General features: G+C 37.4%; 2 protein-coding genes across 6 annotated transcripts; both read left to right on the top strand.

Moving 5' to 3' along the window:
* Window positions 1-1,618: 1,618 nt before the first annotated feature.
* LOC131953250 (hemicentin-1) lies at window positions 1,619-4,140 on the top strand (the record flags this gene model as incomplete). The annotated part of the gene is given in 2 exon segments (XM_059316359.1): window positions 1,619-1,639; window positions 1,811-4,140. Coding segments are annotated over 2 exon segments (143 nt in total), but the record flags the coding sequence as incomplete, so codon positions are not given.
* A 5,823-nt stretch (window positions 4,141-9,963) lies between these two features.
* LOC131953199 (kin of IRRE-like protein 2) lies at window positions 9,964-46,808 on the top strand. Of its 5 annotated transcripts, none has more exons than XM_059316280.1 (11): window positions 9,964-10,155; window positions 18,141-18,261; window positions 19,961-20,073; window positions 21,097-21,251; window positions 21,510-21,640; window positions 30,488-30,704; window positions 32,357-32,389; window positions 32,862-32,888; window positions 37,238-37,528; window positions 43,670-43,693; window positions 46,441-46,808. In XM_059316280.1, exons 4-11 carry the CDS (start codon window positions 21,206-21,208, stop codon window positions 46,584-46,586), a joined length of 915 nt encoding a protein of 304 aa, XP_059172263.1. In that variant the 5' UTR covers window positions 9,964-10,155; window positions 18,141-18,261; window positions 19,961-20,073; window positions 21,097-21,205; the 3' UTR covers window positions 46,587-46,808. The 5 variants fall into 5 exon arrangements, with proteins under 5 accessions (XP_059172263.1, XP_059172254.1, XP_059172289.1 ...); XM_059316271.1 differs by lacking the exon at window positions 9,964-10,155 and adding an exon at window positions 12,776-12,932; XM_059316289.1 differs by lacking the exon at window positions 9,964-10,155 and adding an exon at window positions 14,289-14,425.
* The last annotated feature ends 15,538 nt before the right edge of the window (window positions 46,809-62,346 follow it).

Genomic DNA, 62,346 nt, shown 5'->3' with positions numbered 1-62,346 from the left:
TATATGTATTATATGTATATATGTATATATGTATATATGTATATATGTATATATGTATATATGTATATATATATGTATATATATATATATATGTATATATATATATATGTATATATATATATATGTATATATATATATATGTATATTTATATATATGTATATATATATATATGTATATATATATATATATATATTACACAAATATATATTACACAAATATATATTACACAAATAGATTTAAATAAGTAGCAGTGGTATTTTGGCAATATTTTTTTTACAGAAGGGTCCATGGGGGAGGGGGTTGTAACTGTTTCATATAATTTGTAATCGTAATCACTATCTCCCAAACTGTAAGAATACTACTACTTCATCGTGATGAAGTTGTTGACCGTGTCAAAATTTCCCCACTACTACGCAGTTTGCTGATAAGTAAATTTAAATAGAGGTACCACATCAGTTGTATTTGTTTCTGTATTGTAATTTTTTTTTAAATTAATCACATGATTCAAACTGTATATATAAAGTAATTATTTGTGAAGTTTTATGTATAACATTTTCTAATTCAGTTATTCATAAGCAAATACATTATACAGTTGCCTTAAACTTAACAACCTTCTTGCCAAGTGGTACTACCCGTAGAGGTTTTTTAAACATTGCAATGCATCGTAATGGTTATTTTTAGAATGGCAAACTGATGCAGCTGTTAATACGTGTTGTAAACGTAGACACTAATAGACTAGTACAATAATGCTTAATTGCTGCATGAAAAGAAATCTTGTGATTTACATAGATGTGCCGACCAAAAATATTTTTTTTAACAAATATCATTGTTTAAAACTTTGAGTTTTAAAAGTTTCCAAAAAGGCGCCACTTTGCTGAAAATGGCCAGAGGGGGAGCGGCCGCTCCCCCTGCTCCCCCCCTGCATACGCTACTGACATGAACCTCACCCCTATGAGCATCCATACCCCCCCATACCCCTATCATGTGGATATCATCAATGGATGGCTCAGGAGTTTGGGTATAAGAAGAGTGAGTCATTTGAGGTGAAGAGGCTTTAGAGGGGTGAGCCGATGTTTTAGACGGGTGGGGTGGGCCGAGGCTTTAGAGGGGTACGGTGGGCCAAGGCTTTAGAGAGGTGGGGTGGGCCGATTTCAATTTATAAAAAAGAGACAAGTAAGAAAATACAGTAAAATATGACCTTCGAAGTTTTTTTCTGTTGCCTAATCTTCCACATAACCATTTGTCACTTGTAACCTGTCCCTTTCATCTGCATAGGATAGTTTAATGGTTTTAAAATAAGAGAAATTTTAAAAGAGAAAGCGTAAGCAATAGCTTGCTAATACTTGAATATGGTGTGCTAATTCAAGCTGTAAGCCCTAATGTGCCAGAGCGTTTTCTTATGTGGTACACTTCAATACAGCCATATAATCTATCGTACATGTAGTTCAACATAGCTAGATTTTATGTTTTGTCTTGTAGATTGATCACAAGTGGTTCATTTTTTAAGACCTTGTTGTATAGAATTAGAATACATGTGGCAAAAGTACATGCGGTGTAAGTATTATACTGCAATAAATATGGCTGTTATTTATAATCAAAATTTCTTTTTCTCAGCAGAGTCAATAAACAAGCGAAGAGGTATGTTAATTTTTGTTTGTCTATGTGAGGGGTGGGCGGCATTGATCTATGAGGGGTGGGTAGCATCTATCTATGAGGGGTGGGTAGCATCTATCTGTGAGGGGTGGGTAGCATCAATCTATGAGGGGTGTACCAGAGGCCACTGTGTTAAAGCAAATGCTGTTGTTGCAGGAACAGGCACAGAAGGTCTGGAAGCTGCGCAGTCAGATTACACCAACAGCTCCTGTAGTCTGGTCACCTCGAGCAGACTGGTGACACTAACAGCCATTTTGGGGATGCTGTGGTTAACATGAGGCACTCAACACCCATGCTTTGGCATATGACTGCTAGTTGATGATTGGCCCAATCAGCTTGACTATCTCTAACATGTGCGGGAAACTCTGGCCACCAGTGGATCATTTTATATCACTCAAGTGTTCCAGTTTTTGGACATGACTTTCTTTCTTAAACTGTCATTTCAATCAATGTGTATACATTTTAATCTTGTGACTATTTGATATGAATTAAATGTAATGAATCAGTTGTGTGAGGCAACTACCCACAGTGGGCTCACTGCCTAGACATACAGCCTCTGATAGCTTGAGCAGTTTGTCTATTGAAAGCTCTCCTAGCTTGTCATTAGTGTACTTTTACATTGTTTCTCAAGACTGGAATCCATTTGAATTGCTTTTTATCATCATGTCTTCTTTAGTATCAAGACCTCAACATTTTGTCTTCTTTAGTATCTAGACCTCCACATTTTGTCTTCTTTAGTATCTAGACCTCCACATTTTGTCTTCTTTAGTATCTAGACCTCCACATTTTGTCTTCTTTTGTATCTAGACCTCCACATTTTGTCTTCTTTAGTATCTAGACCTCCACATATTGTCTTCTTTAGTATCTAGACCTCCACATTTTGTCTTCTTTTGCATCTAACACTCCTAATGAAGCTTCCCTTAATATTTAGTATTGATGATACTATTAATGAGTGCTGTACTTAATTTACTCTCATCAAAATGTGAATTAATGATAGTGCTGTAGGTATGGGGGTAGGGCCCCTTAGGTAGCATTTGGTGGGGTAGGGATCTTACCTTTTTATGGGATCTTAAAAATCAAAACTGTCCCAAAAATCTGTAGGTGACACAATAAATACATATATAGAGACATGTATGTGATATATATATATATATATATATATATATATATATATATATATATATATATATATATATATAGGCTATATTAATATATTTATATACGCTATATCACATATATTTTTGAGAGAGATGACGGTAAAATGAAACAAGCCCCCTAGGACAAAAACCTGTGTGTGGCCCCACTGTCTGGCTTGTGGCTTACAAGTGTTGATGTTTGTAGTGCTAACATTAGATGTGCAGGATGTCCAACTAACCATCCTTAGACACTCCTCAAGCACAGAGCAGCTGGCTCTGGCCAATCCCTTTAGTCAATTGTATCTGGTAGTTCAACACAAAAACCTTGAGCACCTGTAGCACTCAATTGTCTTGTACAGATTATCATTTTATTTTACATAGTGGTTGGCCCCTGCACAAAGTTGTGGTGATGGCTACACATAGTGGCCAATGCACCACTTGAAGTGGTCATTCTACATGTGGCCAGTGCACCACTTGAAGTGGTCATTCTACATGTGGCCAATGCACCACTTGAAGTGGTCATTCTACATGTGGCCAATGCACCACTTGAAGTGGTCATTCTACATGTGGCCAATGCACCACTTGAAGTGGTCATTCTACATGTGGCCAATGCACCAATTGAAGTGGTCATTCTACATGTGGCCAGTGCACCACTTGAAGTGGTCATTCTACATGTGGCCAGTGCACCACTTGAAGTGGTCATTCTACATGTGGCCAATGCACCACTTGAAGTGGTCATTCTACATGTGGCCAGTGCACCACTTGAAGTGGTCATTCTACATGTGGCCAGTGCACCACTTGAAGTGGTCATTCTACATGTGGCCAATGCACCACTTGAAGTGGTCATTCTACATGTGGCCAATGCACCACTTGAAGTGGTCATTCTACATGTGGCCAGTGCACCACTTGAAGTGGTCATTCTACATGTGGCCAATGCACCACTTGAAGTGGTCATTCTAAAACATGGCTACTAGGAGATGAAGTGTAATGTATCAACCTGTGAATATTTTAACATCAATGATTTGAGGGTTTCCATTGCTTAACAACCTGATATTACTTTGTTTATTTACAATTTTTCTTGCAGTAATGTTGTACGGTCAGCTGTTGTCTATACTTTATTTATTGACGTCTTTTTGAGTGTGCTATCAACATTATAGATGCTAATTTGATTTTCATTTTGACCTACCTCAGGTATTGGTGTACACTGGTACCTCACTTTCTCCCTCATTTTGGATGACACCGATTTATCTGTATATAGTGTTCTTTCACTTGTTATTCTCTCAATATAGTCTAATCGTAATGTTATAGAAGGTCTATTGTTTATTCAAATAAAAAGATTTGAAAATGTCACTTTTTTGTTTGTCTGACACAAATACGTGTAATAGGTTGAACACAGTGGCTCCCCGGGCTCAATCGAAACCTGAGGGGTCAGGTGAGGCCATGACACACTCCCGGCTCTTAAGATTTGTTAGTTTAAACCAGGGGTCTCCAAACTACGGCCCGCGAAGTCTTCTCATCCGGCCCGCGGAGATCTTTTTGTCCAAGGAAAAATTGTTTGTTGGTGATGGCTGAAGAACTTTGCGCAGTATCAACAATACTTCCAATGTAGGTGAATCTATCCACATCTTCTAGGGCTTCTTCTGCTAATGTTAAAGGGTGCTGCTTGGTGCATGTACTTTGAGAACTTTACCCTCAATGGATGTTCAGGCTCGGACATGTAGAAAATTTAGCAACCCTATTGGTTTTATCCTGCATTTGCTGTTGTGTGTGAGAAAGAAGGGCCGAGTCTCCCATAGTGTCCGCTGTATACAGTTTCGCATCTTCAAAATCCATTCAATGGCCAGCAGGAATGGTGAAAGTAGGCAAACCTGCCATCTGCATGTGAAGACATAATAATGTTGACTATTTTCTGTGGCACCCATAGTGTCTCAACAATTTCCACATTGACTGTCTATCCAGGCTATCAAAGGCCTTCTCGAAACTATGAAATTCAATGATGATGCTTAAAGGTAGCAATTATATCCACGCCTGTTGAGGCGTCTATCGCTTCCTTCCTGCTTAATAATATTCTGTTCAAGACTTTGCCTTAATAATATTCTGTTCAAGACTTTGCCTTAATAATATTCTGTTCAAGACTTTGCCTTAATAATATTCTGTTCAAGACTTTGCCTTAATAATATTCTGTTCAAGACTTTGCCTTAATAATATTCTGTTCAAGACTTTGCCTTAATAATATTCTGTTCAAGACTTTGCCTGTGGTCGGAAGCCTTATGAGTAGTGACTCCTTCCACTCCTCTAATGCCTAAGTAGCCTTATGTATTTTTTTGTGGTGAAAGAGACTCCCTCCAATTACTTAATTACTTGTGGCACACAAGGCAGCAAATCTTTATCATTTTTATTCATCTCACCTAAACCCTGTAAAACCGATACATTCTTCATATCGCTTCCAATCTTAGCATTAAAATCACCCATGAGTATAATTATAACGTTTCTTCTTGTGCGGTTCTGGATAATGGTCATTAGCATGTTGTAGATTTAAACTTTGTCCTCTTCTGTGCTGTCATTTGTTGGGGCGTAGGCCCGTATTATGCAGGGGCGGAACTACAGTACCGCCAGACCCCGCAATGCGGTGGGGGGGGGGGGGGGGGTGTTTAGGAGCCCACAGCTGACCATAATCAATTTTTTATAGTAAAAAAAATAATTTTCTAGTAAAAACAAAACAGATCTAATACAGTAGTGATGTTCTACAGTAGCTAACACATGCTGTTTCGTAAAGGAAAAAAAAAACATATATAGGCTACCTGACTTGTAGTGTGAAAGATAATAGTTAAATATGTGTGGTCTTAAGAAATTTTTAATAGATTTGCACTAAACAAATTAAAAAGCAATTACTTCTCTTAATTATTATTTTTTTGAAATACATAATAAATAAACCGGGAGTGATCTCCCCTAAACTTTCTCGAATATTCTTATATAAAATAACAGGGGATGGGAACTCGGGCTATAGACATGATTTTTAATCCATTTTAAATACTTAAAGTTTTAAAAATAGAATAAAATCTCGAAGACAAAAGAATTGCACATCAACTGAACGCCAAATAAAAAAGTGCATAATAGTGCGCAATATTATTAGTAGTTTAAAAATTTACATTAGTTTTTTGAGAAATCAGAAGTAGCGTAAATTACTACTTCCGGTCAACGGAAATTACTCAAAATTTAACAGAAGGTAGAGAATTAGATCTTATACTTACATGTGAAATTTCATTTATCTATCTAAAATAGAACTCAAGTTATAGGCTTTTGAAAAATTCAAAGTAGAAAAAGTACCACTTCCGGTTATCGGAAATCGCTCAAAAGTTGATACGGATCTACGATTTTGATAAAATACTTATATATGAAATTTCATCAACCTAACTGTAACGGTACTCAAGTTATCGTGTTTACACACAGACACACAGAATACGGACAGAATTGCAAAGCCCAGTTTTTCAGACTGGATTACGCATAAAACCTCTTAATTTTGATAAATCTGGATTGATAATTTTTGCCCGATTAAAATAAGTCCTCTATACTCCGGATGTGATGAAGGACTGAGGGGTAAAACGGTGAAAACTGTCAAAATTTCATGTTATTTTTGTGCACGATTACAATACTTTCTCTATACTTCGTATATACGAGAAAGTAAAAATGACAAAAAAAAAACTAATAATATAAATAAACATAAGGCGAGAAGCCATTACACATACAAAGCTTTTATGCTTCATATTCTTTTGACCGACTTGTATATTAGGAAGCACTATGTCAGACATCAAAACAGAGAATTTAAAAGCAGACCGATAGCACTCACACAAATTATGTGTTGTTTTAACATATTTTAATAAAAAATAAAAAACAAGAATTTCGATCAAGCCCGTATTGAGTACTCCATGTAGCCTACGTATTTCGTATTTTCGTATATAGGGTCCTAATTATATATATTTATATATATATATATATATATATATATATATATATATATATATATATATATATATATATATATATATATATATATATATTTATATATATATATATATATATATATATATATATATATATATATATATATTTATATATATATATATATATATATAATATATATATAATATATATATATAATATATATATATATATATATATATATATATATATATATATATATATATATATATATATATGGGGCCCAACATTTTTTTTTTGCGGGGTGGCCCTTTTTTTCTAGTTCCGCCACTGGTATTATGCCAATGTTTATTCTTCTTATTTTAGTTTTATAGGTGGATGTCATGATCCGCGGGCAGTGTGCCTCCCATCCACTGAGAGCTCTTTGTGCTTGGTTTGACAGCAGGAGTGCGACTCCTCGAGTTTGTGGTGCATTAGAACAGCAGTAGCTCTCTTGTTATTAGTCTTATTTGTCCTGAGCCAGTCCACCTTGACTCGCTGATACCCAGGATAGCTATTTTATTGCGTCTCATTTCTGCGGCTACTTTGGTTGCTTTTCCAGCTTCATACATTGTACGGACATTTCAAGATCCAACACTGATGGTCGACCTGGTCGACATATTGGCTTTCACCACCCGGCTTTATAAATGCTCCATCGGGAGCTGCATTCTTTTCCAGGTCCGAGCTGTCTGCATTTCTCTTTGTCTGCGTTTCTGTTGTGAGGTTATGGCAGGTTCAACCAAGTTGGGAAGGTCTGCGGGGGTAGGGGTCAGACAAAAGCTAGTACCCCGGTCCTCCAGGTTGGGGTTGAGCATAAGGTGTAACGTAATCTTAACAAAACAGGCTACAAATCATGTTTTACTTCAACATATGATTGTGTGAGTGATCTGTCTAATAGTTTACAAATGACGCTTTAATCCAAACGTTTTTAAAAAGCAGGAAGTAACCTATTTTGCATATTAGTTATTTGAAGTGAAAGGTAGGTTGTTGCTTTATTTGCCGAATAAATGAGAATTACAACAGAAACAAGACGGCAGGTGAGAGCTACAAAGGATATGGCAAGGTTTATCTCAAGAGTACAGAAAACTTTGTTGCAAGGCCACAACTCATTTACAGTTTCGGATTATGGAGTTGAACAGGAGATACCCAATTTCAGTGGCTCAAAATTGTTCTCTTATCAACAGTAAAATTAATTTTCCTACAGATTCTCTTAAAAGCTTTTTTTCTAAATTTACAAATACGAAAGTATGAGTTTTTTTTTTTCTCTCATAAATATTGCGTTTGTCCCTTAGTCGAACATCAACGCCCACGCTCTACAGTTTAAACTGTAACTGTCATAGCTTTATTGTGAGCCCTCCCTAAAATTGTAATGTGTTTCTGATTGCTCTTGTTTAGCCTATAAAATATGACCAGTATGTATATTTAATTATTACATCAGGCTAGCTTACTTTGTCAGATCTGCAAAAGTATAGTGGGCTGATCACACATACTAAAATAATATAATTATAATCGTATTGTCTTCCATTAATTTAGAAAAACAGCAATATAACTATAACTCTAACAGGTTTACAACAGTTGGCCTTTAAAAAAATGTATGGACAGATATTTTCAGCAGTATGACGCCTACGTTTGTTTTAAGGTGCATTCTGCGGTAACCTGGGGCTCACAAGAGCGCCGTTGTATGTCCTGACATCGGAGCGGTCGATGAAGTGTGCTCTACCTCACTACTAGTACTACAGAGAGTGATTAACGTAAACTCAAGGCTTTTATACACCGCGCCCTAGGGGAGTGCTAGGATATAATTAAAACCCATGCCACAACAAATATTATCCAATAAATAAAGCCTAGACAATGTTTATATTTAAATCTCAGTTTTAGAAAACAAATCACACGTCTAAGAATATAAGATTGGTGAAACCATCTTAAATATTTCGTTAAACTTTATTCTATCCCCGCTGCAACGCGCGGGGTGGGCACGCGATTATCTATATATATATAAAGTAATGTATGTTTGTCTTTTATGCATTACTACAACTTTTTACCGATCTCCATGAAACTTTGGGAAGTTGTGGAGAATATTCTAGAAGAATTTTCTGTGAAAAAAAAATTCAAATTCACAGGGTGGCGCCCCGGCAGGGCGCGATTCGATTAGTTTCAATTATACGGTGTATAAAAATAAAAGTCGATTGAGAGTTGACACCGTTCATCCGATCGCCATGAAACTTTGGGTAGTTTACTAGAACACTCCTGGTGAGATTTTCCGAAAAAAAAAATTCGCATGGGCGGCGCCCTGGAGGGTGCTATTTTTCTCAATATACGGTATATAAAAAATAAAAGTCGGATGCGGCTCAACACCGTTTATCCGAATGCCATAAAACTTTGGGGAGCCTATGAGATTACTCCCAAGAATGTTTCTACGAAAAAAATTCTTATACGTGGCGCCCGGGAGGGTGCGAATTTTGTCACGGTTTGGCACCCGGCTTTCCAGAGCGGCTATCGTAGAACTTGGTATCCGTTAATCGGGCTTCCTGCATAGCCATACTACTATATTCAGAGGTAAAAATACTGCAGACGTAGCCGCCGGCTCCCAAGTGATTGCGTTTAAGCAATTAAACAGCGCGATAGGCTTTGGATACAATGGATTGCTATATTCGCTCGCTAAATCTAATCAGGAGCATCTTCAGGCGCCCCGAAAAGAGTGCTATTTGGCTCCCTAAATCCCAAGTGAGCACGAGTGCAGTACGATTTGGACACGATAGGCTACTGTAATCGTTAAATAAATACGATAAGCTACTGTAATCGTTAACTAAATACGATATGCTACTGTAATCGTTAACTAAATACGATAGGCTACTGTAATCGTTAACTAAATACGATAGGCTACTGTAATCGTTAACTAAATACGATAGGCTACTGTAATCGTTAACTAAATACGATAGGCTACTGTAATCGTTAACTAAATACGATAGGCTACTGTAATCGTTAACTAAATACGATAGGCTACTGTAATCGTTAACTAAATACGATAGGCTACTGTTATCGTTAACTAAATACGATAGGCTACTGTAATCGTTAACTAAATACGATAGGCTACTGTAATCGTTAACTAAATACGATAGGCTACTGTAATCGTTAACTAAATCAAATCAGGCAGATGATCTGCAGCACGCTCAGCCCCTTCGGTAGTGTAACGGGTGGCACCCGAGAACGCCCCGAAACTCCACCGACACATTAGTGGTGTTCCCATGGATGGTGATTGACATACGCTGAAGGCTCTGCGTCGTTTGGGCAGTAGTGTGGATGAACACTCTAGGACTCGTGTCTAAAAACACACTATTTAGTAAATTCTCAACAACTGTCCAAAGTTCCATGGTAATCGGATAAAAGGTATAGTAATGCATAAAGTACGTTTTAATAAGCTTTTATGTAATAACTAGCCGTCCCGGCCAGGCCCTGCTCTGGCTTCTGTGAAAAACCTTGCTGTTAAAGAACGTTACCTGTGTGTTTAGTAATCATCATAAACCCGGCATCGCCCACCCAAACCACAACCAACCAAAACAACAAAACGCAAACATAACGCTAACACAATTACAAATACAAACGAAAACAAAAACCCAACAACAAACCCAACCACAATCACAAACACCAATACAAACACAAAGAAAAAACAAACAAAAAAGCAAACGAAAACAAAAACCTAACAACAAACCCAACCACAACCACAAACACCAATACGAACACAAAGAAAAAAAACGAAAAGGCAAACAAAACAAACCAAATCCAAACGCAAAACCAACCACAAACACAATCCCAAAGAAAAAAACACAAACGAAAAAGCAAACGAAAACAAACCAAATCCAAACGCAAAACCAACCACAAACATAAATACAAACACAAACCCAAAGAAAAAAACACAAACGAAAACGAAAAAAGAAAGAACAAAAACGAACCAAATCAAAACGCAACCACTAACGAAACCCAACCTAAACACAAAGAAAACACTAACGCGAACATAAACGCAAAGTGCTCACAGTCTAACCCGGGGCAGAATCGCCTGTTTCAGCTTAATAATCGACTTTAGTACCCCAACTTATTCATAGTCTTTTGCACTCACTTAAACGAAGGTAGGTGCCAAACCAAACCAAATGAACAATTATAATACTCCAAGCTTATTCGTAAAATACTTACAACATTTGCACTTGATCAATCCCCGCTAATTATGTAATTATTTTTTCCCAACACCAAAGCAAAGTAAAAAAAAGTAAATTCTTTTCCACTAATGCAATGTTTTATAAAGGGAAGTAATTGTGTTTTCCTAATTTATCAAAGGGAAGTAAGTGCTAAAGGACTAAATATAAATAATTATCAGACATAATTAGAATTTTTGTTATTTTTTAAAAATTGTGTTTAATGAACATGCCGACAATTATTACTATCAGTTTGAAAAATGAAATTATTTCCCAACACTTTCAATAGTAATTTTTTAACTCATTAATTTAGACTATGAGCACGATAATAGTCTAACACTTAAATCCATGGAAGTATGTCAACGACAAACAAACAAACTTATTTTTACATACAGAATTGAGTTTTATATATTAGATGCACTAAAAAGTAGAAAATAAATTATACACTACTATTTAAATTACTATAAAGAAAAGCGTGGGTCACTTTAGTATCTATTGGATACCTTTACTTATATTTAGGAAGAGACCCACGCTTTTCTTTATAGTTATTTAAATAGTAGTGTGTTATTTATTTTCTACTTTTTAGTGCATTATTACATAAAAGCTTGTTATTAAAACTTTTTTAATGAATGTTTTTTCAGTACTTAACATGTTTTATTTATAATAGAATTACATGACTAAAAACCATTGCGCGCCTATTGAACGTGATGACGCGCTTTTGCCGTGATGACGCGTTTTATTGCCTTTTTCTACTCTGTTTATCGTAGAGCCCCCTCGCTCCACGCACAAGATAGCCATGATGACGCGTGTGGATAGAACTGCCTACTAATCGGTCCAAATTTTAATTAATTCATAAAAATTAATTAGGCGACCAATTAAGTTAAATTAAATGTCACGATGCATTGTCTTCATGTCTTGACCCATGTACCGACTACGAACCGTATATGTCAGTTAGAAGTGCCTGCAATTTCACACGGGCGTTTCGATCTAGACAGACTGACGACTGACGACAGAGGAAGTGAGTTAAATAAAAGCTTGTAAAAAGATATACTAGAAATAATAATTCTTCTACAGTAACTAACACGCACTGTTGCATAAAATAAGCTACATGAGCTGTAGTGTGAAATCGTCACTTATTTTTCCTCTTGAAAGAGTCTGAAAGGGGTGCCGATCAAGTTCAGTGAAGTAGTTTTGTACAACTCAAATTAAAAGCATTTTTTCTTTTAATTATTATTAAACGACAGAGTGACATAGAAATAAAAAGAAATTCATTCAAAATTAATAATATAAACGCAAAAATTATCGGCAAAAAACGAACTCGAGAAACCATTAGGCATAGCCTAGCCAGCTTTGAGGGTACACTTTTCACTTTTTTCCCGGTTAGTATAAATGAGATAAGGATGTTTTTAAAACTCAGTTATTTCAAGCCAGAAATGAGTTTAAGCAAATGTCTGGCATATTGTCTCACGATGGATAGATGTATACTTAGCAATGACAAAGGTAACATTGCTAAAATTAGGACATGATTTTATTTTCAATATAGTGAGACAGTCTACTAATATATATATATATATATATATATATATATATATATATATATATATATATATATATATATATATATACAGGTCAATAGATATACAGGTCAGCAGATACACACACAATTTTATCGTGTACCGTACATTGACCGACGGCCATTTTCGTCCACTGAGGCGAGCATGCTAGAGAAGAAATCGATTTACACGAAGAATCGATTTTTCTCTCCTGCAACATTCCTAAAACCAGGGAGCATTTGTTTTCTTCAGGATTTTTCGGCTGTTATTGGCAAGTCAACTAGTTTCTCATCCCTTACGTTTTGCTACAATCGTTCAAGTATTTTTCAATACGTTTTTAATCGATTTTAAATGCTATTTTAAAATAAACTTTTTCCCTAAATAAAAATATATAGGTGAAAGCATGAGTAAAAGTAGTCAGCGAGTAAGTAAAATTGTTCATTCTTCTATTCATATTGATAATCATTACTTCATTAATTTAATACAATAGGCACGGATGCCTTTTTTCACATTGGCCATAAAACACACATAATAACATTTTTAATGAAAAAGCATTTAAATAGTAAAAAATAATATTAACATGACATTTAAAAAGTTGGAGTAAGGAAATAATATTACATAGTTAGAATACACCATGGAATAATATGAGAATTATAATAGACGAATGAGATATTAGTCAGTTTATGAGGTCATGAAATAGTTATTTTTTTTAGTTTAGTTCAGAACATATTATCAGATATAGATAGTTCTATTTTATTTGGAAGACTGTTCCGCGAATTAGCACCAGAGTTGGCAAAATTATGTTTTTGGGGGGAAACGTTGAATATGGGAAACTAAGACGACGACTTAATTTTGTGATTTTAGAAAACAAGTCTGATTAGTAAGAAGGGGCTGATTCCTAAAGCATTTTATATTGAAATGTTGCTTTAGTGTATATATATATATATACATATATATATATATATATATATATATATATATATATATATATATATATATATATATATATATATATATATATATATATATATATATATATATATATTGGAAGTATATCAGTTTTTATGAAAGAATCTAAACTACTAGATAAGCTGGTCACAAGTCTCATGGGCTATGACCCGTTTTTGTAATGATAATAGAGGACGCTGTTTGGTGATGGTGTTGCCACGCGATGGAAACATTATCTATCCTACATTGGATGAAAGCTTCGTGGAAACATTATCTATCCTACATTGGATGAAAGCTTCGTGGAAACATTATCTACCCTACATAGGATGAAAGCTTCGTGGAAACACTATCTATCCTACATTGGATGAAAGCTTCGTGGAAACATTATCTATCCTACATTGGATGAAAGCTTCGTGGAAACATTATCTATCCTACATTGGATGAAAGCTTCGTGGAAACATTATCTATCCTACATTGGATGAAAGCTTCGTGGAAACATTATCTATCCTACATTGGATGAAAGCTTCGTGGAAACATTATCTATCCTACATTGGATGAAAGCTTCGTGGAAACATTATCTATCCTACATAGGATGAAAGCTTCGTGGAAACACTATCTATCCTACATTGGATGAAAGCTTCGTGGAAACATTATCTATCCTACATTGGATGAAAGCTTCGTGGAAACATTATCTATCCTACATTGGATGAAAGCTTCGTGGAAACATTATCTATCTTACATTGGATGAAAGTTTCGTGGAAACATTATCTATCCTACATTGGATGAAAGCTTCGTGGAAACATTATCTATCCTACATTGGATGAAAGCTTCGTGGAAACATTATCTAACCTACATTGGATGAAAGCTTCGTAAAAAGCCAGCCTGCTCTTCTATTTCAATTTTATCTTTATTAGTTCGAAAGTACCTTTAAATAGAGACATTTTTAGAAAAAGAATATGCTCAGACCAGGTAAGGTTGTGATCTATAACCAACCCCAGGCATTTATTGCTGTTAACACGTTCTATGTTGTTGTTGTTTTAAATATGTAATTAGGTAGATTGAAGATGTTGACGTTTCTGATGAGTAGTAATGAGCATTGCCTTGGTTTTATCAGGGTGAAAATTAATTTTGTTCAATTTGTGTACAGTTGTCAAGTTGATTGTCACATATTAGTAGCTTACCCACACGGTTGTTCAACCATAACCTTAATCTAGGTTTTTAAAAAAAGCGAATCATCAATTTAATTACCAACAATAAATGGAGGGGAGAAATCATGAATAAAGTGTGAAGAAAAAATATATTACATAACTAAACAAGGTTAAAGATGTTTAAATACTAATACTAACTACTACTAAGTATAAATAAGCTCTAATGCCTCGAGTAAAATACTAATCCCTACTACTAGTTCTAAAACTTAAAATACTAAAATCGGTTCTTATAACTAATCCAATCCCAGTCTTAACAAAAAAATTCATAAAAAATCGTTTTAAATAACGAGCTTTTAAGTCATAAGGCACTAAAAGGAGAAAACAATTTTCTCCTTTTTTCACTTTCTCGTATATACGAAGTTTAGAGAAAGATTTGTAATCGTGCAAAAAAAAAAAAAAAAAAACAACGAGAGTTTTGCAAATCTCGACGTTTTACTGATACGGAAAAACATAATTTTGCAATCTTGTCCGTATGACTGTGTGTATGTGTGTGTGTGTCTGTGTGTGTATCTGTAAACACGATAACTTGAGTACCGTTACAGCTAGGTTGATGAAATTTCATATATAAATATTTTATCAAAATCGCATATCCGTATTAACTTTTTAGCGATTTCCGATAACCGGAAGTGGTACTTTTTCTACTTTGATTTTTTTTTAAAGCCTATATCATCATCATTATTCCTTTGTGGCCCCTTCGGAGCAAAGAGCTGCAACCACACATCTCCATCGGACTCGGTTTTGGGCTGCTCCCTTTATCTGTGCCCATGTGTGCCCAGCTGTTTTCGCCTCTTCTTCAACCGTTATTCTCCATGACTTCCTTGGCCGGCCCACTGGGCCCATCCTCCTTTTTCCCTGGGGATTCCAATCCAGAGCGTGTTAACAAGCTTTAATGTACTAATGCACTAAAAAGTAGAAAATAAATTATAGACTACTATTTAAATAACTATAAAGAAAATCGTGGGTCTCTTCCTAAACATTAGTAAGGGTATCCAATAGATACTAAAGTGACCCACGCTTTCTTTATAGCTCTTTAAGTAGTATTCTATAATTTATTTTCTCCTTTTTAGTGCATTTTTACACAAAAGCTTGTTATTAAAACGTTTTTTATGAAATTTTTACAAGCTTTTATTTAACTCACTTCCTCGTCAGCCTGTCGTCAGTCTGTCTAGATCGAAACGGACGGTTCGTAGTTGATACGTGGGTCAAGACATGAAGACAATGCATCACGACATTCGATTTGACTTTATTGGATGCCTAATTAATTTTTTATGAATTAATCGAAATTTTGACCAAATTAGTAGGCAGTTCTAACCAACTACTCCACACGCGTCATTGCGTTCAATAGCGCGTCATCACGTTCAATAGCGCGCAATGGTTTTTAGTCATGTTAACTCTATAGTAAATAAAAACATGTTAAGTACTTAAAATTTGTTAATAAAAAACGTTTTAATAACAAGCTTTTATGTAATAATGCACTAAAAAGTAGAAAATAAATTATACACTACTAATACTACTATTTAAATTACTATAAAGAAAAGCGTGGGTCTCTACCTAAATATTAGTAAAGGTATCAGTGTTTCTTCCAGACTTTTTCTCCGGGGGGGGGGGGCGGCAGTTGATATTATCGGGGGGGGGGGAAGTGGGCGGTCAACATTTTCCGGTGGTGGGGCGGACACAAGTAAAAGAAAAGATGCCTGGAAAAAAGAAAAAACTCTGAAAGGTATCCAGTAGATACTGAAGTGGCCCACGCTTTTCTTTATAGTAATAGTAGTGTATAATTTATTTTCTACTTTTTATGCATTATTACATAAAAGCTTGTTATTAAAACGTTTTTTTATGAAAAAAAATTTACATTTTATTTAATTCACTTCCTCGTCAGTCTATCGTCAGTCTGTCGTCAGTCTGTCTAGATCGAAACGCCCGAGCAAAATTGCAGGCACTTCTAACTGACAGATACGGTTCGTAGTTGGTACGTAGGTCAAGACAGAAGACAATGCAACATGACATTAAATTTTACTTTTTTGATTGGTTGCCTGATTAATTTTTTATAAATTAATTAAACTTTTGTCCAAATTAGTAGGCTGTCTCATCAAACTATTCCGCGCTATTAGACACGCGTCATAACGTTCAATTGCGCGTCATCACGTACAATAGGCGGGAAATGGTTTTTAGTCATGTAACTCTATTGTAAATAAAACATGTTTAGTATTAAGAAAATAATAATGCTCTAAAAAGGAGGAAATAAATTATAGACTACTATTTAAATAACTATAAAGAAAAGCGTGGGTCTCTTCCTAAATATTAGTAAAGTAACCCAATAGATACTAAACTGACCCAAGCTTTTCTTTATAGTTATTTAAATTGTAGTCTATAATTTATTTTCTCATTTTTAGTGCATTTTTACTTTCTCGTATATACGAAGTATAGAGAAAGTATTGTAATCGTGCACAAAAATAACATGAAATTTTGACAGTTTTCACCGTTTTACTCCTCAGTCCTTCATCACATCCGGAGTATAGAGGGCTTATTTTAATCAGGCAAAAATTATAAATACAAATATATAAACGTTATCGAGTCGTAAAAAACTGGACTTTGCAATTCTGTCCTTTTGTCTGTAGAGAGCTGGACTGCTAACCCGTTAGTCTCGAGTTCGAATCCGAGTTCAAGTCAGTAGACCGTCCCTGAGTCCACCCAACTCTGATGGGTACCTAACTCCTGTTAGGGAAAGTAAAGGCGGCTGGGCATAGTGCTGACCACGCTATCTCTTCATATGCCGAGGTCACAGAAACAAGTGAACTCTACTTTACTTGCCCCATAGACCGTCAGGTTTGAAAGGGAAACTTTTCACAGGGTGTGCAATTCTTTTTTTTACGAGATTCTATTCTATTATAAAAAGTTTAAGCAATTAAAAATGGATAACAAATATTGTCTATGTCCTGAGTTACCATCCCTCGTCATTTTATATTAGAATATTAAGTTTAGGGGAGATCACTCCCGGTTTATTACATAAAAGCTTGTTATTAAAACGTTTTTTATGAAAACATTTTTTTTAAAATTTGCTTCAGGCTGCGCTTTTACCGATACCCTTAATGGAGTCCTTTTCGAGAGTAGAGACACCAGAGATAAAAATAAATTTTCTTGTTTTTTTAGTGACCAGAGTTTCTTCCAGGCATCGTTTAGGGGGACAGAGCCCCCGAAGAAAGTCAAACCCCCTCCCCCTGCGGGAAATTTTAGTCCGCTCCGCCGCCCCCCCCCCCCCCCCCCCGCGAAATCATTTGCTAATAAGTGAATTCTAAATCATTTGCTAATTAGTTATTTTTAAATCATTTGTTAATTGGTGAGTTCTAAACCACTTGCTAATTAGTGAGATCTACAGTTTTTGCTAATTAGTGAGTTCCACAACAACGCTATATTCTCTTGACATTTTCAAATCATAACGCCGATGATACAAAGCAATGTCTGTATATCCTCCTCAGGTTTTCAATGTGTTGAAATTGATCAAAATAGAAAGTGAATCAAATATGTCATGAAAAGAAAGAAAAGTTGTTTACCTACGAACAGGTAGAGAAAACCATTTCACCTGCATCCTTCGCTGAGGTGAGTCAAACTTTGTTTTTAAAGTCATGTCAGTTCCAATCGGTACATTTAAACTCAATACATTGACCTACATACATAAATACACACATACATATATATGTATGTATGTATGTTTGTGGGTATGTATGTATGTATATATGTTTGTATAAATACACAGGTATAAAGAAAATTTACACTTAATACATTAGCATCACATTTTTATAAGTTTCACGACAATCTCACTTTCTGCCACATTGCCACACTCACACACACTGCCACATTCACACACACACACTGCCACACTCACACCATACTCACACACTCACTGCCACACTCACACACACACTGCCACACTCACACTGCCACACACACACACTGCCACACTGCCACACACACACACTGCCACACACACTGCCACACACACGTACTGCCACACTCACACACACACTGCCACACTCACACACACACTGCCACACTCACACTGCCACACACACACACTGCCACACACACACACTGCCACACTGCCACACTCACACACACACTGCCACACTCACACACACACTGCCACACTCACACTGCCACACACACACACTGCCACACACACACACTGCCACACTGCCACACACACACACACTGCCACACACACGTACTGCCACACTGCCACACCACCACACTTACTGCCACACTCACACATTCACACACTCACTGCCTCACTTACTTGACGTCTTCTAACACTATTCTAGTTCAACAGTTAACTCTTCTACCTGTAACGAAAACTGGCGCTAACCTTAACCCAGCTTCTGAACTAACGCACCGACATTTTTAGCTGACCTACTAACCTACTGTATGCAATGTTCAATGCTTACCTGTGATATAACTGGATACATTATTTAATGATTGTATGTCTGTCTGTGTGCTTGTCAATTTGTCTGTGTGATTGTACATCTGTGTGTGTGTGTGATTATATCTCTATGTAGTTGTTAGTCTGGTTGTGTTATTATATGTCTAATCCCATGTCTGTGTGTGATGTATGTATGTCTGTCTGTGTGATTGTAAATCAGTTTGTATCATTGTATGTCTGTCTGTGCAATTGTATGTCTGTGTAATTGTATGTCTGTCTTCGTGATTAAATATCAGTGAGATAATATGACTGCGTTAGAGATAATGTTGGCGTTAGGTTAGTTTAGGTTCATGTGTTAGTTTATGTTTTTATGCAAGAAATAAGAACTGAAATTTTGTGTAGGGGCGTGTTTCTTGTCGCGACCAGAGCTTGTGTAGTTAGGGATAGCTTTACGACGGTTTGAAAAGTGAACACATCCGTGTGCAGTGAGACTGACCTCTGGTCTCTGACCTCTGTGCCAGCAAGGCCTCCACTGTTAATGTGATTGTTTTAAAGCTACGGATGTCTATGGGGATTAGGGTTAGGATTAAGGTTAGGTTTAATCTGAGCTTTTGTTTCTAATATGTCAAAATGTGCACCTTAACACTCTCACCAACACAACATATATACACATACATACAACACTATCACAACTACAAACACTCACGCAAACACACACACAAACACACACTTTTACATAACCAACTTACCTTAAAATGAATTTATATATATATATATATATATATATATATATATATATATATATATATATATATATATATATATATATATATATATATATATATATATATATATATATATATATATATATATATATAGGTCAAACAGCCAGTGACAACTTGAGTGGTCGGGCGCAGAATGCCAGTGAAAGATGTAGAGCATAGAGTGTTAGTAGAACGTGAAACACAGTTTATGGAAATGTAACAATGGAGGTCTGTTGGCCTGTTGTTGTGTTATTCTTTGAATTGTGATTATTCTTTAAAAAATCAAGTTTTGAAATCTCAAATCTGCAGTTAGAGTGTGATTTTTTATGGATAAGTTTAATGGATAAGTATGTACCGAATGATGTGTCTACTGCCCAGGACTCAAACCCTGAACGTGGGTGAAGATATACACGAAATTCTTCTGGGGAATGTGAGAAGGGGTTGAACACAACCCAATAAAGAACATCACACGTCTCTCACTACTGGCATGTCGGCAGGATAGAAACAAACACATGAAAAATCACATTAATATCACATCCATCCATCCATCCAACCATCCATCCATCCAATCATCCATCCATCCATCCATCCATCCATCCATCCATCCATCCATCCATCCATCCATCCATCCATCCATCCATCCATCCATCCATCCATCCATCCATCCATCCATCCGTCCATCCGTCCATCCGTCCATCCGTCCATCCGTCCATCCGTCCATCTGTCCATCCGTCCATCCGTCCGTCCGTCCGTCCGTCCGTCCATCCGTCCGTCCGTCCGTCCATCCATCCGTCCGTCCATCCATCCATCCATCCATCCATCCATCCATCCATCCATCCATCCATCCATCCATCCATCCATCCATCCATCCATCCATCCATCCATCCATCCATCCATCCATCCATCCATCCATCCATCCATCCATCCATCCATCCATCCATCCATCTATCTATCTATCTATCTATCTATATATATATATATATCGATATATCTATATATCGATATATCTATATATATATATATCTATATATCGATATATATATATATATATATAAATATATATGTATATGTGATTATTTATTTGTTTATTTATAAAGATATACATGTGTTCATATAAATATACAAATATATTTATAAAGATATATATGTGTTTATATATATATATATATATATATATATATATATATATATATATATATATATATATATATATATATATATATATATATATATATACGTGTGTGTGTACAGAAATTTAGGTGAACCAGATCGAGATAGATTGGTGGAACTGACTACTGATTTTGGAAAAACCAGCAATGAAAAAAATGGAGACTGCATACTGCTTGAATTAAAGCCGAGGATGATGATGAGAATTGTTCTGATGATGTCCCTCACCATTCTTACAGGTACTAGTGGCGGTTACTTTCATGGTGTACTCTCTTACTGTCAAACATTCAAAGGCGTCAACTTCTGTCGGATTGAAGTTAACATTTTGTTAACATTTTGTGAAATTTTTACTATTTCTTGATTTCTAATATGTATTTCTGTTTCTTGTATATTACAGAAATAATAAATGTACATGTAATAACATGAAACGCTCATCTCCATCTTGTTTATTTCCTTCTGCTCTAGTCACCGCTGTTTATGTCCAACTGTGTCCACAGCTAGCCTTGACACCAGCGATTATCAAGACGAAGAGCAGCCGAGTTTTCTTCCACGACCCACCAACGTTTCATTTAACCGAGGCGAGACGGCCACTCTGGTATGTGGTATACACAACATTGGCACTCGAACGGTACGTTTCTGTAGGGGGGGGCGCACCCATTTATGCTTTGCGTAGTTGGCCCCGCACCTTACCCTGGTTTTTAGCCAGTGTTTCTTCCAGGCATCTCTTTGTGGGGGCAGATACACCCCCCCCCCCCCGAAGAGAGTTTATCACCCACACCCCCCATCCACCCCAACGAAATTGAATTTATATAGAAAATATATTCTTTTAACAGTGACCCCCCCCCCCCGCCAAAAATTAAACCCCCCCCCCCCCCCCCCCCGAAAATTTCAAGTGCCCTTCCCGGAGAAAACAGTCTGGAAGAAACACTGGTTTTTGTTCAACGACAAGCATTGTTTTATCTGGTCCCATATCATGTGATTAATGTGACAAGATTTCATATTATCTAATGCATGAATTTACATGTATGGGTGGTTAGAAATGCGAATAATGAAGTACAATTTATCTGGGCCATTTTTGAAATGACTATCCCAAAATGAAAGTAGATCTTGCAGGTGTTAGATAATGTTTTAAAACGTTTTGACAGAACAATAAATGGTATCTGTGTGTGCACTAATAATTATTTCCGTTAAAAATGGCTGAACAATTTCTCAACATTAGCTTGCCTGATCATATGACTAGTTCACCTGTGTTGTCTTCTAAACATAGGTCACGTGACATAAGGGAACTAACTATATCAGTCATTGGCTCTAGTATTGTTGAAGTAACACCCCCTGCTTGTCTATTTTTATCTGTGTGAGATCAAAACGCCAGTTTTTATAGGACAACGATGTTTGCTGCTAGTATTAAAATAACCTGCAGTTGTTCCACATTTGGTGGTTTGCAGGAGCGGAACTTCAGTGCCGCTAGACCCCGCAATTGGGGGGGGGGGGGGGGTCACGCCATTTAGGGGCCCACAGCAGACCATAATAATTTTTTAATAGTTAAAAAAATAATTTTCTTGCATTTTTGACTTGATGGTTGTTTTGTAAAAAGATTACAGTAGCTGCGGTTGGATTTTCTTTATTCTGTAGACACCACCACACGCTCTTGTATATTCTTTTTCCCTTTGTTTTTAAACCTCCGTGAAAGCCGAGTCTTTCTCCTACAATTAAACTTATCAAAGATAAGCAAACGTTCAAACCACTTCCATGACTTATTTCCCTTTTTTACTCTCTCGTATATACGAAGTATAGAGAAAGTATTGTAATCGTGCAAAAAAAAATCGAGATTTTTACAAATCTCGACGTTTTACACCTCACTGATACGGAAAAACATAATTTTGCAATCTTGTCCGTATGTCTGTGTGTGTGTGTGTGTGTATGTGTGTCTGTGTGTCCGTGTGTAAACACGATTACTTGAGTACCGTTACAGCTAGGTTGATGAAATTTCATATATAAGTATTTTATCAAAATCGTAGATCCGTATCAACATTTGAGCGATTTTCGATAACCGGAAGTGGTACTTTTCCTACTTTGAATTTTTCAAAAGCCTATAACTTGAGTACTATTTCAGATAGATACATGAAATTTCACATGTAAGTAAAAGATCTAATTGTCTACCTTCTGTTAAATTTTGAGTAATTTCCGTTGACTGGAAGTAGTAATTTACGCTACTTTCGATTTCTCAAAAAACTAATGTAAATTTTAGAAGTACTAATAATATTGCGCACTATTATGCGCTTTTTTATTTGGCGTTCACTTGGTGTGCAATTAATTTGTCTACGAGATTTTATTCTATTTTTAAAACTTTAAGTATTTAAAATGGATTAAAAATCATGTCTATAGCCCGAGTTCCCATCCCCTGTTATTTTATATAAGAACATTCGAGAAAGTTTAGGGGAGATCACTCCCGGTTTATTAAATAGTCAAATAGGGGTGCTCATAAGCTCCTTTTAATAGATTTGTACAAAACAAATTAAAAATTAATTACTTTTCTTAATTATATTTTTTATAAAGTACTTACTAAAGAATGACATTGTATAAAAAGGAAATGTATTAAATTAATAATATTTAAAAAATTAATAATATAAATTTTAAAAAAAGCATAAAAATAAACATAACATGAGACACCATTACTTATACAAAGCTTTCATGTTTTATAATCTTTTAACTGACTAGATGTTAGGTGGTCTTCTAGCAGAAATAAAATAAAACTGATTTCACAAAACATGCATATGATGTAATTTATTTTAATTGAAAAAGAAAAAAAAAATTTCAAATCCCGAACAGGCCAGCAATAAGTATATATATATATATATATATATATATATATATATATATATATATATATATATATATATATATATATATATATATATATATATATATATATATATATATGTATATATATATATATATATATATATATATATATATATATATATATATATATATATATATATATATATATATATATGTGGGGTGGGGGTGGGGGGGGGCTAAAAATATTTTTGCAGGATGGCCCTTTTTACAAGCTTTTATTTAAAACTCACTTCCTCGTTAGTCGTCAGTCTGTCGTCAGTCTAGATCGTAACGCCGGAGCGATATTGCAGGCACTTCTAACTGACAGATACGGTTCGTAATTGGTACGTGGGTCAGGACATGAAGACAAGACATCGTGACATTTAATTTGATTTAATTGGTTGCCTGATTCATGTTTTATGAATTAATTAAAATTTTGACCAAATTAGTAGGCTGTTCTATCCACACGTGTCGTCACAGCAAAAGCGCGTCATCACGTTCATTAGGTGCGCAATGGTTTTTAGTCATGTAACTCTATTGTAAATAAAAACATTTGAAGTACTAAAAAAAATTCATAAAAAATGTTTTAACAACAAGCTTTTATTAGTCACTAGACTTCCCGTCATCCCTTGGATAACTGTGGGTTTCTGGGGTCATCCATAAAAACCATCACGTCTGTCACTTATCGTCACAAAAATCCAGACACCCACATTCAAAAAGACGTTTTTTTTTATCTTTTAAATACACCGATTTCGGCTGAGCATTGGTTTGACCACACTATCCCTTCATATGCTTAGGAAAAAGAAACAGATGAACTCTACTTCACTTGCCCTGTATCCCGCCAAGTTCAAATAGGCAACTTTATCATTCACATCTAAAAAATATAAAAAAATGATTTTTTTTTAACATTGACGTGATGTGTCTAGAACCCGTGCCACCCGCATGAAAGCCTATTTACACTAACAACTTAGCTATTTAGACTCGTGACGTCACTGATGTTTTTTTTATGGTATAGTTTAATACTTTGAGTCTCCTTATGCAACTTGATTTACGCGCATAGGCCCTATTTAGATCTAGATCTAGATCTAAGTCTAGTAACTCTCAAATTAAATTTTATCCTATATTAGCCAATTCCAGAGCTAAACCAACAAAGATTTATATAAAATAATGAAGTTCTGAAATAGTTTAGTATAGAAACTCATTATTATATAGATCTAGATAGAATTATCTACATTCTACGACTCGTTTGCTTAAGTCTAGTTTTTGCGTAACTCTTGCTAGATCTAGATTAGACCTATTCTAGATCTAGATAGATAACTCACAAAGATTTAAGGACTAAAGTAGTTTAATAAAGAAATTCAAACATGTATTATGATTTTAAAATGGATTGTATTTTTAACTAATTAATGTTTGGTTTGACCTAGATTCTAGATATAGATCTATAAATAACTATCTTGGACAGATTGTACAGCTAGAGAAATTTATTATAAAACTAAATGAAAAAGACAGTTGAAAATGTATATAAGTGTTGGAACGTAATAAAAACAGCAAACGGACGTATTGTTAAAGTTATAGCCGACAGAAATTTAGCTTTTTAACGCGTTAAAGATCTGAATAAGCAACGAAATCTTATATTGGAGCTGCCATTTATTGTACTATAAAGTAAACAAATCATATGACGTCACTATACACTCAAAGTAAAGTCGTTTTTCTAAACTTTTAAAATTAATGTGGTTAATCTACCAATGAATAAATCAATAAATTAATTAACATCTTTAAATAAATGTGTGATTAACAGTCTGTCTGAAAACAAAAATTGTTCTCTACCCATATACTATTTTACAGCTCTATACATAGTGCAGATTCTCTCCAGTAGCCAATCAGACAAACAAACAAAAATATTCAAACATCTAAACATGTCTAAACCTGTAACTCTATTATAAATAAAAACATGTAAAGTAGGCCTACTTTAAAAAAATTCATAAAAAACTTTTTAAGAACAAGCTTTTATGTAATAATGCACTAAAAAGTAGAAAATAAATTATACACTATTATTTAAATAACTATAAAGATAAGCGTGGGTCACTTTAGTACCTATTGGATACCTTTACTAATATTTGAGAAGAGACTCACGCTTTTCTTTATAGTTATTTAAATAGTAGTGTATAATTTATTTTCTACAGTGCATTATTCCTCATTGAAACTTATTAATATACTGAAAATCCGTTCCAGCTCCCAAAAATGCCAACGCAGCTGTTTTTGTTACTTTGGTTTTAATAATCAAAATGTTGTTATAAACGACAAATATTGTTTAACTAGGCATGCTGCCCAGCTTCGCTTAGGCTTTCAAAAACATTGAGAATTTGAATGCTTAATTAATTCGCCCGAGGGTCGGTCTACGACCTCAGGAGTTACGAAGAGGTTCCTACGTGAACAAATTTTTTTCGATTTATAGCTCATATAAGGTACCGGTCAGTCGAGGTCTGTTTTGACCCCCTCATCGTAGACCTTTAGGCCAACCGGCACCGGCCCCCGTGTTCTGTCGCCCCAAAGCAAAATCCTGCCAAATTTGAAGCGCCTGCGGCGCCGGGAAGTGCCCGATGTCGGGCACCTGACAACTTTGCTTCATATATTATAGAGATTAGCAAAATGCATAGATAAACAAAGATTTCCAAAGTAGTTCCTTTCTTTATAGTCTAAAATAGGAAGATTCACATATAAAGAAAAAAAAATATTAGGTTTGACTTGGTGTGTCTTGATCCAGCACCACCTGTCTGGTATCAAGTACACTATCATCTCAGCTAATTAGGTACCTTTTAAAATATGGAGAATAAAAGAAGTGTTTAAAAAAATAACTTACACGAATATGCCTATTTTTTCAAATTATTTTATTTACCCAAAATTAGCCAGTTTCATTGCTAAACAAAGAAAGATTTCTATAAAATATTTAAGTCCTGAAAAAGTTTATTATAGAAATTTATTGTTGGAATAGATTCTACAGTAGATAGAGTCTAAATCTAGATCTAGAATAGATCTTAGCGACGTAGCGTAGATTTAGATCTAGTCTAGATCTAGAATCTCTAGATCTAGAATCCAAATAGATAAAATATTTTTTTTTAGTTTAGGCCGAGAATATCGTATTGTGTAGTCTACATTTCATAGCGTACATAGCTCTAAATCATATTTGAATGAAATAGTTCATTTTTTACAAGCTTTTATTTAACTCACTTCCTCTGTCGACAGTCTGTCGACAGTCTGTCTGTCGTCAGTCTAGATGGAAACGCAGGAGTGAAAATTCGGACAGTTCTACTTGACCGATACGATTCACAGTTGGCACGTGGGTCAAGACATGAAGACAATGCAATCTGAATCTAAATTTGACTTAATTGGATGCCTAATTAATTTTTTATGAATTAATTAAAATTTGGACCGAATTAGTAGGCATGTCTATCCAACCACACCACATACGTCATCACGTTCAATCAGGTTTAATAGCTGCGCTATCACGTTCAATAGACGCGCAATGGTTTTTAGTCTTGTAACACTATTGCAAATAAAACATGTAAAGTACTGAAAAAAAATTCATAAAAAACGTTTTAATAACAAGCTTTTATTTTTTATTTTTCTTCTTTAAATAAAATTGTGGTTATACATTTAAAACATCTAACATATTATTTTCAACAAAAGCCTGTATAAAGGTATCCATATATCGCTGCCGATTCTGACGTGATGTCCGGCGAAAATATTTTGCGGACAGAGAGAGAGAAGAGCGCACATGGCCTTTTATATATTAGGATAATATAACAAATAAACCGGGAGTGATCTCCCCTAAACTTTCTCGAATATTCTAATATAAAACTACGAGGGATGGCAAATCAGGATATAGACAATATTTGTAATCCATTTTTAATTACTTAAACTTTTTATAATAGAACTAGGCATGCTGCCCAGCTTCGCTTAGGCTTTCGAAAACATTGAGAATTTGAATGCTTAATTAATTCGCCCGAGGGTCGGTCTACGACCTCAAGAGTTATGAAGAGGTTCCTCCGTGGACATTTTTTTTTAAATTTATAGCTCATATAAGGTACCGGTCAGTCGAGGTCAGTTTTGACCCCCTCACCGTAGACTTTTCGGCCAACCGGCCCCCGTGTTCTGTCGCCCCAAGGCAAGATCCTGCCAAATTTGAAGCGCCTGCGGCGCCGGGAAGTGCCCTATCGGACACCCGACAATCTAGATCTAGATTCCTAAAAGAATTTTTTTTTTAAGTTTAGCCCGAGCATAATTAAAAAAAATACATTAACCAAGTTGACTTGGTGTGTCTCGAACCCGCACCACCTGCGTGGTTTAATGTACACTAACATCTCCGCTATTTAGGCACCTTATAAAATACGGAGAATGAAACACGTATTTTAAAATCTTAACTTACGCGAATATGCCTATTCTTTCAAATTAATTTTTTATCCCAAATTAGCCAGTTCATAACAAAGATTTTGTATAGAATATTTAATATAGAAATTTATTTTTGGAATTGATTTTAGAGAAGTTAGAGTCTAAATCTAGATCTTAGCGTCTACGTCTAGATCTAGTTATTGCGTAGATTTAGATTTAGTCTAGATCTAGAATCTCTAGATCTAGAATCCAAATACATAAAATAAATTTTATGAGTTTAGGCCGGAAAAATTGTATTGTATACATTTCATAGTGTACGTAGATCTAAATCAAATTTGAATGAAATAGTTCATTTCTTTTCATTCTAAACACGGCAGATGACGTCATTAGTTAATGTATAAGCAATAGTGACGTCACAGTTTTATGCGTTCTTTTTCACATATATTAATGCTTTTCCGGTTGCATAAATAATACTGTTTCTCTATATTCGAATACGCCTTTATTTTTTATTTTTCTTCTTTAAATAATTTTGTGGTTATACATTTAAAACATCTAACATATTTTTTTCAACAAAAGTCCGTAAAAAGTTCTCGATTTATCGCTGCCGATTCTGACGTGATGTCCGGCGAAAATTTTTTGCGGACAGAGAAAGAGAGAGAGAGAGAGATGTGCGAACGTGGGGATTTATATATTAGGATAGAATTTCATTAAAAAAAGAATTGCACACCAAGTGAACGCCTAATACAAATGTGCATAATAGTGCGGGATATTATTAGTACTTTATAAATTTACGTGCGTTTTTTAAGAAATCGGAAAGAGCGTGAATTAGTACTTCCAGTCAACGGAAATTACTCAAAATTTAATAAAAGGTAGAGCATTAGATCTTTTACTTACATGTGAAATTTCATTTATCTATCTGAAATAGAACTCAAGTTATAGGCTTTTAAAAAATTCAAAGTAGAAAAGTACCACTTCCGGTTATCGGAAATCGCTCAAAAGTTGATACGGTCTACGATTTTGATAAAATACCTATATATGAAATTTCATCAACCTAGCTGTAACGGTACTCAAGTTATCGTGTTTACACACAGACAGACACAAACACACACACAATCAGACAGACATACGGACAAGATTGCAAAATTATGTTTTTCCGTATCAGTGAGGTGTAAAACGTCGAGATTTGTAAAAAAAACTCGATTTTTTTTTCGCACGATTACAAGACTTTCTCTATACTTCGTATATACGAGAAAGTAATAAAAACGCAAAGAAATAAAATGTGAAGAGTATTTACCTTGGAAATAAAACAACCATATAAAAAAACTCGAGTCTATAAGCGTCGTGCGTCGTTGGTGCGACTTTAGGTCCCGTCGTGTGTCGTTGGTGCGACTTTACGTCCGCCAGTCATCGATAAAGCCAATTGGTGTGAGTTGAGCGTTTCATGCATGGTGAGGGCGACGGGCTCTCACGTGGGGATACGGGCTCTCACATGGGGATACGGGCTCTCACATGGGGAGACGGGCTCTCACATGGGGTTACGGGCTCTCACATGGGGAGACGGGCTCTCACGTGGGGAGACGGGCTCTCACATGGGGATACGGGCTCTCACATGGGGATACGGGCTCTCACATGGGGAGACGGGCTCTCACATGGGGAGACGGGCTCTCACATGTAAGATGGGCTCTCACGTGGGGAGACGGGCTCTCACATGGGGAGATGGGCTCTCACGTGGAGAGACGGGCTCTCACGTGGGGAGATGGGCTCTCACATGGGGAGACGGGCTCTCACATGGGGAGACGGGCTCTCGCATGGGGAGACGGGCTCTCACATGGGGAGACGGGCTCTCACATGGGGAGACGGGCTCTCACATGGGGAGACGGGCTCTCACATGGGGAGATGGGCTCTCACGTGGGGAGACGGGCTCTCACGTGGGGAGACGGGCTCTCACATGGGGAGATGGGCTCTCACGTGGGGAGACGGGCTCTCACATGGGGAGACGGGCTCTCACATGGGGAGACGGGCTCTCACATGGGGAGACGGGCTCTCACATGGGGAGGTCGCCCGTGCAAACATCTTGTTCGGCAGCCGTGTCAACAACCATGAGATTATTATATTTATATTTAAATAGGGCCACGTAAATTATTTCAAGCCAAGGGCCCCGTTCAAGCTGACTTAAGTCAAGTTAAGTCAACTCAACAAAACCAAAGCCCGTCTAGAGATTTGATTGTGTCGTTTATTTCGTCAGGTCATCTGGAGAAGAGCCTCTGACCCAAATCCGTTAACCATTGGAGGAGAAGTTTACGTTGGCGCCACGCGTTATTCGGCCCAATCAAACCCGCAGGAAAATGAGTGGAAGTTGCTCATTCACGACGTGAGGCCGAGTGACGCCGGGGTTTACGAATGTCAAATCAGCAGTAGGAAAAAATTGATTCACCACGTACTTCTGCGTGTGGACGTGCTGGGTAAGTGTAAGAATAACCTTCATGTCGTCAGTGAGTTAATTTTCCAAGGTCGTTTCTCGTTTTGTCGACTCTGCTGGCCATTGTAATGTCAAGCTACAATGTCTGTAGTGTTTAGCCCTAGGTAGCATTTTCTCTCAAATGAAGGTTGAAGGTTTCAAAGATTATGACCAAGGAAGACTTTCCTAATGTCGAAATTTTCATATGTAGGTACTTTTCAATTTTTGGAACAACATACCTGTGTGAAGAAACATTTTCAAGAATGAAATACGTAAAGAACTATTTTAGAACAATTTTGGACCTCAAGTGTGTTATCGGCCACGAACTGCTATCTGATAGGTTTTTTTTATGAATTTTTTTCAGTACTTTAAATGTTTTAAATTTACAATAGAGTTACATGACTAAAAACTATTGCGCACCTAATGAACGTAATGACGCGTGTCTAATAGTGCGGAATAGTTTGACGAGACAGCCTACTAATTTGGACGAAATTTTAATTAATTCATTAAAAAATTAATTAGGCAGCCGATTAAGACAAGTTTAATGTCATGTTGCATTGTCTACATGTCTTGACACACGTACCATCTAAGAACCGTATCTGTCACTTAGAAGTGCCCGTAATTTCACTCGGCTGTTTCGATCTAGACAGACTGGCGACAGACTGACGACAGACAGAGGAGGTGAGTTAAATAAAAGCTTGTAAAATAAATTCACAAAAAAGTTTCAATAACGTGCTTTTGAGTAATAATGCACTAAAAAGTAGAAAATAAATTCTACACTACTATTTAAATTACTATAAAGAAAAGCGAAGGTCACTTTATTATCTATTGGATAGCTTTACTAATATTTAGGAAGAGACCGACGCTTTTCTTCATAGTAATTTTAATAGTAGTGTATAATTTATTTTCTACTTTTTTAGTGCATTATTACATAAAATCTTGTTACTAAAACGTTTTTATGATTATTTTTAGTAATTTACATGTTATATTTACACTATAGTTGCATGACTAAAAACCTATTGAATGTGATGATGCGTGTCTAATTGCGCGGAATAGTTTGGTGAGACAGCATACTAATTTGGACAAAATTTTAATTCATAAAAATTAATTAGGCAACCAATTAAGTCAAATTTAATGTCATGTTGCATTGTCTTCATGTCTTGTCCCACGTACCAACAACAAACCGTATATATCAGTTAGAAGTACCCGTAATTTCGCTCGTTCATTTCGATCTAGACAGACTGACGACAGACAGACTGTCGACAGAGAGAGTGAGTTAAATAAAAGCTTGTAAAAACCACAACAATCCTCAACAGAAACACAAAAAAGCTACATTTACCTGTTTGTAATAAAATAATAATTAAATAGCTCACACACACACATACACACATATGCACACATTGACAGAAAGACAGACGGACGGTCGGATGTCAAACTGGTCAAAATCACGTGTCAATTTTGTGTACGATTTAAATAAATCCTCTATATTCCGTGTACAATAAAATAGGTAGATCTAGTAGCGAAACTGAACATTTCATTTTGAATTCTTTGCAGAAGTGCAACACTTCTGTATAAGAGCATGTCTTAGTGCAAGTAGGGAGACTTTTAAATTGCTTAACTACATTACCATGGTAACCGATTGTTTCTTTATTGCAGGAAAATCTAGGTCAGAAAACAAGATTTCGAAAGGTTCGTGAATGATATCAGTTTGTAAAATGAAAATTATCTATTGAATTTTGAACTTTCACCTGAAATGTTGGTTTACTGATAAGTAGGCATGGAAATTAATTTTCTCCTTACTCCCACACCACGCGACCACCTTTACAGTAGCTTCTCTACCTTACCACTAACTCTACCATCAAGCTTACTCCCACACCACGCGACCACCTTTACAGTAGCTTCTCTACCTTACCACTAACTCTACCATCAAGCTTACTCCCACACCACGCGACCACCATTACAGTAGCTTCTCTACCTTACCACTAACTCTACCATAAAGCCCATCCTGATCCTGACATCATGTCGTATCAATGTTTTTTTTTGTGTTCACTTGTCACTCAGGTCGTTAGAAATTTAAAAACTGTGTTACTGTGGGAATATTTAACGTGCATAGCTACTGTCAATGTGAAACATTGCGTCCTTTTTTTTTCTTTCTCCAAAGATCCGAAAAACGCTGTCCAGCCAACAGGTGGGTGTACAAAACCTTCCCCTACACAGGCAGAGGGCGACACAACCCCAAATGTTGTCATGGGATTTGAACGTAACACTAATCCTTATCTGCACTAGAGTTCGCTTTAATTTTTGACATAATACGATGATTTGCCAAAAGATGCCGTTTGAAATCAATTGTTCAAGACTTTTCGATAATATAGCGGACGTGATCTTCCCTAAAATTTCAGTAAAAGGGGGGGGGGGGGCATTAGAATTTTTTTTTTAAATAGTAACATTTTAAAATAGTAACATTTTAAAATAGTAACATTTTAAAACAGTAACATTTTTAAACAGTAACATTTTAAAATAGTAACATTTTAAAATAGTAACATTTTAAAATAGTAACATTTTAAAATAGTAACATTTTAAAATAGTAACATTTTAAAATAGTAACATTTTAAAATAGTAACATTTTAAAATAGTAACATTTTAAAATAGTAACATTTTAAAATAGTAACATTTTAAATATCCATATATTTTTGATTAGACAGGACGAACTATCAATTTTGCGCCCCATCTTTAAATTAGGCCTTTATAGCTATTCGCGTTGGGGAAAATGCGCCCCCAACCTCCCTCACTTAGAAAGGACGGGGAGTTTTTTACCAGTCACTTTGCCTTTTTATTTTGGTGTCACACAATTAATATAGAAAACAATTAAATAAGCCAGTAATGCCAATTAGCAGTTAAAATTCTTCATTTCGACTGTGTATAATTCACTAACCTTAACTCATAGCCCCACTTTGGGGCGGCGCCTGTGCAATTTCGATTTTAAATAGGGTCTTGTTTTCGCTCACTTTTAATTAGAAATCTCGTTAGCAAGGGAGATATTTAGATTTTCAAAGTAAATTAATTGTTTGCACCACAAGATCCTAAACAGAATTTTAAAATAATATTATATTATTCTAATAATACACACACACACACATATATATATACATATATATATATATATATATATATATATATATATATATATATATATATATATATATATATATATATATATATATATATATATATATATATATATATATATATATATATATATATATATATATATATATATATATATATATATATATATATATATATATATATATATATATATATATATATATATATATATATATATATATATATATATATATATATATATATATATATATATATATATATATATATATATATATATATATACACATATATATATATACATATATATATACATATATATATACATCTATATATATACATCTATATATATATATATATATATATATATATATATATATATATAATATATATATATATATATATATATATCATATATAAAGCTCAATTCTGTATGTAACATGTAAAAAGTTTGTTTGTCGTTGACATACTTTTATGGATTTAAGTGTTAGACTATTACCGTGCTCATAGTCTACATTTATGAGTTTAAAAATTACTATTGAAAGTGTTGGAAAAAAAAATTTCATTTTTCAAACTGATAATAATAATTGTCGGCATGTTAAATAAACACAATTTTAAAAAAAGAACAAAAATTCTAATTATGTCTGAAAATTATTTATATTTAGTCAGTTAGCACTTACTTCCCTTTGATAAGTTAGGAAAACACAATTACTTCCCTTTATAAAACATTGCATTAGTGGAAAAGAATTTACTTTTTATTACTTTGCTTTGGTGTTGGGAAAAAATAATTACATAATTACATAATTAGCGGGGATTGAGTAAGTGCTAACTGACTAAATATAAATAATTTTCAGACATAATTAGAATTTTTGTAAAAGATGATATTTTTTTAAAAATTGTATTTAATGAACATGCAGACAATTATTACTATCAGTTTGAAAAATGAAAATTATTTCCCAACACTTTCAATAGTAATTTTTTAACTCATAAATGTAGACTATGAGTATGATAATAATCTAACACTTAAATCCATCTAAGTATGTCCACGACAAACAAACTTTTTAAATGTTACATACAGAATTGAGCTTTATACTAGCCGTCCCGGCCAGGCCCTGCTCTGGCTTCTGTGAAAAACCTTTCTGTTAAAGACCATTACCTGTGTGTTTAGTAATCATCATAAACCCGGCATTACCCATCCAAACCACAACCAACCAAAACAACAAAACGCAAACATAACGCTAACACAATTACAAATACAAACAAAAACAAAAACCTAACAACAAACCCAACCACAATCACAAACACCAATACAAACACAAAGAAAAAACAAACAAAAAAGCAAACGAAAACAAAAACCTAACAACAAACTTAACCACAACCACAAATACCTATACGCACACAAAGAAAAAAACACAAGCGAAAAAGCAAACGAAAACAAACCAAATCCAAACGCAAAACCAACCACAAACACAAATACAAACACAAACCCAAAGAAAAAAACACAAACGAAAACGAAAAAAGAAAGAACAAAAACGAACCAAATCAAAACGCAACCACTAACGCAAACCCAACCTAAACACAAAGAAAACACTAACGCGAACATAAACGCAAAGTGCTCACAGTCTAGCCCGGGGCAGAATCGCCTGTTTCAGCTTAATAATCGACTATAGTACCCCAACTTATTCATAGCCTTTTGCACTCACTTAAACGAACGTAGGTGCCAAACCAAACCAAATGAACAATTATAATACTCCAAGCTTATTCGTAAAATACCTACAACATTTATTATTTATATTTAGTCAGTTAGCACTTACTTCCCTTTGATAAGTTAGGAAAACACAATTACTTCCCTTTATAAAACATTGCATTAGTGGAAAAGAATTTACTTTTTATTACTTTGTTTTGGTGTTGGGAAAAAAATAATTACATAATTAGCGGGGATTGATCAAGTGCAAATGTTGTAGGTATTTTACGGTTAAGCTTGGAGTATTATAATTGTTCATTAAATTGAAACAGGCGCGTCCGCCGGCGCCCCACCAGGGTTCAATTTGGCGCTCTGGGCAATGCTGTGAGCGCTATGGTGCATACTTTTGCTTTAAACAGTGCGATAGAGTATGGATAAAAAAGGTTACTATGGTCTTTAAGTGAATCGAATCCGGACGTCCTCTGGTGCACAGACAGGGTGCTATTTGAGGCCCCGGGCCTCCCGTATTCGGTTTGGCGCCTACGTTCGTTTAAGTGAGTGCAAAAGACTATGAATAAATTGGGGTACTATAGTCGTTTATTAAGCTGAAACAGGCGATTCCGCCCCGGGCTAGACTGTGAGCACTTTGCGTTTATGTACGCGTTAGTGTTTTCTATGTGTTTAGGTTGGGTTTGCGTTAGTGGTTGCGTTTTGGTTCGTTTTTGTTCTTTCTTTTTTCGTTTTCGTTTGTGTTTTTTCTTTGGGTTTGTATTTGTGTTTGTGGTAGGTTTTGCGTTTGGATTTGGTTTGTTTTCGTTTGCTTTTTCATTTGTTTTTTCTTTGGGTTTGTGTTTGTGGTTAGTTTTGCGTTTGGATTTTGTTTGTTTTCGTTTTTTTTCTTTGTGTTCGTATTGGTGTTTGTGGTTGTGGTTGGGTTTGTTGTTAGGTTTTTGTTTTCGTTTGCTTTTTTGTTTGTTTTTTCTTTGTGTTTGTATTGGTGTTTGTGGTTGTGGTTGGGTTTGTTGTCAGATTTTTGTTTTCGTTTGTATTTGTAATTGTGTTAGCGTTATGTTTGCGTTTTACTGTTTAGGTTTTGGTTGGTTGTGCTTTGGGTGGGCAATGCCGGGTTTATGATGATTAATAAACACACAGGGAATGGTCTTTAACAGAAAGGTTTATCACAGAAGCCAGAGCAGGGCCTGGCCGGGACGGCTAATATATATATATATATATATATATATATATATATATATATATATATATATATATATATATATATATATATATATATATATATATATATATATATATATGAAAACTATCAAAATTTCATGTGATTTTTGTGCAAGATTACAATACTTCTCTTTACTCTGTTTGCGAGAAAGTAAAAATATTTGCGCACTAACGGATATTACCGAGTTGACAAGAATCCTTCCATCATTATTATTGACATTGTTTAAAAAAACTTTTTTTTTTAGATTTTGCAATCAAAGCGACCGAAAATATAATAAAAATAAATATACTTAAGCCCAAAAATAATTCAGAAATTTTAAATATACAATCGATGTTATAGAAAGTGATCCAGTTATAAAGTATTATGCTTATTATTAGCATTGTCTCTTGGGGTTTAAGCTAAGAATTTGGGATAAGGTGTCGGTTTAATTTAAACCTTGGACTTTACTAAGGTTTTTAAAAATCTTTAAAATTGTAAACAAAAGAAAATATTTCAGGTATTTTTATGTCCGGCTCAAAATTTGTAGAAAAAGGGGACATAATTCATCTAATCTGTAACTCAAGTGGAATTGATTCGAGCCCAGATAGTTTGGATTGGTTTAAAGACGGGATCAAGATTTCACCGGATGGTGTCCGGCAAATTAAAATGGATAAATTCTACGTGCCTTCTACTCGTACACTGGTCAGCGTGCTGGACATTGAACACAGTCAGATGGACGATGCAGGCACATATGTCTGTCGCAGTAGCAACCTGTCTATCACAAGCATTAGAGTTCATGTTCTAAATGGTAAGCACCTGGCTCTTTTTCGACATGTTTCAATAGTTTTACATTTATTGTAGTTTGTGATAGAATAGCTCATTCTTATTTATTTATTGTTATTTATTTATTTATTTTGAAAAAAAAATACATACGGGTAAAAAGTTCCCAGAAAATAGTTTATGATAATACAATATTATCAAACTTTGATATTTAAGTGAAATCGGAAATATTTCCAGAAAGCACAAATGTTGATGGAAATGTACGTACAAAATCTTTTATTTAAAATTTTGTCCACGGTAGTCAAGCTGTCAGTATTTTAGAAACTGGGAGTTGACTGAAGTTGACTGAAGTCAATCCAAATTTTAAAATAATCACTGTATGAGATATCCTAATATATAAAAGCCCATGTGCGCACTTCTCTCTCTCTCTCTGTCCGCAAAATATTTTCGCAGGGTATCACATCAGAATCTTCAGCGATATATGGAGAACTTGATACTACGGACTTTTGTTGAAAATAATATGGTAGATGTTTTAAATGTATAAGGGGTCATCCATAAATGACGTCACACTCGTAGGGAGGAGGGGGGGGGGGCCGTAATTTTGTGACGATGTTTGATGAGGGGGAGGGGGGGGGGGGGGTTTCAGATGGGCCTACGCCACACTTTTGCGTTATAAAAAAACAATGTTAGAAAACGAATTTTAGACGTTATTTCGCGTTTTAGATAACTGTTTTAATAAATTGTAATAGGTTAGACAAGATTTTAGAAAAATATCGATGTTTTTAAAAAATTCAACTGCAATTTTGAGGGGGGGGGGGGTTGTAGTTGTAGGTTGAGGTGTGACGTCATTTTAGGGGGGGGGGTTCTGGCTTTTTGTGACTACGTGTGACCAGTGGCGGAACTAGAAAAAATGGGCCACCCCGCAAAAAACATTTTTGGGCCCCCCATATATATATATATTATATTATATATATATATATATATATATATATATATATATATATATATATATATATATATATATATATATATATATATATATATATATATATATATATATATATATATATATATAAAACAAGGTTCGCTCTCAATTAAAAAAAAATTACATCTGGTACACGAATAAATCAGAGGTTTTCCAACACACGAGCTGGCCCCTTTCTAAATCTAGTCCAACACACCAAACTGAGGCTTTCATCAAAACGTTACTAACCGTGTGCCCTGTTTTCCAGAAGTTGAATTAAATCTTAACAATGTCGGCAGTTCATTTCTTGGATCTTAGGGCGCGGGTTTGTCCACACTACCAACTAGACACGCCAAGGCATGCTGTAAATCCCTCTGCGACGGCCCAGGTGTCAGGGGAGTCACGGGGCTCTTGGAGCTACCGGTTACATTACTGCACGGGTGATGGGTGTGACACATTGTTTCTTCCGGCAGAGCTCCCCCCCCCCCCTCCCCTCCCCCGAAAACAGTCTACCCTGGAAGAAACATTGGTGCGACACCTAATTAGATTTAGTCATCGAGTGTTGTAGCGAGACTTATTCCTAGTGTTGTGGGAACTTTTAAACGACTGTCTGTAGGGGCCAACTTGCTCATATGTGATGCGCTCAGGATGACACTGACGCCGGTTGTATTCAAGTAGTAACCTCATCCACTTATGCAGTATCACGGGGCGCTAAATCACATATTTCCGTTAGGAGTCCCCACTCAAATATGTACAAATGTTAGGCCTATGACAGAAACCTTTGCGGGGCTGTACTCAACAGCTTCCCAAGTTTTCATGGCGATTGGGTGAATGATGCAGTAATGCATAATAATATTAGAGAGAAAAATGTTTTTCACTTGTACAACTGTATGTGGCCAGGTCACGCGTTGGATAACCTTCTGATTTAGGGGAGGGGGGGATTAACAAAAAGCCAGACCCTCACACACCCCCACCTCAATGACTATTAATAATGTTCAATTAATTCTAAACGTTCTAATTAATTTCTAAATAATTATATAAAAAATAATCTTACCTGCCCTGTTTTGTGAATTAGATTTGCCTAATACTATGAAAGTAAATTAATATGTGTTGACTAGATCTAGTGCTGTCTAGTGTCTGACAAAATGTGCTGAAGTGGTGAATCGTACGGTTAGGAAGTAGTTCATAAACGATACATTTATCTCCTCGATACTTGTGAGGTTGAGAAAGAGGGATGGGATAGGGGTCGGCTCGGGAAAAAAACTTGAAAGGGACAACAAAACGCCTTGATCTATGTACGTCAGCATCGCCCATTGTAAAACTTACTCAGGGGAGATAATTTGAAGTATAGGCCTTAAAAGTTTACTATATTTCTTGTAAAATCAAAAACAAGTAAACGTATATAAAACTGAAGTTTCTAGTATTATATTATTTTTTAAAAATTATTTGTACGATACAAGATAGTACAGGATACAAATTCAACCACTATCACAAACATATATTAACATTGAAAAATGTACAATGGATTTCGGGTCCCCTACCAATGCCGCGAATAAGCACCGCGCATCATGATAGTATTGAAAGCCCACTTCATATGTAGCGGCTTTTCGTGCTATGGACTTTGTTTTTTTTTTTAAAAAGAATTTTGCCGGCGACAGCGTGTGTTTGATTGTAGGGAAATAGAACTCGGCCTTGACGATGGTTAAAAAATACAACTATAAATAACTGTTTTAAATATGTAAAGAATTTGTCGACAATTTTTTAACCCCCTTTTTGGTCCCCATCCCCTGCCCCATCCGCCACTGTATACTTTGGAGGATCGGTCAAACAGTTACGTGTCCTCTATTTAGCTATCAAAGGGAGGGGGGGGGGGGGGCAACGAGTCAAAGAAGTCATTCAAAATTTGAAGAGTAATGTAATGGATTTTATCTTTTGCGGAAGAGCGTGGTACAGTACAGTAGTTCATAGACGGTTTGTTAATCTACGCATTACATCTTACTGTAAGAGTAAGGGTGTGGTGAGGGGTAGAGGTGAGGGATAGGGGAGAGGAGAGAGTTGGGAAGGTTCATTGGAAGGGGACAAGAAAGTGCCGATAAACATCTACATCAATAGTGCCGACTTTATCCGGTCGTCTAGAGCACCAGGATAGTCGCCGACTCGCCGGTCGCCGCAACATTTCCCCAGCCCGATTTCAAAGCGTGCCGGCAAAGTCAAATTTCAAATGCTTCGCTGAAGGGAAATAACTTATACTTTTACAAGTTTATTGATACAGTTGTTAAAGTAAAAATGAACGCAATTATAAATGTATGAGATCGAAATAAATAATTATATTTTTTGTAGAATTCAGGCCAGTAGTTTAAACACATAATCATAGATATGTGTTTTAATAATGTAAACAATATAACAATGTTTTTACTTTCTCGTATATACGAAGTATAGAGAAAGTCTTGTAATCGTGCACAAAAATCACATTAAATTTTACACTGTAGTTTGTGTAATGGATTTTATCTTTTGCGGAAGAGCGTGGTATAGTGACTGTAAAATAAAGATAATCGTACCGCAGCTACAGTGTTTTTCTTTTACAAACCAAATATTAAGGCAAAAATTAAATTCAAAATTAAAAAAAAAAAAAATTTGGTCAGCCGTGGGCCCCTAAACGGCCTCCCCCCCCCCCCCCCCCCCGCGCATTGCGGGGTCTGGCGGGACTGTAGTTCCGCCCCTGTTCATCAGGTAAATGAACAACTACTGACTAGTGTTTTTAACAAAATGTGCAGAAGTGGTCAGTTTACAGTTCATAGACGGTTCGTTAATCTATGCATTACATCTTATTGTAAGAGTAAGGGTGTGGTGAGGGGTAGAAGTGAGGGGTAGGGGGGAGGGGGGGGGGAGAGAGTTGGGAAGGGAAGGGGACAAGAAAGCGCCGATAAACATCTACATCAATAGTGCCGACTTTTTCCGATCGTCTAGAAGACCAGGATAGTCGCCTCGCCGCAACATTTCCCCAGCCCGATTTCAAAGCGTACCGGCAGATGCTTCGTCTTTGAAGTTGTCTATATGTCTGGCGGTCTCTCGAGCTATAGTCAGTGCATTTTTCTCAAAGACGTTTGCCGACTATCGTGTTTGTTTGTAACTGTAGAAGAAAGATAACTCGACCTCCACCTAATTTATTTATTTTTTTTTTTTTTAATAATTTAGCCAGGATTTTTGGGCCCCCAATTGGTCTGGGCCCCCCCGCATTGCGGGGTCTGGCGGCACTGTAGTTCCGCCCCTGCGTGTGACGGAGGGGAGGGGGGGAGGTAGAAATCGTCAAAAAAGCGTGACGTCATTTATGGATGACCTCTAACCAACATTTTATTTAAAGAAGAAGAATAAAAGATAAAGGCATATTCGAATGTAGAAAAACAGTTTTAATTATGCAACAGGAAAAGTGTTTATAGTTGTGAAAAAGAATCCATGAAACAATGACGTCACTAATGTTTATACATTAAATAATGACGTCATCTGCCGAGTTTAGAATAAAAAGAAATGAACTATTTCATTCAAATTTTATTTAGATCTACGTACGCTATGAAAGTATACAATACAATTTTTCCTATCTAAACTTATAGAATTTATTTTATTTATTTGGATTCTAGATCTAGAAATTCTAGATCTAGGCTAGATCTAAATCTACGCAAAACTAGACGTAGACGCTAAGATCTAGATTTAGACTCTATCTACTCTAGAATCTATTCCAAAAACATTTGTCTTTCATTCTCCGTTGTTTATAAGGTGCCTAAATAGCTGAGATGATAGTGTACTTAATACCAAGACACACCACGTCAAACTTAATTTTTTTTATATGTGAATCTTCCGATTTTAGACTATAAAGAAAGGAACTACTTCATTCAAATTTGATTTAGATCTAGATCTATAGATCTACTCATCAAGACGTACGCTATGAAATATATACAATTTTATCGGTCAAACTAATACAAATTACTTAAAAACATTATAATGACCTTTGAATAGCCAGATTTTTAACGGAATCATTTAAGTCACTTAATCAGTGTGTACCTGTGTTATGTTAAATGTGTCAGATTTTTAGCTAATTAAATATTTCTTTGCTTTGTCACTAATATCATTCAGCGTGTAGTAAAGCACACTGTGTTTTGACCAATAACTATTTCATAAATTATTTTTCTCAAACAAGTACAACATTTTAAAATATATAGGCCTATAATTCACGTAAAACGGGTACCGATGGCTAGTAATACTTATAAATGAAATATCGTCTGCTTAACCTAAACTGTTTTAAAGTTGTCGTGTTTCCACTTCAAGTAGACGAAAATTGTTCAAAATTGTTTTTTTTAAACACATGAGCGTACAATTGAATGCTTCTATATAAAATTTCGTACTACTACTTTAAACAGTACTAAAGTTATCATTTTTGAAAAACAGGCATTTGAGTAAGTACCATATCCTGTTTCCGGAAACCGCTCAAAATAAAAATGAAACTACATATATGTATACATATATATATATATATATATATATATATATATATATATATATATATATATATATATATATATATATATATATATATATACATATATATACATATATGTATATGTATATATACATATATGTATATATACATATATGTATATATACATATATGTATATATACATATATGTATATATATATATATGTATATGTATATATATGTATAAATAAATATATATATATATATATATATATATATATATATATATATATATATATATATATATATATATATATATATATATATATATACATATATATATATATATATACATATACATATATATATATATATATATATATATATATATATATATATATATATATATATATATATATATATATATATATATATATATAGGCCTATATATATAATTTTTGTTTGTTTGTTTGTTTGTATGTTTGTATTTTTGTTTGTTTGTTTATTTATCTAATTAATTAATTTTAATTAATTTATTAATTTATTTATATAATTTTGTCAAGCTAACCGAAACGGTACTCAAGTTATCGTGTTTACATACATACAGAGAGAGAGAGACAGAGAGGGAGAGACATGCCGAAAAAAAACTGCAAAACAATTTATTTTTTTAAACTAACAAGGCGTTTACACTTTAGGCATGTCCTATACTAAACTTGACCACTTTTTTCACTTTCAGCGGGATCAAGCAATGTACGCAGAGGTAAGGATTCCAACAGATATCCTCTTTAAATTAACTTTTAGTGAATATTGTAAGTGTGTCAATCTCTGAAACTAAAAGTATTAACTTTTCCATGTACTTGCCGCACAGTTACACAACTCCATGGAATGTAAGGATGTGTGTACATGAGTGTCTGACCAACAGATTGTTGTTATATATATATATATATATATATATATATATATATATATATATATATATATATATATATATATATATATATATATATATATATATATATGCTTTGTCGGGGGAGGATGTGTCTAAAACCCAAAATATCAAACTACCCCTAAGAACTACCTTACTATCGGGCGCCAGTGCAAGACTTGCTAAACCCAGACTGGTTAAACCCAGACTGGTTAAACCCAGACTGGTTAAACCCAGACTGGTTAAACCCAGACTGGTTAAACCCAGACTGGTTAAACCCAGACTGGTTAAACCCAGACTGGTTAAACCCTTAACCTTAGTCTAACACAAAGAAAAGCAAAAGATAATCAGCTGATCATCTATTGTATTTAGGGTATATTATGCTCCGGTTTTTTTTTTTGTCTATTTTTTATAATTTTAGATCTGAATCTTTTTGAATACGTTTGTCATGTTTGGCACATGAAATTAAGTATTAAATAGAAAAAAAAAGGTGGAAAACAATTTTTGTTGTCATAGAAACTCGAAAAAACCTCCGCCTTTTTTTTATGTTGAACATCTCCGACACAATTAAGTCAATGTATCAACTGGTTATGTGCCATTGAGGCCATTGACTCCCATTTCAGCCTGCTTTTCTTTTTGGATTACTTCCATAGCCTTTGTCCAACCAAGAACAAACTACAAGGCAGCAGTCGTTTGTGTAACAACAGTAATATCCCTTGTTGTTGTGGGTTCGTTTTGATACAAGAACACGAGCAATAGTAGTAACTTTAAACCATAAACTTTATTTACACTTTATACAGTGAAATGATAAATCCATAGTAAATCCATAGTAGAAGATAAACAACTGGTACAAGTACAATCACGAATCAAAGTGACGTGGTGACATCCTACTTCATATTCACAGCCACAATCCAAGCCCCCTTTCGTTCACCTTTCGCTCCCTTTTCATACGGTCCATTATCTCCCCTTACGTCAATGAGCGATCTCACCCAAAAGCATGGAAAAATACATGACAAGTCGCTCAGACAGTCCTTCCGCTAGCCAGGTACTCTACATTCATGCAACTTCATGTAAAACACAATATAATAAAGATACCTAATAATACAGTCTGTGACAGTTTGATTTTGGAGTTGTCTCTCTTAGAAGAATGGCTGTCCCCAGCTAACGAGCCTCATCTGCACGAGGTTTCGAACTCGAGACTCTGCGGTTTAGCAACCATGAGCTTTACCGATTCCATCACGCCGAACCCAGGGACATAGAAAACGTCGATTTTTTGCACGATTGCAATGTTTTCTCTATATTTTGTATACGAGAAAGCAAAATAGAAATATTAGCCGAATTGTGACAAATGATAGTCCCACCTTTAAAAAAAAGCCAGCAATTTAAATTTTCTCTTCATATCGCATCAGATCGCGTCACGCAGTGGTAACTAAAATATTTTTTAAAATACTACTGTAAAGGGTCTACAATGTGAACTAGATCTCACTCACAAGCATTCAGACAACCTGTATTATAGGCTAACCCTAGCAATCAATGAAAACATTCCTAACCGTCTTTAAATTATGTTATGACAAGCCATTTTAATTACCAAAGGCCAAAAACATGGAAAAACTTCAAAACTCCCCCACCCCCTATAATGTTAACAAAACAGGCTGGAAAATGTGAGTGTATGTGGGAGCCGTCTAGCAGCTGACAAAAGGCGCTTTAATCTAAATTTATAGAAAAAATGTGTAGACCTACTGATCCGGCTCATGTTTCAAATAGTGTTATCTGAATCAAATAGGGTTATCTGAATCAAATAGTGTTAGCTGAATCAAATTTTCGTATAATTATGATTTTTAAAAGATACGTTATTATCAAGCACGATTTTAAAGGCACTCTAGTTATAATATCAGGGGTGTAACAAGTTTATCCTAGATTTATACTCTTCGAGTAATAGAAGTTGTAAAGTAAATATTATTCTCCTGTATATTTCGCCATTTAAACCTACAACTTTTATTTTCATTAAACTTCTTCTTCTTCTTCCTTCTTAATTTTTTGTGTTGAAAGGGAACGAGATTTATCTGCCAGTGGGTTTGAACTCGAGATTTTTTTTCGAATTTATCAACCATGAGCTTTTTGCCGACTCGACCACGCCTCCAACACAATTAAGGATACGTGTCAACTGGTTATGCGCCATTGAGGTCATTGACTCCGATTTCAGCCTGCTTTTCTTTTTGGATTTGCTTCCATAGCCTTTGTCTAACCAAGAACAAACTACAAGGCAGCAGTTGTTTAATTTTGGAGTTGTCTCGCCTAGAAGAGTGGCTGTCCCCAGCTAACGAGCCTCATCTGCCCGAAGGTTCGAACTCGAAACGTTTCGGTTAAGCAACCATGAGCTTTACCGACTCGACCACGCCGACCCCAATTTGAATCACTCCTACCTAAACGGGATTGTGTAAACAATTAGATGCCAAGGTCGCTAGACCAATTGATCTTTTGTGTGTCAACTTGGTGTGCTGCTAGTATTCAAATATAATTAAATTTAAATATAAATTTATGAATGTTCCACGTAGGTTGATTTGAGATATTTTTTTGTTCAGGTACTTGGGCGACAGACAAGGCAAATGTTGGACCACATCAGCAGCACAACTCGGCCATTCAAATGTTGGACCAGTACAACACTCTGATCTTTGGAATATTGCTCTACTTGGTTTTAAGAACGTTTGAGTCCTTGAATCTTGTGTAACCCTACGCAGGGATACCCTAATTGATTCAATACTTCCACTTGCTGGAATAGTTTCATGCAAAGCACGCGCAATCAGAAGAAAAGCACGCGCAATCAGAAGAAAAGCACGTGCAATCAGAAGAATGCTGCAATTATCTCTACATGTTTACTCCAGATTTTAATCTTTGAGACCAATTGATGATTAACGGCTAAATGTTGATTTTTATAAAAATAAGGGATTGAGACATGATTGTTGGCTGAATATTGATATTTTTTTCAACGGATGGAGACATGATTGATGCTGACGAATGCTGATGATGACGAATGTTGATGATGACAAATGTTGATGATAACTGAATGTTGATGATGACGAATGCTGATGATGACTGAATGTTGATGATGACGAATGTTGATGCTGACGAATGTTGATGATGACGAATGTTGATGATGACGAATGCTGATGATGACGAATATATCTATGTAAGCCCTGCTGGGGGGGGGGGGAGAGGGGGGGTTACTAAAAATCTACCCTTCTAGGAGTATTTTAACTACTGTCCGGTCAGTGCAAGTCCGGCTAAACCCAGACTGGTTAATAACCTAACCTTAGTCTAGAATAAACACACAAAAACTTGTAACAGTTTATACAGAATTTATTGCATGAATTAAATTGGAACCAAAAAAAAGAATGTAAATAAAAACAAGATCTACATCAATCCCAGGCCAAAAACAGAGTAGCTTTTTAACGTGATATACAAAACAATATACACCAAACACGACTAAACAAAACACAATGGGACAAAACACGACTAAACAAAACACAACGGGACAAAACACGACTAAACAAAACACCCAGCCAAGTTGCACAAGCAACCTCACTTCACGCATGAGGTGCGCCACGCACCCACACAGAAGCTGACCCGATCTACATTTCGCCTCGGGTCAAAAAGAAAGAAATTATCCAAGCGGTCAGTTTTTATACTGACCGCTTCGGGCGGAAGGGGAAACCCCGTAGCCGCTGTTCAGTGGACCATTCACGCACAGACTCGCACAAAAAAAGATAATACAAAATAAATCGTCCATTCACCCGCTCACATCTATCTTGACCAACATGATGACCCGGATGTCATCTACTAAGTGTCGTCCCCCCCCCCCCTCTCGCCTAACGACATGCCTACCCTTGACGACCAAAAGGTGGAACATATATAAAAAGATGATCCATGTGCACGGAGGCTACTTTGTTGGGCAAAAACTAAACAATCAAAAGAAGAGAGAAGCCTAACATTAGTACTAGATATGAGTACTACGTAGTTTTAGTATAGTTATTAATAGTTAATGTCTAACCTTCATCTAGATCTGTATGCCTAGGGTTGGTTATAAACCTGGTTTGAACACCATTTTCTAAAAATATTTTTAAAGCAACATATAAAGAAAATAGTTTAGGGATCAGACCCCTGACACAGATCTCTATTTTCTTACAATACAAAATTAAATCGTCAGCTTAGTTTACCCAACCCCAGTGGCGTAGCGAGGTCGGGTGTCACTCGGTGCGGCCCTTAATGGTGTCACCCCCAGTAAGATATATATATATATATATATATATATATATATATATATATATATATATATATATATACTAGGCTTAGCTTAGGTTTTCAAAAAACTTTTGAGAATTTGAATGATTAAATAACTGGTGATTGGCTGAAATGTGGAGTGCTTAGGCCCTAAGCTTAAACAGTTGGAGTGCTTTCATGTCATGCAAGCATTAGAGGAGTATTCGCACAGTTATTACTCGCAGGTTATTAGAACTGCAGAGGCTTCCTTAATAGTATAAATATAATATTATATTAAATTCACTTTCGCAATTAATTTTTACAATTTCAGTACAATAAATAACTTAATTTATAAAGAAATATCTATTTTAACGAATGCTATACTTTGTGTCTTTTGTTTTTTCTTAAAAATAGTAAAAATAAATTATTTTAAAATTATTATTTACAAAGTTACCTCCCCTGTACATATACCAAATGACGTAGTCTTTGTTTACTTTTTCACCCTAAGGTTTTTCCGACGGGAATAATTTTTTTTGTTACCCTCCAGGGTAGGTCTACGACCTCACAAAATATTAGGGGGATCGTTTGTCAATTTATATATATATATATATATATATATATATATATATATATATATATATATATATATATATATATATATATATATATATATATATATATATATATATATATATAAGGATAATTTTAATCGCGGTCATTTCTTAGCCCTCGTGGAGGGCTTTCAGTCATTTTAACAGTTTTTCCATACGGCCTAGCCATTTACCTAGGTCCATGCAAAAAATTAGTTGGATGTACAGACTGTAAGTGCCCTAAAATATGTGTTGCAATTACCCTCTGTTTTTCCCATAAATTACAAAGATTATATAGGGAAATACGACTGGTCAGTTTTGACGACTTTGCAGAATTTTACCGAATATGACGAGTTTTTTTCTGAAACCCCTAGGTGTTTTTCTACCACCTCACAAATATCAAGGGGGGGTCGTTCGGCTAAAGTTTTTTTCGTAATATAGCTCATATAAGGCGCCGGTCAGTCGAGGTCAGTTTTGACCCTCTCTTCGTGAACTTTCCAGCCATACAGCACCGGCCCCCGTGTTCTATTGCCCGATGACAGGAGCCTGCCAACCAAATTTGAAGCGTCTGTGGCGCCGGGAGCGACCACTTTGCTTATATATATATATATATATATATATATATATATATATATATATATATATATATATATATATATATATATATATATATATAAGTATGTATATACGCATGTGTATATGTATGCACATTTTTTATGTATTTAATTTTTTTACCCCCCCCCCCCCATACATGGATTAACACATAAGTTATTACGATTCTCAACCAAAACGTTTCCCTCAGGCATATTATGCAACATTGAGTTAATGTAACTTCCCTCCACTCCCCCCCCCCCCCCCCCCCTTTTTTTTTTCTCTATCATTGGCAGGTTTACGTCATGGTGTCGCCCCCTAAATTGTTTCAGCATGTGCGGTCCGCATCCCACCCCCACTACGCCTCTGCCCATCCCATCTTAGTTAACCCATCCCGTCTAGATCTACATTTTTTTTCCCTAAAGACATATCCTAAAGACATATCCTAAAGACATATCCCATTAATATCCTACTCTGGTGGAAATTGGTAAAATAATCTTCCTAATAAAATAAAAATTACCTGTATTTGAAAAAATACTTAAAACAAAACTTTAAAAAACAACTATTTCATGATCTTTTAAGCTTAAATTTAAACTGAGTCATCGCATCATTTATCTATTCTATAAATAGTATTATCATTCTAGTTAACTAGGTGATATAAATATAAATATGTTAATATTATTTCTTTATTCCATATATAATTACTGCCTATGTCTATAATATTTCATTTAAATGTCGTTACTGTTTTTCTTTCTTAAATAACGACCAGGGGCGTAGCGAATGGGGGGGGGGGGGGGGGCAGGGGAGTACATATGTCCCCGGGCGCCGCTCTAGGGGGCGCCAAAATGGGTTGAACAAAAATTAAAAGCTCATTTTATCTGAAAGTTTGTCCCCGGGCGCCGGGAAGGGTCGCTACGCATCTGATAACGACCAATGTGTAAAATGGCCTCCATGCCTAGGGCTGTAACAGTTTCAAAATAAAGTTTATTATTATATCGTATATAGACCCTAAAGCTTAATGTAATGTACCCCCCCCCCCCCCCACACACACACACACACACTATAATAAATCCATAACTCCAGCTATTGCAAGCTCATATTTTTCTGATTTGCTGTTTTAACTAGTAGAATTGAGTAGAGTCGAGCAGAGTTTCTTCCAGGCATTTCTTCGGGGGGGGCTAAGCCCCCCCCCCCCCCGAAAATTTTTAACCGCCCCCCCCCCCCCCCCCCCCCCCGAACGAAATGAAATTTATATAATTTATATAGAAAATATATACTTTTAACAGTGTCCGCCCCCCCCCCCCCCGAAGAAAGTCTACCGCCCCCCCCCCCCGAAAATTTCAAGTGCCCCCCCCCCCCGGAGAAAAAAGTCTGGAAGAAACACTGGAGTCGAGTAGACCACATTAAAAAACGATAGCGTGTCATCAGTTTTATAATTTTAAAAAAACATGATATGTACTGTCTAGATATCATACACAATTATAAATCCTTAAAAGAGCATTTATTTGGGTATTCATTTCATTATTCGGAATATCTCTAAAATACTGTAAAACCCTCGCAATCTCAGAAATGAAATTTTCCAGATTATCAACATGTAGATTCCAGTAACACTAACTTCCTAACACAAGGTTTGGACTTACGATAGGGTGTCGCTTAAGATTTTAAACTTTATTATTGTTCAAGATAACTTAAACAGTTACATTTACTTACCTTAAATTTGATACCAATTTTATTTATCAAATTATCGGTAAATGGGCGGGCTTAGTTAGCTGTTGTCTCTATCAAGTTATTATTTGTATGTTTTTGTTTTTATCCTGCATGCTTTCTCCAGTTACTAAGTCTCGTAAAGTGATAGCAACCTGGGGAAATGGCTACTTTGGAGTGGGGGTGTGAGGGAAGGGAGAATTCTACTGCGGGTTAGGATTAGGGTAATAGCAGGTGGGTAATGTCTTAGACCCTGTGCTATCATACATAACATTATTTCTAGCTCAGTTGCTGACACTACAATAAAAATTTATAAATTCTTCTCTAATTTTTAGATAATTTATTGTTGAATTGTAAGCACATTGGCTACGCCGTTTTCCTTTAAATAATAAAGTTGTGTGCCCACTATCTACGTGTTTTTTTCACCTTGATTATTGTTTATATTATTTATTTAGGCCTATATAGGAGACGTTCCCGGCCAATAGGTCAGTGGCGTCGCTAGGTCGGGTGTCACCCCCCCCAGCAAGAAACAAAGTATATATATATATATATATATATATATATATATATATATATATATATATATATATATATATATATATATATATATATATATATATATATATATATATATATATATAGGGGGTCATCCATAAATGACATTACGCTTTTTTGACGATTTTTACCTCCCCCCCTCCCCTCCGTCACACATCGTCACAAAAAGCCAGACCCCCCCCCCCCTAAAATGACGTCACACCTCAACCTACAACCCCCCTCAAAATTGCAGTTGAATTTTTTTTAAACATCGATATTTTTCTAAAATCTTGTCTAAACTGTTACAATTTATTAAAACAGTTATCTAAAATGCGAAATAACGTCTAAAATTCTTTTTCTAACATTGCTTTTTTATAATGCAAAAGTGTGACGTAGCAACATCTGAACCCCCTTCCCCCCCCCTCCCCCTCATCACACATCGTCACAAAATTACGGACCCCCTCCCCCCTACGAGTGTGACGTCATTTATGGATGAACCCCAAGGTAATCTTTTATAGTTAACTTTTCTTCTAATAATAAAAAACTCTTAATAAAAAACAATTAATCCTACAAATATTAGAGTAGTCTCCCTTGACAGTTTCAATTCGAATGTATTTTGTGTTGATTTTTGTTGTGAAATACAGTTGACTTTTTAAATTAATTATATAGGAAAACATAGTTGTGACAAGAACGCGATTAACAATGACGTCACAAATGTTTATACTAAGGAAAGAACAATAAACTAATGGCGTCATCTTCCGATTTTAGAATATAAAGAAATGAATAATTTCATTCAACTTTGAATTAGAACTACGTACGGTATGAAATGTATGCAATACCATTACCATACAATACTAAACTATTTCAGGCCTTAATCATTTTATTGAAATCTTTGTTTGTTTAGCTATGGAAAGGGCTAATTTGGGATAAAATTTAATTTCAAAGAATAGGGCCTATTCGCGTAAGTTAAGTTTCTTAAGTACCTCTTTTATTCTCCACGAGACCCATAGTGTCTAAATAGCTGAGATGATAGTATAATTATTACCATGCGGGTGGTACGGGTTCGAGACACACAAAGTCAATCTTAAATTTTTAAAAATTCAATTTGTTTTTTTAAATATGTGAATGATAAAGTTGCCTATTGGGACTTGGCGGGACACGGGGCAGGTGAAGCAGAGTTCACATGTTTCTGTCTTTTCAGCATATGAAGGGATAGTGTGGTCAGACCCCCATGCTCAATCGAAATATGTGTTTTTAAAAGACAAAAATAACATAACTACCTTTGAACAGCCGGGTTTTTAAGAGACTTAAAATTAAGAGAATTAAAAGATTTCGAAATCTTTTAATTCTCTTAATTTTAAGTCTCTTAATCAGCGAGTGCATTTAATATGGTACTGTGTTTACTAATACTGTATTTAATTTGGTTTTAATTTTTGTAATAGGTATTGGTAGTCTATGCTATTTTAAACAAGTATAAACATAGACAGTACATAAAATAAAACTCCCTTTTTTCATAATCTTAACAATGCTTCATTCCAATGCTCTTGATCAATAAACTGTTTCTTTTCCTAGGTTTCCGATAATGACTTTTTTAAAAGCTGAATTACAATTCATTTCATTACTCACTTTCCGTAGGTATATACATTTTCTTCAGGCATCTCTAGTAATGGGATGATTATTTTCCTCTTGTAATAGCACTGCTCCAACCCCTACTTCGCTGGCATCCACAACCAGTTGAAACGGTTCGCTAAAATCAGGACCTTTATGGACGAGGTTGGAGGTTAACATGGCTTTGATTTTTTCAAAAGCCGTTTGAGATGGGGCATCCCAAACAAACTTAACGTTACATTTGAGAAGAGCGGTAAGGGGGGCTACGACATAAGAGGAGTTTGGACAAAATCGTCGGTAGAAGCTCGACATGCCTAAAAACCTCAATTGTCTTACATTTGTGGGAGGGGAAATGTGGTCAATGGCATCAACTTTGGCTGACACAGGTCGAACCACGCCATTACCAACGTTGTGGCCGAGATAATTTACATAACTATGACGAAATTCACTTTTGTTTAAGTTAATAGTTAAATTGGCTAACCTTAACTCGGTAAACAATTTACGGAGTTGGGACAAACGTTGTGAAAAACTAGAAGAATATACAACTATTCTATTCCATTCATCATGCGCTGGAAGGAGCTTGGTGCGTTCTTCAATCCAAACGGCCTACGTCAGTACCGGTACAGTTCATCTGGTACAATCCAAACGGCATACGTCGGTACCGGTACAGTCCATCTGGTGTTACAAAGGCGGAGATCTGCTTGGCCTATTCTGTTAACGGGATCTGCCAGTATTCAGCGAGTAGGTCTATCTTTGTCACAACCGCCGAGTTTCCAATCCGGTCGATGACGTCTTCGATCCGTGGCAAGGGATGCGAGTCTGTCTTCGTTACAGCGTGGACTTTACGGAAGTCTGTGCAGAACCGGTAGGTTCCATCAGGTTTCGGTACTAAAAGTACAGGAGAAGACCAGTTACTGTTACTACTTCAATAATGTCGTTGTCCAACATATAATGATCCTCTTGACGGATAACAGCTAACTTCTACAGGTTAACTCTATATGGATGCTGTTTCAGTGGAGCCGATTCGCCGACATCAATATCATGTTCGCAGAGATTGATTTCTTTTGGAATATCACCTCATACATCTGCAAAATCATGGATTAAATTAGCAAGCGCTTCTCATTCAGGTGTGCAAGCTTACCGCTTAAATCGCTCATAACGACAGAGTTCAGAAGACGTGTTGGCTGGTAACAGTTCGCACTTCTTTCGTCGTTAACATCAGACGTAGCTTGTTGAACTGTGGCCACTGGCTTGTGGGTAGGCTTGGAAACATGCGTTGTCTCCCTTCGGTTGTATGGCTTCAACATGTTTACATGGCACAGCTGTTCTGTCTTCTTCCTTAACGTAGTTAAGTTGGCCTACCTTTGACTTGATGGTGGGACTAGTAACAACGTAGTTAAGTTGGCCTACCTTTGACTTGATGGTGGGAGTAGTAACAACGTAGTTAAGTTGGCCTACCTTTGACTTGATGGTGGGACTAGTAACAACGTAGTTAAGTTGGCCTATCTTTGACTTGATGGTGGGAGAATTAACAACGTAATTAAGTTGGCCTACCTTTGACTTGATGGTGGGAGTAGTAACAACGTAGTTAAGTTGGTCTACCTTTGACTTGATGATGGGACTAGTAACAACGTAGTTAAGTTGGCCTATCTTTGACTTGATGGTGGGAGAATTAACAACGTAATTAAGTTGGCCTACCTTTGACTTGATGGTGGGAGTAGTAACAACGTAGTTAAGTTGGTCTACCTTTGACTTGATGGTGGGAGTAGTAACAACGTAGTTAAGTTGGTCTACCTTTGACTTGATGGTGGGAGAATTAACAACGTAATTAAGTTGGCCTACCTTTGACTTGATGGTGGGAGTAGTAACAACGTAGTTAAGTTGGCCTACCTTTGACTTGATGGTGGGAGTAGTAACAACGTAGTTAAGTTGGTCTACCTTTGACTTGATGGTGGGAGTAGTAACAACGTAGTTAAGTTGGTCTACCTTTGACTTGATGGTGGGAGTAGTAACAACGTAGTTAAGTTGACCTACCTTTGACTTGATGGTGGGAGTAGTAACAACGTAGTTAAGTTGGCCTACCTTTGACTTGATGGTGTAAGGTCCTCTGTACCTGAATGTTAGATTGTGCCCTGTGTTGTGAGCTGGCCTACCTTTGACTTGATGGTGTAAGGTCCTCTGTACCTGCATGTTAGATTGTGCTCTGTGTTGGGGAAAAGTACCAACACTTCTTGACCCGGTACAAAGCTGCGTCGCTTGGCCTTCTGGTCGTGGTACTCCTTCATACTTTTTTGGTGCGACGTCAGGAACACCTTGGAGGATTCCCAGGCACTCTTGAGTCGGGACCTCAGGTCTGACACATATTTTAATACAGTGCCGTTGTTGGGCGTTGACGTCGTCCTCTGTTCCTTGAGTAATTTCAGTGGGCCTCGAATGGTGTGGCCAAAAGGGGTAAATCCTAGGGATCCTTGAATGGCGTCACGCAGGGCGAACATCTTAAAGGGAACAGCATCATCCCAATCCTTATTGTGCTCTAGACAATAGGATCTCAGCCTTTGAGGGTCGCGTGCAAATGTTCTAGCTTTCCCAAACTTTCCGGATGGAAAGCACTGGATGTGACATGAAGCTCTTTCATGACTTGTTTGAACAACTTCGCAGTAAATTTGGAACCCTGGTCGGTGTGGACCCGACGTGGCAAACCAAACGTTGTGAAGTGATGAACTAAAGCATTCAAAACATTCTTGGTGTTGACGCTACGTAAGGGGATGGTTTCAGGGATCTTGTTGCTGCACACATAATGGTGAGCAGGTACTGGTGTTTACGTCTTGTTGTAGGAAGTGGACCTAGTATGTCTAGCAGGACCGTGTCGAATGGTTCTGAGACAGGTGATATGGGTTGTAACGGGGTGACTGGAGGATCATGCTTGCTGAGACAGGTGATATGGGTTGTAACGGGGCGACTGGAGGATCATGCTTGCTGAGACAGGTGATATGGGTTGTAACGGGGCGACTGGAGGATCATGCTTGCTGAGACAGGTGATATGGGTTGTAACGGGGCGACTGGAGGATCATGCTTGCTGAGACAGGTGATATGGGTTGTAACGGGGCGACTGGAGGATCATGCTTGCTGAGACAGGTGATATGGGTTGTAACGGGGCGACTGGAGGATCATGCTTGCTGAGACAGGTGATATGGGTTGTAACGGGGCGACTGGAGGATCATGCTTGCTGAGACAGGTGATATGGGTTGTAACGGGGCGACTGGAGGATCATGCTTGCTGAGACAGGTGATATGGGTTGTAACGGGGCGACTGGAGGATCATGCTTGCTGAGACAGGTGATATGGGTTGTAACGGGGCGACTGGAGGATCATGCTTGCTGAGACAGGTGATATGGGTTGTAACGGGGCGACTGGAGGATCATGCTTGCTGAGACAGGTGATATGGGTTGTAACGGGGCGACTGGAGGATCATGCTTGCTGAGACAGGTGATATGGGTTGTAACGGGGCGACTGGAGGATCATGCTTGCTGAGACAGGTGATATGGGTTGTAACGGGGCGACTGGAGGATCATGCTTGCTGAGACAGGTGATATGGGTTGTAACGGGGCGACTGGAGGATCATGCTTGCTGAGACAGGTGATATGGGTTGTAACGGGGCGACTGGAGGATCATGCTTGCTGAGACAGGTGATATGGGTTGTAACGGGGCGACTGGAGGATCATGCTTGCTGAGACAGGTGATATGGGTTGTAACGGGGCGACTGGAGGATCATGTAACGGGGTGACTGGAGGATCATGTAACGGGGTGACTGGAGGATCATGTAACGGGGCAACTTGGTTTTTCCAACCATCTGGCACACATGACACGACCGACAGTACTGTCTCACGTCGTTTTGGATTCCTGGCCAGTAGAAGTGTTGGGTCACACGATGCAACACGACCGACAGTACTGTCTCACGTCGTTTTGGATTCCCGGCCAGTAGAAGTGTTGGGTCACACGATGCAACACGACCGACAGTACTGTCTCACGTCGTTTTGGATTCCTGGCCAGTAGAAGTGTTGGATCACACAATGCAACACGACCGACAGTACTGTCTCACGTCGTTGCGGATTCCTGGCCAGTAGAAGTGTTGGGTCACACGATGCAACACGACCGACAGTACTGTCTCACGTCGTTTTGGATTCCTGGCCAGTAGAAGTGTTGGGTCACACGATGCAACACGACCGACAGTACTGTCTCACGTCGTTTTGGATTCCTGGCCAGTAGAAGTGTTGGGTCACACGATGCAACACGACCGACAGTACTGTCTCACGTCGTTTTGGATTCCTGGCCAGTAGAAGTGTTGGGTCACACGATGCAACACGACCGACAGTACTGTCTCACGTCGTTTTGGATTCCTGGCCAGTAGAAGTGTTGGGTCACACGATGCAACACGACCGACAGTACTGTCTCACGTCGTTTTGGATTCCTGGCCAGTAGAAGTGTTGGGTCACACGATGCAACACGACCGACAGTACTGTTTCACGTCGTTGCGGATTCCTGGCCAGTAGAAGTGTTGGGTCACACGATGCAACACGACCGACAGTACTGTCTCACGTCGTTTTGGATTCCTGGCCAGTAGAAGTGTTGGGTCACACGATGCAACACGACCGACAGTACTGTCTCACGTCGTTTTGGATTCCTGGCCAGTAGAAGTGTTGGGTCACACGATGCAACACGACCGACAGTACTGTCTCACGTCGTTTTGGATTCCTGGCCAGTAGAAGTGTTGGGTCACACGATGCAACACGACCGACAGTACTGTCTCACGTCGTTTTGGATTCCTGGCCAGTAGAAGTGTTGGGTCACACGATGCAACACGACCGACAGTACTGTCTCACGTCGTTTTGGATTCCTGGCCAGTAGAAGTGTTGGGTCACACGATGCAACACGACCGACAGTACTGTCTCACGTCGTTTTGGATTCCTGGCCAGTAGAAGTGTTGGGTCACACGATGCAACACGACCGACAGTACTGTCTCACGTCGTTTTGGATTCCTGGCCAGTAGAAGTGTTGGGTCACACGATGCAACACGACCGACAGTACTGTCTCACGTCGTTTTGGATTCCTGGCCAGTAGAAGTGTTGGGTCACACGATGCAACACGACCGACAGTACTGTCTCACGTCGTTTTGGATTCCTGGCCAGTAGAAGTGTTGGGTCACACGATGCAACACGACCGACAGTACTGTCTCACGTCGTTTTGGATTCCTGGCCAGTAGAAGTGTTGGGTCACACGATGCAACACGACCGACAGTACTGTCTCACGTCGTTTTGGATTCCTGGCCAGTAGAAGTGTTGGGTCACACGATGCAACACGACCGACAGTACTGTTTCACGTCGTTTTGGATTCCTGGCCAGTAGAAGTGTTGGGTCACACGATGCAACACGACCGACAGTACTGTTTCACGTCGTTTTGGATTCCTGGCCAGTAGAAGTGTTGGGTCACACGATGCAACACGACCGACAGTACTGTCTCACGTCGTTTTGGATTCCTGGCCAGTAGAAGTGTTGGGTCACACGATGCAACACGACCGACAGTACTGTCTCACGTCGTTTTGGATTCCTGGCCAGTAGAAGTGTTGGGTCACACGATGCAACACGACCGACAGTACTGTCTCACGTCGTTTTGGATTCCTGGCCAGTAGAAGTGTTGGGTCACACGATGCAACACGACCGACAGTACTGTCTCACGTCGTTTTGGATTCCTGGCCAGTAGAAGTGTTGGGTCACACGATGCAACACGACCGACAGTACTGTCTCACGTCGTTTTGGATTCCTGGCCAGTAGAAGTGTTGGGTCACACGATGCAACACGACCGACAGTACTGTCTCACGTCGTTTTGGATTCCTGGCCAGTAGAAGTGTTGGGTCACACGATGCAACACGACCGACAGTACTGTCTCACGTCGTTTTGGATTCCTGGCCAGTAGAAGTGTTGGGTCACACGATGCAACACGACCGACAGTACTGTCTCACGTCGTTTTGGATTCCTGGCCAGTAGAAGTGTTGGGTCACACGATGCAACACGACCGACAGTACTGTCTCACGTCGTTTTGGATTCCTGGCCAGTAGAAGTGTTGGGTCACACGATGCAACACGACCGACAGTACTGTCTCACGTCGTTTTGGATTCCTGGCCAGTAGAAGTGTTGGGTCACACGATGCAACACGACCGACAGTACTGTCTCACGTCGTTTTGGATTCCTGGCCAGTAGAAGTGTTGGGTCACACGATGCAACACGACCGACAGTACTGTCTCACGTCGTTTTGGATTCCTGGCCAGTAGAAGTGTTGGGTCACACGATGCAACACGACCGACAGTACTGTCTCACGTCGTTTTGGATTCCTGGCCAGTAGAAGTGTTGGGTCACACGATGCAACACGACCGACAGTACTGTCTCACGTCGTTTTGGATTCCTGGCCAGTAGAAGTGTTGGGTCACACGATGCAACACGACCGACAGTACTGTTTCACGTCGTTGCGGATTCCTGGCCAGTAGAAGTGTTGGGTCACACGATGCAACACGACCGACAGTACTGTCTCACGTCGTTTTGGATTCCTGGCCAGTAGAAGTGTTGGGTCACACGATGCAACACGACCGACAGTACTGTCTCACGTCGTTTTGGATTCCTGGCCAGTAGAAGTGTTGGGTCACACGATGCAACACGACCGACAGTACTGTCTCACGTCGTTTTGGATTCCTGGCCAGTAGAAGTGTTGGGTCACACGATGCAACACGACCGACAGTACTGTCTCACGTCGTTTTGGATTCCTGGCCAGTAGAAGTGTTGGGTCACACGATGCAACACGACCGACAGTACTGTCTCACGTCGTTTTGGATTCCTGGCCAGTAGAAGTGTTGGGTCACACGATGCAACACGACCGACAGTACTGTCTCACGTCGTTTTGGATTCCTGGCCAGTAGAAGTGTTGGGTCACACGATGCAACACGACCGACAGTACTGTCTCACGTCGTTTTGGATTCCTGGCCAGTAGAAGTGTTGGGTCACACGATGCAACACGACCGACAGTACTGTCTCACGTCGTTTTGGATTCCTGGCCAGTAGAAGTGTTGGGTCACACGATGCAACACGACCGACAGTACTGTCTCACGTCGTTTTGGATTCCTGGCCAGTAGAAGTGTTGGGTCACACGATGCAACACGACCGACAGTACTGTCTCACGTCGTTTTGGATTCCTGGCCAGTAGAAGTGTTGGGTCACACGATGCAACACGACCGACAGTACTGTCTCACGTCGTTTTGGATTCCTGGCCAGTAGAAGTGTTGGGTCACACGATGCAACACGACCGACAGTACTGTCTCACGTCGTTTTGGATTCCTGGCCAGTAGAAGTGTTGGGTCACACGATGCAACACGACCGACAGTACTGTCTCACGTCGTTTTGGATTCCTGGCCAGTAGAAGTGTTGGGTCACACGATGCAACACGACCGACAGTACTGTCTCACGTCGTTTTGGATTCCTGGCCAGTAGAAGTGTTGGGTCACACGATGCAACACGACCGACAGTACTGTCTCACGTCGTTTTGGATTCCTGGCCAGTAGAAGTGTTGGGTCACACGATGCAACACGACCGACAGTACTGTCTCACGTCGTTTTGGATTCCTGGCCAGTAGAAGTGTTGGGTCACACGATGCAACACGACCGACAGTACTGTCTCACGTCGTTTTGGATTCCTGGCCAGTAGAAGTGTTGGGTCACACGATGCAACACGACCGACAGTACTGTCTCACGTCGTTTTGGATTCCTGGCCAGTAGAAGTGTTGGGTCACACGATGCAACACGACCGACAGTACTGTCTCACGTCGTTTTGGATTCCTGGCCAGTAGAAGTGTTGGGTCACACGATGCAACACGACCGACAGTACTGTTTCACGTCGTTTTGGATTCCCGGCCAGTAGAAGTGTTGGGTCACACGATGCAACACGACCGACAGTACTGTCTCACGTCGTTTTGGATTCCTGGCCAGTAGAAGTGTTGGGTCACACGATGCAACACGACCGACAGTACTGTTTCACGTCGTTTTGGATTCCCGGCCAGTAGAAGTGTTGGGTCACACGATGCAACACGACCGACAGTACTGTCTCACGTCGTTTTGGATTCCTGGCCAGTAGAAGTGTTGGGTCACACGATGCAACACGACCGACAGTACTGTCTCACGTCGTTTTGGATTCCCGGCCAGTAGAAGTGTTGGATCACACGATGCAAGGTCTTGGCTACACCAAGATGACCAGCCATCGCTGTGTCATGTGCAAGATGCAATACCTCGTGTCGATAAGATTTTGGGACTACCAGTTGAGTGAACACAGTCCACGGTTCGTTAGCACAAACATCTGGGGCACGGAACATCTGGGGCACGGAACTTCCGCCACATGACGTCATCCTCGACATAGTAGCAAATTGGCTCCTGATCTTTTTCCTGGACTGTTGCTGCGCTGCAGAGGCGTAGCAATGTGGGGGGGGGGGACATATGTCCCCGGGCGCCGACCTTAGGGGGCGCCAAAATGGGTTGGAAAAAATAATCGAAAGTTTGAGGGGGTGGTAATCAGAAGTTTGAGGGGGGGGGGCGGTGGAAATTGGAAGTTTGAGGGGGGGGGGTGCAAATCGAAAGTTTGAGGGGGGGTGCAAATCGAAAGTTTGAGAGAGGGTGCAAAGCGAAAGTTTGGAGGGGGGTACAAATCGAAAGATTGTCCCCGGGAAGGGTCCCTACGCCTCTGCTGCGTTGTGCCTGATTTCTCCCAGTTCTGGATCCAACTTTTGCTCTTTGGCAAGAGTTGTCTTGTCCAGCTTTCCCAGTGGGCTTGAGGTGTTGAACTGTAACGAGTGGTCTTCATTGAGACGATCAAAGATTCTTCTCTTCTTCTTCATTCTTAATTTTTAGTGTTGGAAGGGATCGAGCCTACCGACTCGACCACGCCTCCAACACAATTAAGGATACGTGTCAACTGGTTATGCGCCATTGAGGCCATTGACTCCAATTTCAGCCTGCCTTTCTTTTTGGATTTGTTTCCATAGCCTTTGTCTAACCAAGAACAAACTACAAGGCAGCAGTTGTTTGATTTAGAAGAGTGGCTGTCCCCAGAGGGTTCGAACTCGAGACTTTTCGGTTTAGCAACCATGAGCTTTACCGACTCGACCACACCGACCC

This window comes from Physella acuta, unplaced genomic scaffold (genome assembly GCF_028476545.2).
Source record: "Physella acuta isolate Inbredline_101_S28 unplaced genomic scaffold, ASM2847654v3 ptg000075l, whole genome shotgun sequence".
Lineage (NCBI taxonomy): Eukaryota > Metazoa > Mollusca > Gastropoda > Physidae > Physella > Physella acuta.
The sequence above is the reverse complement of the archived record's forward strand: the minus strand, read 5'-3'. Positions and strand labels throughout refer to the sequence as shown.

Bases quoted from the DNA above. Each gene is read 5' to 3' on its own strand.
- LOC131953199 (XM_059316280.1), top strand. From the start codon at position 21,206: ATGATGATGAGAATTGTTCTGATGATGTCCCTCACCATTCTTACAG. The intron at 30,705-32,356 runs GTAAGTGTAAGA...TCTTTATTGCAG, and splicing joins TCTGCGTGTGGACGTGCTGG to GAAAATCTAGGTCAGAAAAC. The intron at 37,529-43,669 runs GTAAGCACCTGG...TTTCACTTTCAG, and splicing joins TAGAGTTCATGTTCTAAATG to CGGGATCAAGCAATGTACGC.